Source organism: Chelonia mydas, chromosome 6, assembly GCF_015237465.2.
Source record: "Chelonia mydas isolate rCheMyd1 chromosome 6, rCheMyd1.pri.v2, whole genome shotgun sequence".
NCBI lineage: Eukaryota > Metazoa > Chordata > Testudines > Cheloniidae > Chelonia > Chelonia mydas.
In genome coordinates, this window is record NC_051246.2 from 7,890,970 (window position 1) to 7,962,628 (window position 71,659).

At 51.4% G+C, this 71,659-nt stretch overlaps 1 pseudogene; it reads left to right on the forward strand.

Moving 5' to 3' along the window:
- The first annotated feature begins 4,011 nt into the window (after nt 1-4,011).
- Nucleotides 4,012-32,170, forward strand: LOC122466158 (annotated as a pseudogene).
- The last annotated feature ends 39,489 nt before the right edge of the window (nt 32,171-71,659 follow it).

Below are 71,659 nucleotides of genomic sequence, written 5' to 3' on the forward strand. Positions count from 1 at the left end.
AGGAGTATGTGTACCTGGACCATCCCTGACAGGTGTTGGTCTAACTTGTTCTTCAATAGCTCCAATGCAGGGGAGGCTATGGGACTGACCTCTGATACTAGGTAACAAATAGCTACAAATGCATGTTCTGGTGAATGGCTGATGTGTGTCATTATGTACCAAAATAATCTCTCTGAAATGAAACAACTGAGGGGGTGGGAGGGACACAGGAACAGGAAGGTGCAGAGGGAGAGGATGGAGGGAGGATCGATGGGGAGGCTGGGAAGAAGGGATGCAATGAATATAGGCAGGGGGTGATCCAGAGTCTGCTGTTATCGCAGTCGTTACTGTTGGTGTAATTATGTCCTGGGTCCCTTCTTTTGCCTTGTAGGGAGAACCACAATATGTAGGGCCCTACCACCTTCACCATCCATTTTGGTCACTTTCACGGTTATAGGATTTTAAAAATTGTAAATTTCATAATTTCAGATATTTACATCTGAAATTTCACGGTGTTGTAGTGATAAGGGTTCCTGACCCAAAAAGGAGTTTGGGGGGGGGGGGGTTGCGGTTCTGCTACCCTTACTTCTGTGCTGCTCCTGGTGGCGGCCCTGCCTTCAGAGCTGGGCATCTGGAGAGAGGCAGCTGCTGGCCGGGAGCCCAGCTCTGAAGGCAGAGCCACCGCCAGCAGCAGCGCAGAAGTCAGGATGGCCTGGTCTGGTATTGCCGCCCTTCCGTCTGCGCTGCTGCCTCCAGAGCCGGGCCCTGAGTCAGCAGCCGCCGCTCTCCGGCCGCCCAGCTCTGAAGGCAGCAGCGCAAAAGTAAGGGTGGCAAGACCTCAATCCCCTAAAATAACCTTGCTACCCCCAATTTGAGAACAGCTGGTCTCCTGTGAAATCTGTGTAATACAGAGTAAAAGCACCCAAAAGACCAGATTTCATGGTGGGAAACCAGATTTCACAGTCCGTGATGCGTTTTTCAGGGCCATGAATTTGGTAGGGCCCTAACTATATGAAGGTCCCCAACCACCGGTACGTAGCTGGCACTGGGCTGGGATTGTGTCATTAGCAGGGGGATGAGCAGGCAGAATTAAGAGGGGCCGGGTACACGCTGGGGCCCTGCTCATTGCCTCCAGCCCCAGGCTGGCTCCCCTCTCTACCTCCTGTCTCTCTTACTCATCAGCCCATCAGAGGGGATCTCGCCTATAACCCTCCCACTGACCCTTCCCCAGAGCAGCCAGACGCGACCCCCTCCCCCACTGATCCCCAGGGCTGGCTCTGCCTTTTGTCTCCCAGCTGCTCTCCAGACTCTGTCCCAGGCTGCCTTGCTGATCTCCTGCTTCCACCTAGGGCCTGATCAATGCCCCCCCCACCCCCCCGTCCTGGCTTAAAATGGGGTAGGGCCCGAGCTGGGTCTCTGCTGAATTGTCCCCCTTGGTGCAGTGATGCTCACAGCCCTGCAGAGACCCTGGGCAGAGCTTGCCTGGAACTAACCTTTTCAGCAGCTCTTATCGGCCCTTCGCCCCCTGGCCGCACCAGAGCCCAGCCCCCTTTACCCTCCAACACCCTGTCCCATATTCACAGTGTCTGGTCTAGGCCTGGCCTTTAGCCAGACCCCTGGCAGTGACCCCATCAGTGTCCAGGTCCCCAAGGACTCACACAGTTCCACAGGGGCCGGCCCAGGCTGCCACAACTCGGAAACTGGGCCTTCGGCACCAGCGATCCCTGTCTGCCTCTGTAGCTCCCTGCAGTGAGTCCAGCCAAGCCTGACACCTGTGGGAGAGTTTTTCTACCCCATCAGGGCACAAGGCTCCCACTCAGGATGTGCAGGGCCAGCAGGCATCCTTTTCTAAAACAGGTAACAATTGATTATCTCCTGAAGCACAAAATCTGAAAGTCCCGGGGTTAGTGTGAGAGAGGCAGGGGGAAGCCAGGGTTGATTGTGCCTTGCCGCCCTGCCCTCCATCCCTGCTGTCTCTGTGTCTCCCAGTCCCAGTGCCCTGCCTGTCTGTGCATCCTGCTCATCTCAACACCGACACCTGACACCTTCTTGCTTTATTCTTCTCCACAGCCTCAACAGACGAGAGTTCCAGTAAGGGTAAGTCACTTGCTCTAAAGGTTGATGTCCTGTCACTGACCACTCCCATTGCCTTTTCCGGATCCTCCATCGATATGGGTAGATTCCAGTCCAGACAGGACTAGTGGTGCTACGTCTTGAATATCTAGCCCTGATCTCGCCTGGCCTAGGGAGAAAATGAATTCTTTCCCCACAAGGCGTAGCAAAGCCAAGGGGCTTGATAAAGAGTCCTACAGATAGATCATAAATTCCCAACATTCATCACGCCTGCCCCCCACTCCCACAAGGGACCTGCAGGGCAGGTGAGGAGTTGGGGGGACATATCTCTGGGATGGGTGATTTGTGGTACATGGAAAAGGGATTATCCCCTCTGCCTCTCCTCCCCAATCTCCCACTCAGATTTGATAACTGAATGCAGTAGGGATATCTCACTAGAGAGCACTAAGGTAGCTTAATTGTTCACCCTCACTGAAAAGACACAGATTATGGTTGTGCTGCAAATTCACTAGCAGGTATTGTCTGGCAGGCCAGGCCTGACTCACAAAATGGTGCCTCAGATTAACACTGTGGGATCACAACCTGCACCCAGCCCACCATACCAGGCAACTGGTAAAATACAGCAGTTTAGTCCATAAGGAGATGACAAGCATGCTGGACATGGGAAAAATTCTAGAGTCAGTCAGTCCCTCGACTTCTCCAGCTGTTATGGATCCCAAAAAGGATGGAATCAGGAGATTTTGTGTTGATTACAGAAAACATAGTGCCCTCATGGCTCCTGATACATACCCTCTGCCCAGAATTGATGACATGTTGGACACTTGAGGCAGGGAAAAGTAGCTGAGCACCTTGGATTTAACAAAGTATCCGGCTCTGGCTCGAGGCAGTCAGACCTGGTGGTTGGAGCAGTGATGGAAGCCGGACATAAGATTGGGATCTGGCCAAGGGCAGCGCTGAAACTGTGGTTCGGGGACAGGCTGTAGGTCAGAACTGAGGTAAAAGCCCAAAGAAAAGCCAAATGGGTATTTTCCTCAGTCCAGATGCAGGCCAAAGGTCGAAGCCAGGCTAGAGTCATTCCGGGGTTCTGGGGGCAGGAGGCGGATGCAGGGCTGGACTGGGACAGTAACAGGGCTGCAGCAAGGCCAGAGTAGGGCATGGACAAGGCTGGAGTGGGCTGGAACAAGGCTCGGGCAAGGCTGGATCAGGAAGAGGAACTGGATGAAGGGCAGGCTGGAAGCCTAGGGAGTCGGCAACATTGCGAGGCAGCAGGAGGGTTTGTCACCGGATGATGCTGTTGCACAGACTAACTTGTAGCTCAGGCGGGGTCAGTGAAATACCTGTGCCTGGGGGTCACCTGACCTGGGCCCTGCTCAGGGACAGGCAGCTGCAGCATGCCCAGGGGCTGAGTCACTGTTGGAGGATGAGTCACGGCAGCTGAGTGAGCAGCCCTTGTCTGACAGTGGGTTTCCCTCCCACAAAGGGATATTGGCAAATCCCCTTAGAAAGGGAAGCACAGAAAAAAATCCACCTTCCTCACTCATTCAGGACTTTATGAACTTCGTGTTGCCATTTGGGTTAATTAATGCAGGAGCCACATTTCAGAGGCTTGTTAACCAGTTGTTAGTGGGGTCCCAGGACTTTGCTAGAGCTCACGTAGATGACGTTGCTCTCTTCAGCAATTCCTGGTCAGATCATAACAATCAGGGCCGGCCCTAGGGGTGGGCGACGTGGTCAGGGGGAGCCATCCGAGTGCCACTAGCTGGCAGGCCTGGGCTGCCAGAATGGGGGTGAGTGTGAGAGGGCCTGGGGCCGGAGACCCTGTCCAGCCAGGGTCCACACCTCCGTGGAGCCCTCTCCGTCACCGCCAGACAGCGCTAAGGCAGAACCGCGCTCCCCGCTCTCGCCATCCCCCCTCTGCTGAGGTCCACGCACCGAGCCAGGCTCTCCCTGCAGCCTCCCATGGAAGCTGGTGGCTACTGCTGCTGGAGCAGCCGCACCATCGAGGGCGGGCAGTGGGCACTGCCCAGCTTGCTGCTCTTCGGTGCCGGGCTGCTGGGGAACTCGCTACCTTCCTGCTGGGCCAGCACCAGCTGCAGGGGGCTCCTGCCTTCTCCCTGCGGGTGAGCAGGCTGTCGGTCACTGACCTGCTGGGCAAGGGCCTGCTCCGCCCCATGGTGCTGGTCGCCCACGCGCACAACTGGAGCCTCAGTGACCTGGGCTGGGGAGCAGCGGCGGGTGGGGGGAGCTGGGCAGCCTATGTTGGCTCTTCACCTTCCTCATGGCCTTCTTCAGGCTCCCCCAGGCTGCTGGTGGCCATGGCCCTGGAGTGCTGGTTCTCCTGGGCCTCCCCTACTTCTACCAGCCCCACATCAGCCACCACTCGGGTGCCACTGCTGGTCCCGGCTGCCGTCGTGCTCTGTGCCCCCTTCTGCGCCCTGCCACTGCTGGGCTCCGCACCCCTGAGCAGTACGGCCTGGGCACCTGGTGCTTCCTCCGCATGGCCGGCAGTGTCACCGCCGCGCTGGGCTGCTCCGTGCGTGACGTGAGCCTGCTGTGTTTGCTGGTGCTGGCCCCCGTGTGCAGCCTCGACCGCGTGGCCCCTGGCTGCAGGGCAGGAGCTGCCCGGTGGGGGGCCAGGCGCAGCGCCCCCTGTGCAGAGCGCAGCGCACATGGAGGAGCTGGATCCCCTCCTCCTGCTGGCCCACGGATTTGTGTTTTTCCCGGTGGATGCTCCACTCCCACCCCTCCATGAGCCCCCGCTTGGCCTCTTCCCCTGAGGCCCTGCCCCCTCTCCCAAAACACCCCCCTGTCTTCTGCACACTCTCTGCCTCCTCCCCCGAACACCTCTCACCAGCCGATCAGTGGCCAGCCCCGGGGGCCGTCAAACAGCTCTAGCTGGTGGGTTCTGTCAGAGAAACCTGTTCTGGGCAGTCCAGACTTGGACAAACTATTTGCACTGTTCACTGATGCCGGTAACACAGGTCTGGGGGCCTTGCTAACGCCAGCTGGTGAAGGCAATAAAAAGCATCCTGTTGCTTTTTTAAATAAAAATCTGACTCCCAGTGAACAAAATGACTGTGTCATAGAAAAAAAACGTTACGTGGCTGTGTGGGCAGCCCGGCAACTAAGGGCTTCCCCGTCCAGCAGAGAATTCAGGGTTCTAACAGCCCCCGCTCCAGAACAAAAGGTACCTGCTCCAGACTGCTCTGTTGCAGTAGAGAGCTTCAAGAATATGATATAGAAATTGTACCTATTAAGGGCAAGAATAAGTTAGTGGCAGATGCACTGTCCAGGCAAGAGAGTCTGAGCTGACTCATGTGGATCAATGTAGGGGGTGAGCTGTGACCCAGGGACTTTTTGGTGCCAAACGGCAGAGGGTTTTACAGGGATCCTCTGGATCAGATCTCTGCAGAATATCAAAGGGTGCATGTGAGGTCTCTACCGAGAGCCAATAGTCCATTAGCTGTCATAATCAATGCAAAATGATCTACAGATAATATTTAGGGAGTTATGTGTCTATACTGAAAATTATGTTCTTAACGATCTGGGATTCTGGCAGCTAGCCAGAGGTAACAATCCTCAGGACTGTACCTCCCAGGTAAGAGGTAACAGACACCTATCTCCCTGTCTGGTTATTTCTGTATGTTGAATTGTATATCTCACTCTGTGTGCCTGGTAGCGTACTGAGCCAATTGCTGATGAAGAGATTTTAAAATCTACAAGACAGGGAATCTGCAGGAAGATCCAGTCATCAGAAGGGTATCCTGGTGATGCATAAAGACATAGGATTGTTCTGATAGACCTAGGGGTGCCCAGGGACACCCTGGGTCCTTTACCAAGGAAATAAAGTGACAGCATGTTTGTCTCATGAAATAAGGTCACAGATTGCCCAGCTGAAAAGCATTGGAATGTGTTGGGTGAGCAATTCTTTATTCGACCTGAGAGCAGCTTGTTCATAGAATCATAGAATATCAGGGTTGGAAGGGACCTCAGGAGGTCATCTAGTCCAACCCCCTGCTCAAAGCAGGACAAATCCCCAATCAAATCATCCCAGCCAGGGCTTTGTCAAGCCTGACCTTAAAAACTTCTAAGGAAGGAGATTCCACCACCTCCCTAGGTAACGCATTCCAGTGTTTCACCACCCTCCTAGTGAAAAAGTTTTTCCTAATATCCAACCTAAACCTCCCCCACTGCAACTTGAGACCATTACTCCTTGTCTTGTCCTCTTCTGCCACTGAGAATAGTCTAGAACCATCTTCTCCGGAACCACCTCTCAGGTAGTTGAAAGCAGCTATCAAATCCCCCCTCATTCTTCTCTTCCGCAGACTAAACAATCCCAGTTCCCTCAGCCTCTCCTCATAACTCATGTGTTCCAGACCCCTAATCATTTTTGTTGCCCTTCACTGGACTCTCTCCAATTTATCCACATCCTTCTTGTAGTGTGGGGCCCAAAACTGGACACAGTACTCCAGATGAGGCCTCACCAATGTCGAATAGAGGGGGGACGATCACGTCCCTCGATCTGCTCGCTACGCCCCTACTTATACATCCCAAAATGCCATTGGCCTTCTTGGCAACAAGGGCACACTGCTGACTCATATCCAGCTTCTCGTCCACTGTCACCCCTAGGTCCTTTTCTGCAGAACTGCTGCCTAGCCATTCGGTCCCTAGTCTGTAGTTGTGCATTGGGTTCTTCCGTCCTAAGTGCAGGACCCTGCACTTATCCTTGTTGAACCTCATCAGATTTCTTTTGGCCCAATCCTCCAATTTGTCTAGGTCCCTCTGTATCCTATCCCTGCCCTCCAGCGTATCTACCACTCCTCCCAGTTTAGTATCGACCGCAAATTTGCTGAGAGTGCAATCCACACCATCCTCCAGATCATTTATGAAGATATTGAACAAAACCGGCCCCAGGACTGAACCGTGGGGCACTCCACTTGACACCGGCTGCCAACTAGACATGGAGCCATTGATCGCTACCCGTTGAGCCCGACAATCTAGCCAACTTCCTACCCACCTTATAGTGCATTCATCCAGCCCATACTTCTTTAACTTGCTGACAAGAATACTGTGGGAGACCGTGTCAAAAGCTTTGCTAAAGTCAAGAAACAATACATCCACTGCTTTCCCTTCATCCACAGAACCAGTAATCTCATCATAGAAGGCGATTAGATTAGTCAGGCATGACCTTCCCTTGGTGAATCCATGCTGACTGTTCCTGATCACCTTCCTCTCGTGTAGGTGCTTCAGGATTGATTCTTTGAGGACCTGCTCCATGATTTTTCTGGGGACTGAGGTGAGGCTGACTGGCCTGTAGTTCCCAGGATCCTCCTTCTTCCCTTTTTTAAAGATTGGCACTACATTAGCCTTTTTCCAGTCATCCGGGACTTCCCCCGTTCACCACGAGTTTTCAAAGATAATGGCCAATGGCTCTGCAATCACAGCCGCCAATTCCTTTAGCACTCTCGGATGCAACTCGTCCGGCCCCATGGACTTGTGCACGTCCAGCTTTTCTAAATAGTCTCTAACCACCTCTTTCTCCACAGAGGGCTGGCTCTCTATTCCCCATGCTGTGATGCCCAGCGCAGCAGTCTGGGAGCTGACCTTGTTAGTGAAGACAGAGGCAAAAAAAGCATTGAGTACATTAGCTTTTTCCACATCCTTTGTCACTAGGTTGCCTCCCTCATTCATTAAGGGGCCCACACTTTCCTTGGCTTTCTTCTTGTTGCAAACATACCTGAAGAAACCCTTCTTGTTACTCTTGACATCTCTTGCTAGCTGCAGCTCCAGGTGCGATTTGGCCCTCCTGATTTCATTCCTACATTCCCGAGCAATATTTTTATACTCTTCCCTGGTCATATGTCCAACCTTCCACTTCTTGTAAGCTTCTTTTTTATGTTTAAGATCCGCTAGGATTTCACCGTTAAGCCAAGCTGGTCGCCTGCCATATTTACTATTCTTTCGACACATCGGGATGGTTTGTCCCTGTAACCTCAACAGGGATTCCTTGAAATACAGCCAGCTCTCCTGGACTCCTTTCCCCTTCATGTTAGTCCCCCAGGGGATCCTACCCATCCGTTCCCGGAGGGAGTCGAAGTCCGCTTTCCTGAAGTCCAGGGTCCGTATCCTGCTGCTTACCTTTCTTCCCTGTGTCAGGATCCTGAACTCAACCAACGCATGGTCACTGCCTCCCAGATTCCCATCCACTTTTGCTTCCCGCACTAATTCTTCCCGGTTTGTGAGCAGCAGGTCAAGAAAAGCTCCCCCCCTAGTTGGCTCGTCTAGTACTTGCGCCAGGAAATTGTCCCCTACGCTTTCCAAAAACTTCCTGGATTGTCTATGCACCGCTGTATTGCTCTCCCAGCAGGTATCAGGAAAATTAAAGTCACCCATGAGAACCAGGGCGTGCGATCTAGTAGCTTCTGCGAGTTGCCGGAAGAAAGCCTCATCCACCTCATCCCCCTGGTCCAGTGGTCTATAGCAGACTCCCACCACTACATCACTCTTGTTGCTCGCACTTCTAAACTTAATCCAGAGACACTCAGGTTTTTCTGCAGTTTCGTACCGGAGCTCTGAGCAGTCATACTGCTCCCTTACATACAGTGCTACTCCCCCACCTTTTCTGCCCTGCCTGTCCTTCCTGAACAGTTTATAACCATCCATGACTGTACTCCAGTCATGTGAGTTATCCCACCAAGTCTCTGTTATTCCAATCACGTCATAATTCCTTGACATCACTAGGATCTCCAGTTCTCCCTGCTTGTTTCCAAGGCTTTGTGCATTCGTATATAAGCACTTGAGATAACCTATTGATCGCCCCTCATTCTCAGTATGAGGCAGGAGCCCTCCCCTCACAGACATTCCTGCCTGTGCTTCCTCCCGGTATCCTGCTTTCCCACTTACCTCAGGGCTTTGGTCTCCTTCCCCCGGTGAACCTAGTTTAAAGCCCTCCTCACTAGGTTAGCCAGCCTGCTGGCAAAGATGCTCTTCCCTCTCTTCGTAAGATGGAGCCCGTCTCTGCCCAGCACTCCTCCTTCATGGAACACCATCCCATGGTCAAAGAATCCAAAGCCTTCTCTCCGACACCACCTGCATAGCCATTTGTTGACTTCCATGATTCGACGGTCCCTACCCAGGCCTTTTCCTTCCACGGGGAGGATGGACGAGAACACCACTTGTGCCTCAAACTCCTTTATCCTTCTTCCCAGAGCCACGTAGTCCGCAGTGATCTGCTCAAGGTCATTCCTGGCAGTATCATTGGTGCCCACGTGGAGAAGCAGGAAGGGGTAGCGATCCGAGGGCTTGATGAGTCTCGGCAGTCTCTCCGTCACATCGCGAATCTTAGCCCCTGGCAAGCAGCACACTTCTCGGTTTTCTTGGTCAGGGCGGCAGATAGATGACTCAGTCCTGTCCCCCCCCCCCCCCCCCAGACTTGTTAATTAAGTCTAGGCTCTAGAATGCATGTGATGATTTTATTTGATATGTAACCATTTGTTGCCAACACTTCTACTTACTACTAGTTGAATCTCTAGGCTTTGGTAAATGAACTGATACCGGCTCTCACTATGAACATCTGAGTGCTGTGAGTTGAGTGGAGCGGTGATCTGAGGTGTAACTGGTAGCTGGGGTGCACTGTTTCTTTGGAAGCAGCAGATCTGTGCATACTGAGAGTGTCCAGTGATCAGAGGCTGGACGTGCCAGGGAGACACTCAAGGGCTCTTGGGTTGAGATGTACCTATCGCTAACCTGTAGAGTGACAGCGGGGCCTGTGAGGCCGTGAGGGGAGGGCTTGTGTTGCCCGTGGCCAAGCTGGGGAGCTGACCCACTACAGGCACAGACGAGGCTTCCTCACACGAAGGGCAGGTGGTAAGGAGCTGCCTCACAACCCTCGGTACCTCTGGGAAGAATCACATTAGGTGTATTCCGGTAGTACCTAGGCACCCCAGTCATGGATCAGGACTCCATTGTGCTAGGCACTGTACAAACAGGGGTTTTTAGGCATTGCAGCAAAGGAGAGTTTTGAGGAGGGATTTGAAGGAGGAGGAGGAGGTAGTTCTGTTGATATTGATGGCAACCTCCTCCCAAGTGTGGGGGGCAGCATGGGAGAAAGCACGAAGGAGCTTGTTCGAAGTTTTAACAAGTGAGTGATGGAGGCCAGCATCATAGGCCATGTGGCTGCAAGGATCCTGAGGCCTCAAATCGTTTTAGAACTAGAGTGAGCAGCAGCCATTTTGCGAGCGGTCAGTTTTCTCCTGGAGTTCTCTGAAGTAGAAAATAGTTTTTCAGAACCTGCTGAGGGAGAAATTTTTAGTTCAGAAGAACAATGGCATACAATTACCATTAATCCTCAACCATTTATTCAAAGAAAGTTCACAAAAATTAGTTCTGGGGTCCTGCAATTCTCCCTTCAGAGATCACTGATATCCAGAGCATAGACTCATAAACTTTAAGGCCAAAAGGGACCATCAGGAGCATCTAGTCTGACCTGCTGTATGTTGCAGGCCACAGAACCTCACCCACCCACTCCTGTAATAGACCCAGAACCTCTGCCTGAGGTACTGAAGTCCTCAAATCATGATTTAAAAACTTCAGGTTACAGAGAATCCACCATTTGCACTAGTTTAAACCTGCTAATGACCCGTGCCCCATGGTGCAGAGAAAGGCAAAAAACAAACAAACAAACCCCTCTACCAGTTTGACAAGGGGAAAAATTCCTTCCTGACCCCAAACATGATAATCAGTTAGACCCTGAGCATGTGGGCGAGACCACCAGCTAGACACCTGGGAAAGAAGTCTCTGTAGTAACTTAGAGCCCTCCCCATCTACTGTCCCATCACCGGCCGTTGGTGATATTGGCTACTAGCAGTCACAGATTGGCTATTGCCGAGTGCCATTGTAGGCAGTCTCATACCATCCCCTCCATAAACTTATCAAGGCCAGTCTTGAAGTCAGTCAGGCTTTTTGCCCCTTCTGCTCCCCTAGGAAGGCTGTTCCAGAACTTCACTCCTCTGATGGTTAGAAACCTTCATCTAATTTCAAGCCTAAACTTATTGATGGCCAGTTTATAGCCATTTGTTCTTGTGTCCACATTGGTACTAAACTTAAATAAGTCCTCTCCCTCCCTGGTATTTATCCCTCTGATGTATTTTTAGAGAGCAATCCTATCTCCCCTCAGCCTTCTTTTGGTTAGGCTAAACAAGCCAAATTCTTTGAGTCTCCTCTCCTAAGGTAGGGTTTCCATTCCTAGTAGCACTTCTCTACACCTGTTCCAGTTTGAATTTATCTTTCTTAAAGATGGGGGACCAGAACTGCACATGGAATTCCAGATGAGGTCTCACCGGTGCCTTGTGTAATGGTACTGACACTTCGCTGTCTCTACTGGAAAGACCTCGTCTGATGCATCCTAGCACTGCATTAGCCTTTTTCATGGCTGCATCCCATTGGCAGCTTATAGTCCTCATGCGATTAACCAATCCTCCCAGGTCTTTCTCCTCTTCTGTCGCTTCCAACTGGTACGTCCCCAGCATATAGCAAAAATTGTTCTTCTTAGTCCTTAAATGCATGATGTTGCAATTCACACGATTAAATTTCATCCCATTTCTATTACTCCTGTTTTCAAGGTCCTCCAGATCTCCTTATATGATATTCCGGTCCTCCTCCGTATTAGCAATATTCTCCAACTTTGTGTCATCCGCATATTTTATTAGCGCACTCCCACTTTCTGTGCCAAGGTCAGGAATAAAAATGTTAAATAAGATTGATCCCAAGACTGATCCCCGAGGAACACCACTAGTAACCTCCCTCCAGCCTGATAGTTCACCATTCAGCATGGCCCGTTGTAGTCTCCTCTTTAACCAGATCCTTATCCACCTTTCTATTCTCATATTAATCCCCATCTTTTCCACATGGGGAATTATTAATTAAATTGGAGCTTAGCGGATGCCTTATTGAAATCCAGGTTGATTGGATCTACTGCTTTTCCTTTGTCTAAAAAATCAGTTATCTTCTCAAAGAAGAAAATCAGGTTGGACTGGCACGATCTACCTTTTCTAAAACCAGGTTGTATTTTATCCCAAGTACCATGTACCTCTATGTCCTTAGACACTTTCTCTTTCCAAATTTGTTCCAGTACCTTGGATACAACTGAGGTCAAACTAACAGGCTTGTAGTTTCCGGGTTGACTTTTTTTCCCCCCCTTTCATAAAAATAAGAACTATATTAGCAATTCTCCAGTCACAGGACACAACCCACATGTGTACAGCGGATTCATTAAAAATCCTTGCTTTTGGGCTTGCAATTTCATGTGCCAGTTCCTTGACTATTCTTGGATGGAGATTATCTTCCCCCACTCCGCCAGTTTAATCCCATTAACCAAGAGCTTTTCTTTTAAAAAAAAAAAAAAAACAACCCACAAAATTATATTCTGACTTTGGAACAATTGGTGAGTGATCCTTTCACGACACATACATTTCTATATCCCCTGCAATGCTACCATAGCCAATGGAGAGGCGGGAGGCTGAGCTCCTTCCCTTACTCCTGCCTCTCTTTCTCTGGCTCTACGTCTGTGGGGAAATATGTTTAAAATATGCCATCACTTTCTTTGGGTGTCCCATATTCCCTGTAAGGGGAACCAATCCCTCCACCCTGATCAGCTTTGCCAGGTTTTGTCTGGGGTCACTCTCCTTCCTGCTGCGTCTGACCCAGGTACAATCCAATTAACATTTGTGATGGTTCCCTATCAGATTATATCCAGGTCCATTTCCCTCTGCAGGGGAGAGGGGGTCCATCACCCCTGAGTATTCCCAGCTGCACTTATATACCAGACCTACGCAATCAGATATGAACTACAGCGCATATGGTATAGGGCCGTCAAACATCTTGACAGATGAAAGGAGACGCGACAAAGTCGGTCCACCAGTGGTGCTTAGCGATGGTATGGGGAAAAGCGCCTGATAAGCGAGCGGCAAACCTTCCCCCAGTGGCTACAGGTCTTCTCACCAGAAGGAGCTTGGAGCCCACTCTGCTCCCTGTCTTGCCTGTGAGCCTCAGCCTGGGCTCTCTGATGGCTCTCCATGGTGACTCCACCAGTCTGAACCCAGCTTCTCCCAGCTGAGCAGTTGTGGGCAGAGTTCTCCCAGTTGTCAGTGGGAATCCTGAATTTCCTGAGAGCTTGCTTGACCCTTGTCTCTGTATCGGAGCTTTACCCTTCCTCTGCGTCACGGGCTGTTCTCACGTTGGCCACAGACCACGGCCTTCGGCAGATGATCTTGAGGCATGCGTGTCATGTGTCCCAAACAGCGCAGCCTGCGAGCGTCCAGCCCTGTCTGCATACACGGTGGGACTCTCAAGGATCTCGTTATTGGTGATCCCTTGGTCCCAAGTGACTCCAAGGATTTTTCCAAGACAATGGAGGAGGGAACAGGTCAATCTCCACTCCTGCTTGGAGGATGAGACCCAGCTTTCACAGCCGGAAAGGGGGATACTAAGGACACAAGCCTGTTACACAGGGTTAGCCATAGGTGCCGACTCTGTGGGTGCTCTAGGGCTCAGCACCCACCAGCAGCCCCCCGAATCAGCTCCTCGCCCCAGCGCCTCCTGCCCGCCGGCAGCCCTGCCGATCAGCGCATCTCCCACTCCCCCAGCGCCTCCTGTGCGTTGGTGATCAGATCTTCAGTGGCATGCAGGAGGCACTATGTTTATTGTGATCTGCAATTCATCAGGTGAATTAGAGACGAATGCAGCGTCATCTGCAAAAAGCAGATCCCAAGTAGTAAGCTGGGTGACATGCCTTATCATAAAATCATAGAATATCAGGGTTGGAAGGGACCTCAGGAGGTGATCTAGTCCAACCCCCTGCTCAAAGCAGGACCGATCCCCAATTAAATCATCCCAACCAGGGCTTTGTCAAGCCTGACCTTAAAAACTTTTAAGGAAGGAGATTCCACCACCTCCCTAGGTAACGCATTCCAGTGCTTCACCACCCTCCTAGTGAAAAAGTTTTTCCTAATATCCAACCTAAACCTCCCCCACTGCAACTTGAGACCATTACTCCTTGTCCTGTCATCTTCTACCACTGAGAATAGTCTAGAACCATCCTCTTTGGAACCCCCTTTCAGGTAGTTGAAAGCAGCTATCAAATCCCCCCTCATTCTTCTCTTCTGCAGACTAAACAATCCCAGTTCCCTCAGCCTCTCCTCACAAGTCACGTGTTCCAGACCCCTAATCATTTTTGTTGCCCTTCACTGGACTCTCTCCAATTTATCCACATCCTTCTTGTAGTGTGGGGCCCCAAACTCGACACAGTACTCCAGATGAGGCCTCACCAATGTCGAATACAGGGGAACGATCACGTCCCTCGATCTGCCGGCTATGCCCCTACTTATACATCCCAAAATGCCATTGGCCTTCTTGCCAACAAGGGCACACTGCTGACTCATATCCAGCTTCTCGTCCACTGTCACCCCTAGGTCCTTTTCTGCAGAACTGCTGCCTAGCCATTCGGTCCCTAGTCTGTAGTTGTGCATTGGGTTCTTCCGTCCTAAGTGCAGGACCCTGCACTTATCCTTGTTGAACCTCATCAGATTTCTTTTGGCCCAATCCTCCAATTTGTCTAGGTCCCTCTGTATCCTATCCCTGCCCTCCAGCGTATCTACCACTCCTCCCAGTTTAGTATCGACCGCAAATTTGCTGAGAGTGCAATCCACACCATCCTCCAGATCATTTATGAAGATATTGAACAAAACCGGCCCCAGGACTGAACCGTGGGGCACTCCACTTGACACCGGCGGCCAACTAGACATGGAGCCATTGATCGCTACCCGTTGAGCCCGACAATCTAGCCAACTTCCTACCCACCTTATAGTGCATTCATCCAGCCCATACTTCTTTAACTTGCTGACAAGAATACTGTGGGAGACCGTGTCAAAAGCTTTGCTAAAGTCAAGAAACAATACATCCACTGCTTTCCCTTCATCCACAGAACCAGTAATCTCATCATAGAAGGCGATTAGATTAGTCAGGCATGACCTTCCCTTGGTGAATCCATGCTGACTGTTCCTGATCACCTTCCTCTCGTGTAGGTGCTTCAGGATTGATTCTTTGAGGACCTGCTCCATGATTTTTCTGGGGACTGAGGTGAGGCTGACTGGCCTGTAGTTCCCAGGATCCTCCTTCTTCCCTTTTTTAAAGATTGGCACTACATTAGCCTTTTTCCAGTCATCCGGGACTTCCCCCGTTCACCACGAGTTTTCAAAGATAATGGCCAATGGCTCTGCAATCACAGCCGCCAATTCCTTTAGCACTCTCGGATGCAACTCGTCCGGCCCCATGGACTTGTGCACGTCCAGCTTTTCTAAATAGTCTCTAACCACCTCTTTCTCCACAGAGGGCTGGCTCTCTATTCCCCATGCTGTGATGCCCAGCGCAGCAGTCTGGGAGCTGACCTTGTTAGTGAAGACAGAGGCAAAAAAAGCATTGAGTACATTAGCTTTTTCCACATCCTTTGTCACTAGGTTGCCTCCCTCATTCATTAAGGGGCCCACACTTTCCTTGGCTTTCTTCTTGTTGCAAACATACCTGAAGAAACCCTTCTTGTTACTCTTGACATCTCTTGCTAGCTGCAGCTCCAGGTGCGATTTGGCCCTCCTGATTTCATTCCTACATTCCCGAGCAATATTTTTATACTCTTCCCTGGTCATATGTCCAACCTTCCACTTCTTGTAAGCTTCTTTTTTATGTTTAAGATCCGCTAGGATTTCACCGTTAAGCCAAGCTGGTCGCCTGCCATATTTACTATTCTTTCGACACATCGGGATGGTTTGTCCCTGTAACCTCAACAGGGATTCCTTGAAATACAGCCAGCTCTCCTGGACTCCTTTCCCCTTCATGTTAGTCCCCCAGGGGATCCTACCCATCCGTTCCCGGAGGGAGTCGAAGTCCGCTTTCCTGAAGTCCAGGGTCCGTATCCTGCTGCTTACCTTTCTTCCCTGTGTCAGGATCCTGAACTCAACCAACGCATGGTCACTGCCTCCCAGATTCCCATCCACTTTTGCTTCCCGCACTAATTCTTCCCGGTTTGTGAGCAGCAGGTCAAGAAAAGCTCCCCCCCTAGTTGGCTCGTCTAGTACTTGCGCCAGGAAATTGTCCCCTACGCTTTCCAAAAACTTCCTGGATTGTCTATGCACCGCTGTATTGCTCTCCCAGCAGGTATCAGGAAAATTAAAGTCACCCATGAGAACCAGGGCGTGCGATCTAGTAGCTTCTGCGAGTTGCCGGAAGAAAGCCTCATCCACCTCATCCCCCTGGTCCAGTGGTCTATAGCAGACTCCCACCACTACATCACTCTTGTTGCTCGCACTTCTAAACTTAATCCAGAGACACTCAGGTTTTTCTGCAGTTTCGTACCGGAGCTCTGAGCAGTCATACTGCTCCCTTACATACAGTGCTACTCCCCCACCTTTTCTGCCCTGCCTGTCCTTCCTGAACAGTTTATAACCATCCATGACTGTACTCCAGTCATGTGAGTTATCCCACCAAGTCTCTGTTATTCCAATCACGTCATAATTCCTTGACATCACTAGGATCTCCAGTTCTCCCTGCTTGTTTCCAAGGCTTTGTGCATTCGTATATAAGCACTTGAGATAACCTATTGATCGCCCCTCATTCTCAGTATGAGGCAGGAGCCCTCCCCTCACAGACATTCCTGCCTGTGCTTCCTCCCGGTATCCTGCTTTCCCACTTACCTCAGGGCTTTGGTCTCCTTCCCCCGGTGAACCTAGTTTAAAGCCCTCCTCACTAGGTTAGCCAGCCTGCTCGCAAAGATGCTCTTCCCTCTCTTCGTAAGATGGAGCCCGTCTCTGCCCAGCACTCCTCCTTCATGGAACACCATCCCATGGTCAAAGAATCCAAAGCCTTCTCTCCGACACCACCTGCATAGCCATTTGTTGACTTCCATGATTCGACGGTCCCTACCCAGGCCTTTTCCTTCCACGGGGAGGATGGACGAGAACACCACTTGTGCCTCAAACTCCTTTATCCTTCTTCCCAGAGCCACGTAGTCCGCAGTGATCTGCTCAAGGTCATTCCTGGCAGTATCATTGGTGCCCACGTGGAGAAGCAGGAAGGGGTAGCGATCCGAGGGCTTGATGAGTCTCGGCAGTCTCTCCGTCACATCGCGAATCTTAGCCCCTGGCAAGCAGCACACTTCTCGGTTTTCTTGGTCAGGGCGGCAGATAGATGACTCAGTCCTGTCCCCCCCCCCCCCCCCCAGACTTGTTAATTAAGTCTAGGCTCTAGAATGCATGTGATGATTTTATTTGATATGTAACCATTTGTTGCCAACACTTCTACTTACTACTAGTTGAATCTCTAGGCTTTGGTAAATGAACTGATACCGGCTCTCACTATGAACATCTGAGTGCTGTGAGTTGAGTGGAGCGGTGATCTGAGGTGTAACTGGTAGCTGGGGTGCACTGTTTCTTTGGAAGCAGCAGATCTGTGCATACTGAGAGTGTCCAGTGATCAGAGGCTGGACGTGCCAGGGAGACACTCAAGGGCTCTTGGGTTGAGATGTACCTATCGCTAACCTGTAGAGTGACAGCGGGGCCTGTGAGGCCGTGAGGGGAGGGCTTGTGTTGCCCGTGGCCAAGCTGGGGAGCTGACCCACTACAGGCACAGACGAGGCTTCCTCACACGAAGGGCAGGTGGTAAGGAGCTGCCTCACAACCCTCGGTACCTCTGGGAAGAATCACATTAGGTGTATTCCGGTAGTACCTAGGCACCCCAGTCATGGATCAGGACTCCATTGTGCTAGGCACTGTACAAACAGGGGTTTTTAGGCATTGCAGCAAAGGAGAGTTTTGAGGAGGGATTTGAAGGAGGAGGAGGAGGTAGTTCTGTTGATATTGATGGCAACCTCCTCCCAAGTGTGGGGGGCAGCATGGGAGAAAGCACGAAGGAGCTTGTTCGAAGTTTTAACAAGTGAGTGATGGAGGCCAGCATCATAGGCCATGTGGCTGCAAGGATCCTGAGGCCTCAAATCGTTTTAGAACTAGAGTGAGCAGCAGCCATTTTGCGAGCGGTCAGTTTTCTCCTGGAGTTCTCTGAAGTAGAAAATAGTTTTTCAGAACCTGCTGAGGGAGAAATTTTTAGTTCAGAAGAACAATGGCATACAATTACCATTAATCCTCAACCATTTATTCAAAGAAAGTTCACAAAAATTAGTTCTGGGGTCCTGCAATTCTCCCTTCAGAGATCACTGATATCCAGAGCATAGACTCATAAACTTTAAGGCCAAAAGGGACCATCAGGAGCATCTAGTCTGACCTGCTGTATGTTGCAGGCCACAGAACCTCACCCACCCACTCCTGTAATAGACCCAGAACCTCTGCCTGAGGTACTGAAGTCCTCAAATCATGATTTAAAAACTTCAGGTTACAGAGAATCCACCATTTGCACTAGTTTAAACCTGCTAATGACCCGTGCCCCATGGTGCAGAGAAAGGCAAAAAACAAACAAACAAACCCCTCTACCAGTTTGACAAGGGGAAAAATTCCTTCCTGACCCCAAACATGATAATCAGTTAGACCCTGAGCATGTGGGCGAGACCACCAGCTAGACACCTGGGAAAGAAGTCTCTGTAGTAACTTAGAGCCCTCCCCATCTACTGTCCCATCACCGGCCGTTGGTGATATTGGCTACTAGCAGTCACAGATTGGCTATTGCCGAGTGCCATTGTAGGCAGTCTCATACCATCCCCTCCATAAACTTATCAAGGCCAGTCTTGAAGTCAGTCAGGCTTTTTGCCCCTTCTGCTCCCCTAGGAAGGCTGTTCCAGAACTTCACTCCTCTGATGGTTAGAAACCTTCATCTAATTTCAAGCCTAAACTTATTGATGGCCAGTTTATAGCCATTTGTTCTTGTGTCCACATTGGTACTAAACTTAAATAAGTCCTCTCCCTCCCTGGTATTTATCCCTCTGATGTATTTTTAGAGAGCAATCCTATCTCCCCTCAGCCTTCTTTTGGTTAGGCTAAACAAGCCAAATTCTTTGAGTCTCCTCTCCTAAGGTAGGGTTTCCATTCCTAGTAGCACTTCTCTACACCTGTTCCAGTTTGAATTTATCTTTCTTAAAGATGGGGGACCAGAACTGCACATGGAATTCCAGATGAGGTCTCACCGGTGCCTTGTGTAATGGTACTGACACTTCGCTGTCTCTACTGGAAAGACCTCGTCTGATGCATCCTAGCACTGCATTAGCCTTTTTCATGGCTGCATCCCATTGGCAGCTTATAGTCCTCATGCGATTAACCAATCCTCCCAGGTCTTTCTCCTCTTCTGTCGCTTCCAACTGGTACGTCCCCAGCATATAGCAAAAATTGTTCTTCTTAGTCCTTAAATGCATGATGTTGCAATTCACACGATTAAATTTCATCCCATTTCTATTACTCCTGTTTTCAAGGTCCTCCAGATCTCCTTATATGATATTCCGGTCCTCCTCCGTATTAGCAATATTCTCCAACTTTGTGTCATCCGCATATTTTATTAGCGCACTCCCACTTTCTGTGCCAAGGTCAGGAATAAAAATGTTAAATAAGATTGATCCCAAGACTGATCCCCGAGGAACACCACTAGTAACCTCCCTCCAGCCTGATAGTTCACCATTCAGCATGGCCCGTTGTAGTCTCCTCTTTAACCAGATCCTTATCCACCTTTCTATTCTCATATTAATCCCCATCTTTTCCACATGGGGAATTATTAATTAAATTGGAGCTTAGCGGATGCCTTATTGAAATCCAGGTTGATTGGATCTACTGCTTTTCCTTTGTCTAAAAAATCAGTTATCTTCTCAAAGAAGAAAATCAGGTTGGACTGGCACGATCTACCTTTTCTAAAACCAGGTTGTATTTTATCCCAAGTACCATGTACCTCTATGTCCTTAGACACTTTCTCTTTCCAAATTTGTTCCAGTACCTTGGATACAACTGAGGTCAAACTAACAGGCTTGTAGTTTCCGGGTTGACTTTTTTTCCCCCCCTTTCATAAAAATAAGAACTATATTAGCAATTCTCCAGTCACAGGACACAACCCACATGTGTACAGCGGATTCATTAAAAATCCTTGCTTTTGGGCTTGCAATTTCATGTGCCAGTTCCTTGACTATTCTTGGATGGAGATTATCTTCCCCCACTCCGCCAGTTTAATCCCATTAACCAAGAGCTTTTCTTTTAAAAAAAAAAAAAAAAACAACCCACAAAATTATATTCTGACTTTGGAACAATTGGTGAGTGATCCTTTCACGACACATACATTTCTATATCCCCTGCAATGCTACCATAGCCAATGGAGAGGCGGGAGGCTGAGCTCCTTCCCTTACTCCTGCCTCTCTTTCTCTGGCTCTACGTCTGTGGGGAAATATGTTTAAAATATGCCATCACTTTCTTTGGGTGTCCCATATTCCCTGTAAGGGGAACCAATCCCTCCACCCTGATCAGCTTTGCCAGGTTTTGTCTGGGGTCACTCTCCTTCCTGCTGCGTCTGACCCAGGTACAATCCAATTAACATTTGTGATGGTTCCCTATCAGATTATATCCAGGTCCATTTCCCTCTGCAGGGGAGAGGGGGTCCATCACCCCTGAGTATTCCCAGCTGCACTTATATACCAGACCTACGCAATCAGATATGAACTACAGCGCATATGGTATAGGGCCGTCAAACATCTTGACAGATGAAAGGAGACGCGACAAAGTCGGTCCACCAGTGGTGCTTAGCGATGGTATGGGGAAAAGCGCCTGATAAGCGAGCGGCAAACCTTCCCCCAGTGGCTACAGGTCTTCTCACCAGAAGGAGCTTGGAGCCCACTCTGCTCCCTGTCTTGCCTGTGAGCCTCAGCCTGGGCTCTCTGATGGCTCTCCATGGTGACTCCACCAGTCTGAACCCAGCTTCTCCCAGCTGAGCAGTTGTGGGCAGAGTTCTCCCAGTTGTCAGTGGGAATCCTGAATTTCCTGAGAGCTTGCTTGACCCTTGTCTCTGTATCGGAGCTTTACCCTTCCTCTGCGTCACGGGCTGTTCTCACGTTGGCCACAGACCACGGCCTTCGGCAGATGATCTTGAGGCATGCGTGTCATGTGTCCCAAACAGCGCAGCCTGCGAGCGTCCAGCCCTGTCTGCATACACGGTGGGACTCTCAAGGATCTCGTTATTGGTGATCCCTTGGTCCCAAGTGACTCCAAGGATTTTTCCAAGACAATGGAGGAGGGAACAGGTCAATCTCCACTCCTGCTTGGAGGATGAGACCCAGCTTTCACAGCCGGAAAGGGGGATACTAAGGACACAAGCCTGTTACACAGGGTTAGCCATAGGTGCCGACTCTGTGGGTGCTCTAGGGCTCAGCACCCACCAGCAGCCCCCCGAATCAGCTCCTCGCCCCAGCGCCTCCTGCCCGCCGGCAGCCCTGCCGATCAGCGCATCTCCCACTCCCCCAGCGCCTCCTGTGCGTTGGTGATCAGATCTTCAGTGGCATGCAGGAGGCACTATGTTTATTGTGATCTGCAATTCATCAGGTGAATTAGAGACGAATGCAGCGTCATCTGCAAAAAGCAGATCCCAAGTAGTAAGCTGGGTGACATGCCTTATCATAAAATCATAGAATATCAGGGTTGGAAGGGACCTCAGGAGGTGATCTAGTCCAACCCCCTGCTCAAAGCAGGACCGATCCCCAATTAAATCATCCCAACCAGGGCTTTGTCAAGCCTGACCTTAAAAACTTTTAAGGAAGGAGATTCCACCACCTCCCTAGGTAACGCATTCCAGTGCTTCACCACCCTCCTAGTGAAAAAGTTTTTCCTAATATCCAACCTAAACCTCCCCCACTGCAACTTGAGACCATTACTCCTTGTCCTGTCATCTTCTACCACTGAGAATAGTCTAGAACCATCCTCTTTGGAACCCCCTTTCAGGTAGTTGAAAGCAGCTATCAAATCCCCCCTCATTCTTCTCTTCTGCAGACTAAACAATCCCAGTTCCCTCAGCCTCTCCTCACAAGTCACGTGTTCCAGACCCCTAATCATTTTTGTTGCCCTTCACTGGACTCTCTCCAATTTATCCACATCCTTCTTGTAGTGTGGGGCCCCAAACTCGACACAGTACTCCAGATGAGGCCTCACCAATGTCGAATACAGGGGAACGATCACGTCCCTCGATCTGCCGGCTATGCCCCTACTTATACATCCCAAAATGCCATTGGCCTTCTTGCCAACAAGGGCACACTGCTGACTCATATCCAGCTTCTCGTCCACCGTGACCCCTAGGTCCTTTTCCGCAGAACTGCTGCCTAGCCATTCGGTCCCTAGTCTGTAGCAGTGCATTGGATTCCTCCGTCCTAAGTGCAGGACCCTGCACTTTTCCTTGTTGAACCTCATCAGATTTCTTTTGGCCCAATCCTCCAATTTGTCTAGGTCCCTCTGTATCCTAACCCTACCTGCCACCGTATCTACCACTCCTCCTAGTTTAGTATCATCCGCAAATTTGCTGAGAGAGTGCAATCCACACCATCCTCCAGATCATTTATGAAGATATTGAACAAAACCGGCCCCAGGACCGACGCTTGGGGCACTCCGCTTGACACCGGCGGCTAACGAGACATGGAGCCATTGATCGCTACCCGTTGAGCCCGACAATCTAGCCAACTTTCTACCCACCTTATAGTGCATTCATCCAGCCCATACTTCTTTAACTTGCTGACAAGAATACTGTGGGATACCGTGTCAAAAGCTTTGCTAAAGTCAAGAAACAATACATCCACTGCTTTCCCTTCATCCACAGAACCAGTAATCTCATCATAGAAGGCGATTAGATTAGTCCGGCATGACTTGCCCTTGGTGAATCCATGCTGACTGTTCCTGATCACTTTCCTCTCGTGTAAGTGCTTCAGAATTGATTCCTTGAGGACCTGCTCCATGATTTTTCTGAGGACTGAGGTGAGGCTGACTGGCCTGTAGTTCCCAGGATCCTCTTTCTCCCTTTTTTAAAGATTGGCACTACATTAGCCTTTTTCCAGTCGTCCAGGACTTCCCCCGATCGCCATGAGTTTTCAAAGATAATGGCCAATGGCTCTGCAATCACAGCCGCCAACTCCTTTAGCACTCTCGGATGCAACTCGTCCGGCCCCATGGACTTGTGCACGTCCAGCTTTTCTAAATAGTCCATAACCACCTCTTTCTCCACAGAGGGCTGGCCATCTACTCCCCATGTTGTGATGCCCAGCGCAGCAGTCTGGGAGCTGTCCTTGTTAGTGAAGACAGAGGCAAAAAAAGCATTGAGCACATTAGCTTTTTCCACATCCTCTGTCACTAGGTTGCCTCCCTCATTCAGCAAGGGGCCCACACTTTCCTTGGCTTTCTTCTTGTTGCCAACATACCTGAAGAAACCCTTCTTGTTACTCTTAACATCTCTTGCTAGCTGCAGCACCAGGTGCTATTTGGCCCTCCTGATATCATTCCTACATGCCCGAGCAATATTTTTATACTCTTCCCTGGTCATATGTCCAACCTTCCACTTCTTGTAAGCTTCTTTTTTATGTTTAAGATCCGCTAGGATTTCACCGTTAAGCCAAGCTGGTCGCCTGCCATATTTACTATTCTTTCGACTCATCGGGATGGTTTGTCCCTGTAACCTCAGCAGGGATTCCTTGAAATACAGCCAGCTCTCCTGGACTCCTTTCCCCTTCATGTTAGTCCCCCAGGGGATCCTACCCATCCACTCCCTGAGGGAGTCGAAGTCTGCTTTCCTGAAGTCCAGGGTCTGTATCCTGCTGCCTACCTTTCTTCCCTGTGTCAGGATCCTGAACTCAACCAACTCATGGTCACTGCCTCCCAGATTCCCATCCACTTTTGCTTCCCCCACTAATTCTTCCCTGTTTGTGAGCAGCAGGTCAAGAAAAGCTCCCCCCCTAGTTGGCTCGTCTAGTACTTGCACCAGGAAATTCTCCCTTACACTTTCCAAAAACTTCCTGGATTGTCTATGCACCGCTGTATTGCTCTCCCAGCAGATATCAGGAAAATTAAAGTCACCCATGAGAACCAGGGCGTGCGATCTAGTAGCTTCTGCGAGTTGCCGGAAGAAAGCCTCATCCACCTCATCCCCCTGGTCCGGTGGTCTATAGCAGACTCCCACCACTACATCACTCTTGTTGCTCACACTTCTAAACTTAATCCAGAGACACTCAGGTTTTTCTGCAGTTTCGTACCGGAGCTCTGAGCAGTCATACTGCTCCCTTACATACAGTGCTACTCCCCCACCTTTTCTGCCCTGCCTGTCCTTCCTGAACAGTTTATAACCATCCATGACAGTACTCCAGTCATGTGAGTTATCCCACCAAGTCTCTGTTATTCCAATCACGTCATAATTCCTTGACATCACTAGGATCTCCAGTTCTCCCTGCTTGTTTCCAAGGCTTTGTGCATTCGTATATAAGCACTTGAGATAACCTGCTGATCGCCCCTCATTCTCAGTATGAGGCAGGAGCCCTCCCCTCACAGACGTTCCTGCCTGTGCTTCCTCCCATTATCCCGCTTTCCCACTTACCTCAGGGCTTTGGTCTCCTTCCCCCGGTGAACCTAGTTTAAAGCCCTCCTCACTAGGTTAGCCAGCCTGCTCGCAAAGATGCTCTTCCCTCTCTTCGTAAGATGGAGCCCGTCTCTGCCCAGCACTCCTCCTTCATGGAACACCATCCCATGGTCAAAGAATCCAAAGCCTTCTCTCCGACACCACCTGCGTAGCCATTCGTTGACTTCCACGATTCGACGGTCTCTACCCAGGCCTTTTCCTTCCACGGGGAGGATGGACGAGACCACCACTTGCACCTCAAACTCCTTTATCCTTCTTCCCAGAGCCACGTAGTCCTCAGTGATCTGCTCAAGGTCATTCTTGGCAGTATCATTGGTGCCCACGTGGAGAAGCAGGAAGGGGTAGCGATCCGAGGGCTTGATGAGTCTCGGCAGTCTCTCCGTCACATCACGAATCCTAGCTCCTGGCAAGCAGCAGACTTCTCGGTTTTCCCGGTTGGGGTGGCAGATAGATGACTCAGTCCCCCTGAGGAGAGAGTCCCTGACCTCCACCACCTGCCTCCTTCTCTTGGGAGCGATGGTCCTGGAACCCCCATCCCTAGGACAGTGCATCTCATGCCTTCCAATCGGTGGAGTCTCCTTCTGCTCCCTTCCCTCAGATGTCTCATCTAGTCCACTCTCCGCATTAGTACCTGTGGAGAGAACATGAAAACGGTTACTTTCCTGTATCTGCGTTGCTGGTACATGGACACTCCCCTTTCTAATTCTGGAGGTCACATGCTGCCAAATTTCTTCACCGTTCTCCTCTCCCCGCTGCGCAGCCTGCTCTAAATCATCAGAACGTTGTTACTGTAGAAGCATATCCTGACGTCTGTCCAGGAAATCTTCAGTTTCTCTTATGCAACGCAGGGTCGATACCTGTTGCTCCAGACCTTGAACCTTCTCTTCCAGTATGGAGACCAGCTTGCACTTTGTACCGACAAAGTCGCTTCTGTCCTGTGGAAGAAAGCCAAACATGGCACATCCAGTGCAGGTCACAACAGCTGAACAGCCCCCATCCATATTACCTTCTTTCTACGAGCTTCCTCAGGAGATGTAGTAACTACTCAGAGAAGCCAGCAAGATGTAAGCCTCAGTGGGCTCTCCCTGGGCAAACTCCCGGGCAAACTCCCTCTGTTAGCCGCTCTGCTGTTCGCTACTCAGCTGGAGCAGCATCTCAGGGGACGTCACTGGTACACAGATCGGCCTGGGCTGGGATTGTGTCATTCACCGGGAGGGATGAGCAGGCAGAATTGGGAGAGGGCCGGGTACACACTGGGGCCCTGCTCGTTTCCTCTAGCCTCAGGCTGGCTCTTGTATAGCCCTTCCTGTATCTCTGTCCCTACTCATCACCCCAGCGGAGGGGATCTCCCCTATAACCCTCCCACCAACCATTCCCCAGAGCAGCCAGCTGGAACCCCTCCACACTAATCACTGTGGCAGGACTGGGGCTCGACATCACCCATAGCTGGAGAAACCCTGGAGTGAGACTGGTGGGGGCTTACACCCTGGAACTAAATACATTGTTAGTGTCTCTCTATGAGCCTTCACCTACTGTGCTTCCCCCTGCCTTGCCCGAGCCCAGGCCCCTCCAGCACCCCCACCCCACAATGGGCCTGCAGGACAGGCTGGGGAGGGGTGAAGAGAGATGCACTTGTTGGATTTTAACCTTGTCAATATTTGCAGAGGGCGGGGGAGGAGGGGATAGAGGGATGGGATGGGAGGGGGAAAGAGCCTGTGGAAGAGGGAATACAGGGAAAGGGGAGGGGACACAGGGAAAGGGGAGGGGGAAGCATAGAGTGGGGAGAAGGAAATACAGGTGGGGGAGCCAGGAATACAGGGGGGAGGGGCCATTGGAGCAGAGAGGAGGGAGGGGAGAGTGCCACAGAGGGGCAAGAGGGAATGGAGGAACAAGAGGGGGCATGGGGAGGGGGAGCAGGCAATAGAGGGAGGACAGGGTGCAGGGGTAGGAGTAGGAAGGAAGAAAGAATGAGAGAAGAGGGCGATGAGGAAATTGATGTCGGGGAGAGAGTTCAGGGACAGGGAGGAGGGAATGGAGGGAGGGGAGTGTTCTGGGGGAGGGAAAAGAAGGAATAGAGTGAGAGGGGGGACAGGGGCAGAGGTAGGAGGGAATAGCAGGACAGGAGGGGGCACGGGAGGGGCAGGAGAGAAGAGAGGTAAGGGAGGGGGTACGGGGAGAGGGAATAGAAGGAGGCGGAATCTGGGAAGGGGCAGGAGGGAAGAGAGGTAGGAGAGGAGACAGAGGAAGGGGGAGGAGGGATTCAGGTGGAGGTGGGGGGCACGGGGAGGGGGAGGATACAATACAGAGAGGGGAGAGGCCATGGAATTAAGAAGGAGGAAACAGAGGGAGGGGAGGCATCATGGAGGGGGCAGGAGGCATCCGAGGAACGGGAGGGGGCACAGGGAGAGGGCGGAGGGAATGGAGGAAGAGAAGGGGGCACAGAGAGGGACGGGAGGAAATAGGGAGCGGGGAAGTTATTTGGGGAAGAGCGGATAGAGGGAGGGTCGATGCGGAGGCTGGAGAGAAGGGGTGCAATGAATGGAGGCAGGGGGTGATCCAGAGGCTGCTGTTCTTGCCGTTGTTACTGTGGGTATAACTGTGTCCTTTGTCTCTTCTTTTGCCTCCTAGGGACAAGCATCACCACTGGTACGTAGCTGGGCCTGGGCTGGGATTGTGTCATTAGCGGGGGGATGCGCAGGCACAAGTAGCAGAGGGCCGGGTACACGCTGGGGCCGGGTACACGCTCCTCACTGCCTCCAGCCCCAGGCTGGCTCCCGTATCTACCTTCCTGTCTCGTCACCCCAGCAGAGGGGATCTCCCCTATAACCATCCCATTGACCCTTCCCCACTGATCACCATGGCAGGAGGGGGGGGGGTTGTGACCCCCAGCTGGAGAAGCCCTGGGCTGCAGGGAGCCTGGTAGGAGCTGACACCCGTGGTACTAAACACAGTGTCAGAGTCTCAGAAAGACCCTGTGCCCGTGGTGCTTTCCCCTGCCCTGCCAGAGCCCAGGCCCCTCCATCTTCCAGCAGCCTCACCCCACAATGGACTTGGTGCCCACAAGACAGGCTGGGGAGGGGTAAAGAGAGAGGTACTTGTTGGATTTTAATGCTCTCAGTGTTTGCACAGGGAGGGGCAGCAGGGAATGGGGGAGGGGAGGAGGCATGATCAGGTGGAAGAGGGAATACAGGGAAGGGCGGGGGCACAAGGAAAGCGGAAACAGAAGAGAGGAGGAAGCATTGGGAGGGGAGCAGGGAATAGAGGGAGCAGAGGGAGGGGAGGGGAGACGGGAAGGGAGAGGAGCGGGAGGGAATAGAGGGACAAGAGGAGGCATGGGGAGCAGGGAATAAAGGCAGGGGAGTGTGCTGGGGTTGGGGAAAGAGGAAATAGAGTGAGGGGAGGGGGCACGTGAGGGGTGGGAGCAGTGCTTACTTTGTAATGAAAGAGGTGCCGGGGCTCAAGAAAAATTTTTACATTCGTAACTGATGCAGCAAGCCCAACCATACAGGGGCTATGAACTGCCAAGCCCAGAGATGCTGGGGCTCATCCCCGCCAACCCCTGGCACAAATTAAGCACTGGGCAGGAGGGCATATAGGTAAGGGAGGGGGTCTGGGGAGAGGGCAGAGGGAATAGAGCACGGGGAGGTAGCACAGTGGGAGTGAGGGGGCAATATAGGATTGGAAGGGCAGAGGGAGCCGGCAGAGGGAATAGAGGGAGGGGAAGGTTAAGGGGTAGGTGGATGAGGGGAGAGGAAGGGAAGGTGACATGAGGGAACAGAGGGAAGGGAGGGGGAGAAGGGAATAGAGGGTGGAGAGAGGATACAGAGAGGGAAGGGAGATGTACAGGGGGCAGAATAGAAGGATGGGAGAGAGCACTGGGAGAGGAAGGAGATAATACAGAGAGGGCATGGGGTTAGGTATGAAGAAATAGAGGGAGGGGAGGCATCATGGAGGGGGCAGGAGGGGGACGGTGCATGGGAAGGGAAGGAGGGAGGGGAAGGGATTTTGGGAGGGGGAGAAGGGAATGGAGGGAAGGTCAAAGAGGAGGCTGGGGAGAAGGGATGCAATGAATAGAGGCAGGGGGTGATCCAGAGGTTGCTGTTCTTGCAGTTGTTACAATGGGTATAACTGTGTCCTTTGTCTCTTCTTTTGCCTTCTAGGGACAAGCACTACTACTGGTAAGTAGCTGGGCCTGGGCTGGGATTGTGTCATTCGCGGGGGGGGGGGGATGCGCAGGCAGAATTAGCAGAGGGCCAGGTACATGCTGGGGCCCTGCTCATTGCCTCCAGCCCCAGGCTGGCTCCTGTATCTACCTTCTGTCTCTCTGTCCCTACTCATCACCCCAGCAGAAGGGATCTCCCTTATAACCCTCCCATCAACCATTCTCCAGAGCAGCCTGCTGAGACTCTTCCCCACTGATCACCACAGGAGGACTGGGGCTCATCATCACCCCAGCTGGAGAAGCCCTGGAGGGAGACTGGTGGGAGCTTACACCCTGGTACTAAATACATTGTCAGCATCTCCTAATGAACCTTCACCTGCTGTGCTTCCCCTGCCCTGCCACAGCCCCGGCCCCTCCAGCACCCCCACCCCACAATGGGCCTGCAGGACAGGCTGGGGAGGGGTGAAGAGAGAAGCACTTGTTGGATTTTAATGCTGTCAAAGTTTGCAGAGGAAGGGGGAGGAAAGACTAGAGGGATGGGAGAGGGCAAGGGTACATGGAAGAGGGAATACAGGGAAGGGAGGGGTCACAGGGAAAGGGAAGCAGAAACAGAGGGAGAGGAGGAAGCACAGAGTGGGGAGAAGGAAATACAGGTGGGGGAGCCAGGAATAGAGGGGGGAGGGGCCATGGGAGCAGAGAGGAGGGAGGGGAGAGTGCCACAGAGGGGCAAGAGGGGGCACGGGGAAGGAGAGGAGGCACTAGAGGGAGGACAGAGTGCAGGGGTAGGAGTAGGAGGGAATAACGAGAGCACAGGGTGATGAGGAAATCGATGTCAGGGAGAGAGCTCAGGGAGAGGGAGGAGGGAATGGAGAGAGGAAGGAGATAATACATGGAGGGGAGAGGCCATGGAGTTAAGAAGGAAGAAACAGAGAGTGGGGAGGCATCCTGGAAGGGGCAGGAGGGATACAGGAATAGGAGGGTGCAACGGGAGAGCGCAGAGGAAGGGGAGGGGGCACAGAGAGGGACGTGAGGAAATAGAGGGGAAGGGCTGCCAGCTCTTCACCTTCCTCATGGCCTTCTTCGGCCTGCCCCCAGGCTGCTGCTGCTGGCCATGGCCCTGGAGCGCTGGTTCTCCTGGGCCACCTACTTCCACCAGTCTTGCACCCCAGAACTGTGCCGTCTTGCACTAGTCAGAAGCCCGACCAGTGTAAGTTCATTAAGTTTGCTACTTCTACAAAGGAAAGTGAATGTCCGTGCACCAGCCTTCTGTGTAAACTGAGCTGGGATTTTTCCAAGCACATGAGCCCAAACACAGTTAGCAGTGGGATGCGCAGGCAGAATTAGGAGAGGCCGGGTACATGTTGGGGCCCCGCTGATTGGTTCAAGATAACCCCTCCTGAGGCAAAGCATCATTTCACACTTGATGATGTTTCTTTCCTGACTGGGTTTACAGTTTCTAAGCAAATGTGTTTGTGGTTATAGAACAAACACTTAAATATTACCTGACGGCATGGAAGAAAGACTATAAGTGAGATTAATGCCTGCAGCAATTTACAAGCATTTCGTAGAGTCCAAACACTAAACACATTGTCATGAGTCTAACCCCTATCTTAATCATACTAACACAGGTGAACCAGACTGGTTTCCAGCTAGGCATTTGTTGGTGTTCACTGAGGCCTAGGGACCTTGACATGAGCTGGTACATGGTCTGCCAGCCTCACAGAGCTCTCTCAGCTCCCAGAATAAGGGGAAATTGAGAGCTGGGCTGGGTTATCTCCAACCATTCCCTGGCCACAGTGTCCCATCCCCAGCCTTCTCCTCTATCCACTTTATGTCCTGCGACAAGATGAACAATGTTAATATGGTGGGTGCTAGGCTTTTCTTGGCAGGGGACTAAGATGCCACCCTTTGCCCTTGCTCTTGGGGCACCGAGGGCCCCGTTAGTGACCCAGGAAGGTGGTAAAAGAGGGAAGCAGGGGAGGGGTCTGGGTTTGCTCCTCCCTCTAAGCCCCAGCCCCTCTCAACCCCTGTGGTTCTTACCCTCTTCCCCCTTGGGTGGGGTACTTGCAGTCCTTAGACACTAGGGGAAGGGGGACTCCCCTACTTCAGTTCTTTGGTCTTTCACGTCTCATAGCACATCTCTAAGCTCCAATCCTCTTTCCTTCTCTCTGACTTCCTGAAGCAGAAGGAAAGGAGGGTGGGGGTTTTATTAGGTTCCTGACAGGGTCTTAATTGACTGCAGGTGCTCCAATTAACCTGTAGCCACCCTCCCTAGTCTACAGGGAACTATGCCTTAATTAGCCTAGTGCTTATGTATTTCCCCTTGACCACTACCCCAGTGCTCCCTGGCCTTCCTGTATCACAGGATACAGAGTTTTTGTCCTGGCAGTGCCAGCTGATTGCTCCTCACTTCTTGGGGGCTGCTGCTGCTGCTGCTGCTGGGGGGAGAGGACTCTGCTGGTGTGACCACCCAGAGGGGAAGGCAAGGCAAGGCCCCACTTTTCCCATCATCTTTGGGGCCTACCTTGGCTGGGTTGCTGCTGCTGGAGCTGAGGCAGGAGAGGAGGAGGCCGTGTTCTGTGGAGGGGGTTTGTAAAATCTTTGCTTCTGTGGCAGTTGGTGCTGTTGCTGTGGGGAGCTGGGGGAGAGGCGTGGAGCCCTCCCCCTGGTCTGTCCGCTCCCCTCCTGCTGTCACCGCCACCACCACCCCCTCCACCTTTCCAGTTGCCATCTGGCTCTGTTCTGCGGTCCCCAGCCCAGCAGTTGGCTTTGTCCTTCTTTCCATTCTGGGACAGTGGCAGCAGCGAGCAGGCTCTTGTTTTGTGGGTGCCCGTGAGTGCGCGTTCCCTCTCCCCTCCCTTGGACTTGCCTTTCCTCCTCTGCTGCATGGTGGGCTCCCTTTTCCCCTGGTTTGCCCTCTGCCCTGCCCTTGCAGCTTTTTGCCCCCTTTCCCTTTGTTGCCTGCCCCACCCGTCCCTCTTCTCGTGGCTCTGTTTTGCCCTGCTCTGTTTTTTTGCAGGGCTTCTTTCTTTGTTGGTCCTTTATTGGTTTGTCTGCCTCACCCCTGTTCTGTGGTGCAGGCATTGTGTCCAGACCCATTTCCCCTTTTTCAGTTTGGTTGTTTTTGAGCCCACCCTGTTTTCTGTTCCTTGCCTGTGGCATACTCGTCCTCCCCCCCGCCCCCCCCTTCTTTCCGGTCCCTTGTTGTTTGCCCCTCCCGGTTCACCCTCTTTGCCTGCGTACCCACGTTCCATTTTCGGCGCTTGAGATTTCTCTCCCCCCCCCCCCGCACTTTTTCTGTTATTCCCTTCACAGATGCACGCTCCTTCATGATGTTGTAGTTCTCCCCCCCGTTTCCTTCGTGCAGCTGGGGGAGCCGGTTTCTTCCTCCTGTGGTGGGAGTTGTGCTTCCTGTTCTCCTGTGTCCCTTTCTGTTGGCGCCCCTCCACCCTGCTTTCAGCCCAGGGGGTGGGGTGTGGTAGCAATTTCCCTCCTCTGCCCCCACCCCTTCCTTTCCTCTGTTCCCTTTTTCCTGCCCTACTGGCTGTCCCTATCCCTCCCTTCCCATGGTGGGTGATTCGGGGGATGGGACCTCCCTGGATGCCCTGCAGCTCCCTTTCAGTCTCCCTCCCCTGCAATGGCCACCTCGACTGCTGCTGCCGGGTTGCCTGCCATCGCTGCCACTGAGGCACTGGCGGCGGCAGGCACGGACAGGGACTCCCAAGCCCCCGTTGCTGCTGCTGCCGCGACCTCTGCCGCCTCCACTTCTGGGACCGCTCCCTTGGCTGGTGGGAAGGGCTGGGGCACAAAGAAGGGCAAGGGCCCTGCCCGGAAGGTGAAACCTCCTGTGGCGGTGGATCCCTCTCCCGCTGCGGCCCTGTCAGCAGCCGCAGCCCCCCCTTCTCCCTTACCCGTTGTTCCCTCCGCCAGCCGTGGGGGTGCCGCTCCTTCGGCCCCCAGGGCGTACGCCCGGGTGGCTGCTACCCCTCCACTCGCCGCCTCGCTGTCTGCTCCAGCTGCCTCCCAGAATACCATTCCCGCTGGCCGGGGCCCCTTTCCCACCCTCGCCAGGGAGCACGGGGTGCGTTGCCTCCTGGTGCTGGCCTCGCCCCACGTAGAAACCTATGTGTGGGCGTTGGCACGGGTGGTGGGGCCCGAGGCCGTGGTGGCGGCCTCTAAGATGTTTGGGAAGGTGGTATTCTTCCTGGCGTCGGAGGCCGCTGCCCGGGAGGCGGTGGAGAGGGGCTTGGCGGTGGGGGGCGTTCATGTCCCCACTGAGCCTTTGGAGGACCTGGGCGTATGGGTGGTGGTCTCCTCCGTTCCTCCCCAATGCCGCCCTTTTGCCGTTCCTCTCCGCCCCGGGGAAGCCCCTGCCCATCCTCGGCCCCTTCCCTTGGGCTGTAAGGACCCCGCCCTCCGCCATGTTTTATCGTTCCGCCGGCAGGTGCAGGTTCAAGAGCCGCCGGCGGCGCGTGACTGGGAGGCTCTGGAGGGGCCCTTTCTGGTGCCCCATCGAGGGGCCCACTACTGGGTTTATTATTCTTTGGGGGAGGCCCGGTGCTTCCTCTGCCGGGCGGTGGGGCCCGTCCGGAGGGACTGCCCCCTGGCCCGGCTTGGAGGGGTGTCTGGGACCCCCGATACCCGGAAGGGCGTCGACCCTACCATCGCCGGCGGCCCTGGTCACCCGGTCCCTGGGGTCGCCCCTCCTCCATCCGTGATCGTTGTCAACTCCGCTTGGGTCTCGGGGGAGGCCCCCCCCGACATGCCCAGATGAGTGTGCGGGCTCCGCCGCTGAGGTGGGGAGTAGCCCGGGGCCAGCGGAGGAGAGGGTGGCAGGGCTGGTAGTAGGACTCGAGCGGGGCTCGCCTCAGGGGGAGTCTGTCCCTTTCCCTGCTGTCCTGCCCTCGTCTTCCCTTACCCTCCCGTCGTCGCCCTCGCTCCCAGGCTGTGACCCGGCTGGCCAGCCCCCCTCTTCGGGGAGCTGGAAGCTTGTGCGAGGAAGACACCATAAGTGGGGAGCACGGGCCCAGCACCCCCCCCCCGTTGGCGAGGGGGAAGGGACCCCCTGTAAAACTATGAAGGGGGTTGCTGGTGCTGGGCCTTCCGTTGACTCCCCGCTGCCCCGTTGTCATCTGTGCCCCCTGTAGGCGCCGAAGTGGCTACTGCCCCGGCCGCTGTCGAGGGGGACCCTGTAGGGGTGGTGGGGACTTTGCCTCTATTTTTGCTGAGTTCGAGGCCCTGGGCTTGATCCCAACCACCGAGGGGGTGGATGCCCCCCTGTTAGGGGGCCTCGGTAAGGGCGATTGTAATCTGTTGCCCTCCCCTCCCTCCTTTCCCCTGCCTCAGGCAGTTGCCCCCGTTTTGGCCTCTGCAATGCCCCAGGACCTGACCATCTGCCCGGCTGCGAATGGTAATCCGGCTGATGCCGCCGGGCCCCGTGAGGCGACGGCTGACGCCGAGCAGCCGGGCTTTGAGCCCACGGGTGTCCTACCCCATGAGGCGGGTCCGCAGCCCTCGCCTCCCCCCAGCGCTGTAATCGTGGGTGCCTCGCTTATTGGGGCACCAGAGCCTAGCGCTGTGGAGGCGCCCCAATCCCTTGCTGCCCGTTTGACTACTGTGCTGGGTCGAGAGGCGCCGTGTCCCGGTGGCTCTGCCACTCGGGCCCCTGATTGTGTCCCCGTTCCCTGCCCTGACCCTGCGCCTGTCCTAGATTTGTGTCCTCTCCCTGTCCCTGACCCTGTTCCAGCCCCTGTACCTGTCCTTAACTTTTATTCCTTCCCCCCTCCTGTTTTTGCCATCCCCGGGGTTGCCTCATTTTCTTTTCACGAAGGCCCCCGGGAGGCGGTTTTTGTTTTTTCCTCTCTTGGCCCATCTGGGGCGGCAGTTCTCCCTCCGCCATTGTCCCGAGGACCAAGTGCTGAGTCGGGTGGTGCGGTGCCAGAGGGACGGGCGCCGCGGCGGGGCTCTGATCCCTGCATGCCCGTCTCGATGGGCCACGGGGCTGGCAGGGGGGTCCAATCGAGAACGAGGAATGAGGTGCGCTCTTTCTTGGAGGACACTCTTGGCTCCATGAACAGGGTGCATCTCGCTCTTCAGCGCTGGGGCAATTTCCATCTTGTTCTCCAGACCGTGAGGGTCGTTATGGGGGAGGGCTAAGGGACCGGGAAGCTTCCGTGACGCCCTGATGGCGTTTGGGGTTGGTCACGGTTTGCTGCGAGGCCCAATGGGAGTGTGCATCTGTGAAGGGAATAACAGAAATAGGGGCGGGGGGGAGAGAAATCTCAAGTGCCGCTGTCCATGAGGATCATCCCCAGCCCTCCTTATTTCGCCGTCCGTCTTTGCCACTTTGAACCATTCCCGGGAATGGCCCGGGGCTTTAGGTTGGGTCTCCACAGGTGCCAGGTGCTCTCCTTCCTTCGGGAGGGGGGTACTCGGTTATTTTCCTGCAGGAGACTTACATGGACCCAGCCGCCGAAGCAAGCTGGTCGCTGGGGTGGGGGGACAGGGTCTACTTTAGGCACCTTTCGGCCTGTGAGGGCGGGGTGGCGATCCTGTTCTCTCCGCACCTACAACCCGAGGTGCTGGGGAGTACCAAGGTCGTGCCGGGTCGCCCGCTGCACCTTGGGGTTCACGTGGAGGGGCTGACGTTGCATCTCGTCAACGTCCATGCCCCGGCATCTGGCCCGGAGCGAGTGCGTTTCTTTCGGCAGGCGTCCGCCTTCCTCGGTTCTTTGGGTCCTCGCGAGTGCCTGGTCCTGGGCGGAGACTTCAACCGCACCCTCAAGGAGCGGGACCGCACAGGGATCGAGCCGAGCCCGGCCGCCACAGACGTCCTCAGGGAGATCATAGCCCATCACTCCCTGGTGGACGTCGGGTGCGACCACCACCCAGACGATGACTCTGCGTTCACTTTTGTCTGGGTGGAGGAACGACGGTCGAGCTGCTCCCGGTTGGATCGTGTTTACTTTTCTCGATGTCGTCTTTCGCAGGCCCACTCCTCGAGCATTAGGTCGGCCCTGTTCTCAGACCACCATCTGGTGGCCTTGACGGCCTCTCTTTCTTCGAGGCCGGTCTACTGGCATTTCAATAACAACCTGCTGGAGGCTGTGGGATTCGTGGCGTCCTTCCGGGAGTCCTGGCTGTCCTGGCGGGAACAGAGGCATGCCTTTCCCTCAGCGTGGTGGTGGTGGGATGTGGGGAAAGTGCACGCCCGGCTCTTCTGCCATAGCCACACCCGGGGCACCAGCTGGCGGAGGGATGTGGTGATAGAGCAGCTGGAGCTGGAGGTTTTGGAGCTGGAGAAGGAAAAAGATGTAGGTTTTCACTGCTGCATTACTTGCATATTACTCTCTGAGAGCAGTGGGAGTTTTGCATGGAAAATGACGATAGATTACAATTTTGTCGACTTTTCTAATCCGAACTCTGCCAATTCAGGGTTTAGCTGGCTTTTGGATGAGAATCCTAGAAATGGTGGGGCTGGAAGGGATCTCAAGGTCTGTCTCATCCATCCCCCTGCGTGAGGCAGGAGTATGTGTACCTGGACCATCCCTGACAGGTGTTGGTCTAACTTGTTCTTCAATAGCTCCAATGCAGGGGAGGCTATGGGACTGACCTCCGATATTAGGTAACAAATAGCTACAAATACATGTTCTGGTGAATGGCTGATGTGTGTCATTATGTACCAAAATAGTCTCCCTGAAATGAAACAACTGAGGAGGTGGGAGGGACATAGGAACAGGAAGGTGCAGCGGGAGAGGGTGGAGGGAACAGAGGGAGGGTCGATGGGGAGGCTGGGAAGAAGGGATACAATGAATAGAGGCAGGGGGTGATCCAGAGTCTGCTGTTATCGCAGTCGTTACTGTTGGTGTAATTGTGTCCTGTGTCCCTTCTTTCTCCTTGTAGGGAGAACCACAATATGTAGGGCCCTACCACCTTCACCGTCCATTTTGGTCACTTTCACGGTTATAGGATTTAAAAATCGTAAATTTCATAATTTCAGATATTTACATCTGAAATTTCACAGTGTTGTAGTGATAAGGGTTCCTGACCCAAAAAGGAGTTGGGGGGGGGTGGGGGGGGGTTGCGGTTCTGCTACCCTTACTTCTGTGCTGCTCCTGGTGGCGGCCCTGCCTTCAGAGCTGGGCGAGTGGGGAGAGGCAGCTGCTGGCCGGGAGCCCAGCTCTGAAGGCAGAGCCACCCCCAGCAGAAACCAGGTGGGTGATTTGTGGGACATGCTCTGCTCAGCGACCCTGGGCAGTTACTGATGGGAGCAGGAGCTTGTGAAATTCCCCCCTCATTAGCCCTGCTCCCCCACCCCAAATGCCCCTCTGCAGCACCTCAACCCTTTGCCACCCCCTGCAGAAACTGCAAAGGGTGGAGTGTGGGGGCGGGGACTGGAGGGAGGAGAGGAGGGATCCCAGGGAAGAGATGTGGTGGCGGGAGGGAAGCTGAAGGGAGCGGGGAAGGAATCAGGATATTTCTTGTTTTCATCCTGTCAGTGCCTGTTTCCCCTTCTCTTTTTGTGTAAAAAGGATTAGTTGGCAGCCAGCGTAGAACAGCAGTAAATGCATTTGTAAAACTCTTTTCCAGACAGCAACACGACCCCAAGTGTGTCTGGGGGGGGGGAGTGTGTGTGAGTGCAAGAACCTGTTTTGCATTGCAGGAGAGTCTCTAGGTTTGCACTTCAAACACTTTCCATTCTAAATTATAAGGGATCCCTGGGACCTTTTCTGTGAGAAGTTCTCACATCTCAGTTTGCAACAGCCTGGGATATTCAACAGTGGGCCCTGCCTCGAGCTAAGGAGGGTGCCTTTCCTCTGTCCTGTGGAATTCCCTTCCAATGTAGCTGAGTTGCAAAGTGCTGAGAATCACCCTTCCCCTTCTCTCACCTGTGTTCCTCAGGGAAATGTCGGCAGTTCAAAAATCACACGTACTGGGCCCTGCCACTAGTATTTTCTTCTTTAATTACATACAATATTTAACATAAGGTCCAAAGCAAGGTTGGAAACTTCGGGTGGAATAATGGGAAAACTATTATTTGAATTTTGAGTGATACAATTTCCCCCTCACTCCTTCCCTCACACCACCATGTGTCCTCCATCCTGCCCTGCCTGTTGAGTTGACTTCATGCCGTTTCTAGGATTAATATGTGGGGGATTTTTGCCATTATTTTTATAACTGAAAGTTTATCTGTGAGACGAGCATAGAATCTCACAAAGAATTGCCCTCTTCCCAAATGGCCGTCACCTCCCACGGTTCCCGATGAGAGCGAAGCTAAGCTTCATTAATGGAGACGTTGGCCTCTGGTAGACAAAGACAGTTGGTTTAAGAGATCTGTGTTTAAAAGAATTCAAATTATTCCAGAGGCATCTCACCTAAAGTTTAGAAACCTCAATTAAATTGAGAAATCACAGGGAATGTGTTCATCCAATGGGGGATTATTTGATTTGAGAAAATGGATCAAAAGGAAAGGGGCAGAACCTTATGATCAGTTTGTAGATGGAATTGCTCAGGAGTTCTTTAATGTCTGCTCTGACAAGGTGAGGGCAGCGGTGTGGGAAAAGTCCCACAGACTGGACAGGGCAGCCGATGCTACTGACTGACACATGCAAGAGAGACCATTTACAGTGCACAGGTCCCAAAGGGAAGGGCAAAAGCCTGGCATGGAAAGGCGCCCCCGGTTTGTTCCTGGGAAAGAGGAGGAGGGGACTAAGCACTCACCAGCCCAGTACCAGTCACCTCCTGGTAACACTAATTATCAGACCCCAGCCCAAAGGGACGACCCAAAATCGTGTTTCTTACTCACATTCCTTGAACACATGAAGAAACAGTGCCCTAAGTATGGTGAATCCAAATCCAATCCCTGATCCGTCCAGGTTAACGTACCTACCCTCGAGTCAGAGATTTCCGTGGTACCAGAGGGGTGCTAGTTAATGTTATCAGCTCTGACCTCCTGGAGGTAGACCAAGAGCTCATTAAACAGGCCAAGATAAATGGTAATGTGTGGCGCGGTGGTCAAAGTTGCATGTAGGGTTGGGATTGGGCTGAAAGCAGCGCTGATACCGGGGTCTGGAGACAGACTGTGGGTCAGAACCTCCCAGTGACCCTTATTATCAGACCCCAGCCCCAAGGGACGGCCCAAAATGGTGTTTCTTACTCAGATCCCTTGAACACATGAAGAAATAGTGCCTTAATTATGAAGAACGAGGAGTACTTGTGGCACCTTAGAGACTAACAAATTTATCTGGGCATAAACTTTCGTGGGCTAAAACCCACTTCATCCGATGCATGCACTGTTCACTGATGCCGGTAACACAGGTCTAGGGACCTTGCTAACGCAAGCTGGTGAAAGCAATAAGAAATATCCTGTTGCTTTTTTAAATAAAAAACTGACAGACAGTGAATAAAATTACTCTGTCATAGAAAAAGACTGTTATGTGATTGTGTGGGCAGTCCGGCAGTTTAGGCCTTCCCTGTTCAGCGAAAAATTCAGGGTTCTATCAGACCACTCTCCAGAACAAAAGGTACCAACTCCAGACTGCTACGTTGCAGTAGAAAGCTTCAGGAATATGATACAGAAATAGTACCTATTAAGGGCAAGGAAAAGGTAGTGGCAGACACACTCTAAAGGCCAGAAGGTCTGAGCTGACACATATGGATCAATGTAGGGGGTGAGCTGTGACCCAGGGACCTTTTGGTGCCAAACGGCAGAGGGCACAGGGGGTGCAGAGGGTTTTACAGGAATCCTCTGGATTAGATCTCTGCATAATCCCAAAGGGTGGCATGTGAGGTCTCTCCTGAGAGCCAGTAGTCCATTAGCCATCATGATCACTGCAAAATGTATGTATAGAGAATATTTAGGGAGTTACGTATCTATACTGAAAATTATGTTCTTAAGGATTTGGGATTCAGGCAGGTAGCCAGAGGTAACAATCCTCAGCACTGTACCTCCCAGGTAAGAGGTAACAGACACCTATCTCCCTGTCTGGTTCTTTGTGTATATTGCATTGCGTACCTCACCCTGTGTGCCTGTTAGCATTCTGAGCCAATTGCTGATGAAGAAATTTTAAAATCTACAAGACAGGAAATCTACAGGAAGAACCAGTCAGGAGCGAGGTTTCCTGTTGATGCATAAAGCCATAGGATTGTTCGGATAGACCTAGGGGTGCCCAGGGACACCCTGGTCCTTTACCAAGGAATAAAGTGACAGCATGTTTGTCTCATGAAATCAGGTCACAGATTGCCTGGCTGAAAAGCCTTGGAATGTGTTGGGTGAGCAATTCCTTATTAGACATGAGAGCAGCTTGTTAATTAAGTCTAGATTCTAGAATGCATGTGATGATTTTATCTGATATGTAAGCATTTGTTACCAATACTTCTAGTTGCTACTACTTGAATCTCTGGGCTTTGGTAAATGAACTGATACCGGATCTCACTATGAACACCTCTAAGTGCTGTGAGCTGAGTAGAGCGCTGATCTGAGGTGTAACTGGTAGCTGGGGTTCCCTGTTTCTTTGGAAGCAGCAGATCTGTGCAAACTGAGAGTGTCCAGTGATCAGAGACTGGACATGCCAGGGAGGCACTCAAGGGATCAAGGGTTGGAATGTGCCTATCGCTAACCAGTAGAGTGACAGCGGGGTCTGTGAGGCCGTGAGGGGAGGGCTTGTGTTACCCTTGGCCAAGCTGGGGAGCTGAATCACTACAGGCATGGAAGAAGCTTCCTCACACTAAGGGAAGGTGGTAAGGAGCTGCCTCAAAACCCTAGGTCCCTCTGGGAAGAATCATATTAGGGGTATTATGGTCGTACCTAGGCGCCCCAGTCATGGAGGAGCACTCCATTGTGCTAGGCACTGTACAAACCGGGGTTTTTAGGCATTGCAGCAAAGGAGAGTTTTGAGGAGGGATTTGAAGGAGGAGGAGGAGGTCGTTTTGTTTTATTTCTTGAGAGCTTCTTTGACCCTTGTCACTGGATTGGAGCATTGGCCTTTCTTTGTGTCACGGGCAGAGGATGTGACCCAGCTTTCACAGCCATAAAGGAGGGTACTAAGGACAGGGCTGGAGCACCCACAGAAACAAAATCCACTGTCAGCCCCCCACCCTAATCAGCTCTTCCCCCTCGCCCCAGCACCTCCTACCTGCTGGCCGCCCTGCTGATCAGCACCTCCCCCGCCCCCCAGCGCCTCCTGCGTGCTGGTGATCAGCTGTTCGGCAGCAGGGAGGAGGCGCTGGTGGGGGAAGGGGGATGAGTGAAAGCGGTGTGCGCTTGTGGGAGAGGGCGGGAAGAGGTGGGGTGGGGGCAGGAAGAGGCAGGGTGGGGGCGGAGTGGGGGCAGGAAGAGGCAGGACCTGGCTGGGGCCTTGAGGTAAGGGGTGGAGTGGGGTGGAGCCTGGGGCGGAGCGGGGGTCGAGCACCCCCCGCACATTAGAAAGTCGGTGCCTCTGGGTTTCGCAGCTTGTTGTTCCAAACACGTGACAGGTGTCATGAAGGTGACAGAAGCTTTGCCAATGACAGCATCAAGTCTCCTATCAAGGTTATGTGAGTTGGTAAGAATTGAGCCATGATAGCAGGAGGGATCCATGTTATCCAGAGCTTCATTACTGACAGAGCTTTTAGGTGGGATGTTGGTACCTTGTGATATGACAACTGTTTTCTTGATACTGATTAGCAGGCTGAACTTGTTGCACGCATCAGAAAACTTGTTTATTGTGATCTGCAATTCATCAGGTGAATTCGAGACGAATGCAGCGTCATCTGCAAAAAGCAGATCCCAAGTAGTAAGCTGGGTGACATGCCTTCTGCTCTGTCATCCTCTGATGTTAAACAAGCTGCCGTCCATCCTTGAGTCAGTTAGTACACCAGATGGATCATTTCCAAAAGTGTACAACAGAATAGAAAAGAAGATGCCAAAGCCAGTGGGTGCTAAGATGCAGCCTGCTTCATGCCAGTATCGACAGTAAACTTGGATGATGTTTCATTTTCATACTGGATAGTTGCCTTCATTCCCAAGTGGAACTCTTTGAATAGGGAGAGCCCCTTTTGTGGAAGCCAGTTTTCAACAGGATCTTATAGATGCCGTTCCTGCCAAGCGTGTTGAAGGCCTTTTGTGGGTTAACGAATGCGATATAGAGAGGGGCCTGTTGTTCACGGCTTTTTTCTTGAAACAAGCGCAGTAACTACATGCAATTAGTACAAAAGCATCCAGTGATTAGTAAGGGCCACATCTGCATGGGTCAGAACGACCAATTTTCAAATCATTAGGAACATCACACGGTCATGTTCACTTTAGGTTTTTTTTTAGTGACCATGTGTGAGATTTTTAATTAAAGCAGGGCAATTCCCAGACAAAAACCTTACTGTGGAGTTAAGGCTGAGGGGACATAGCAGTAATTTAGAGTAAACTATAGTACCAGGATGTAGAAATGATCCTAAATCCAAGTGGTCGGCCAGTTCTATCCTAAAAAGTTAAGTCGAGCCTGTTTTGCAGGAGCGTGAGAAGCTCCCTAGGCGGGGGGGGCACAAGCACCCAAACAATGTCCTGCCCCCTGCTCCTCCCCTTCTTCCCGAGGTCCTGCCCTCACTCTGCCACTTCCCCTGAGGCCCCACCCCACTGCTTGCTCCTCTCCGCCCCCTGGCTGCGGGGCATGAAAAATCCACACCCCTGCGTGACGGAGTCAAACCAGCCTAACTCCTGGTGTGGACAGCGCTAGGCTGATGGGAGAATTCTTCTCTCACCCTACATTCCGCCTCTCGGGCAGGTGGATTAACTCCAGGGGGAGAACGCCTGTTGTGAGTGGCTGCGCTGAAGTGCTGCAGTGCTGTAGCTGCACCACGGCAGCTGTGCCCCTAGAGTGGTTTAAGTGTAACCATGGCTAACCCCAGCCCATTCACAGTCCAGGTTGCCCTGAGCACAACCAAAACACGGTAAGGTCTGGAAATGCCCAGCCAGGGCCTGCAGAATAGATGGAAGCAGCAAGGCCTGAGGGGGAGGGAAGAGGGGGGACGACATGTGTGTGAGGGAGGGGAGAGGAGGAGGAGGCATTATCCAGATGATCAGTATTTTTTCCTACCCTGCTATTCCTGTCTTAGTACAGACATGGCTAACGCCTGGATTTTCCATATATTCATGTCTTACCCCAGTTAAGTTCTTCCTTCACATTTCTTTTAGAATCAACAGAGGAAGATTATATCGGTTGCTGTTGTATTACTGGTGAGTGCTGAGCAGGGGGAGCGAGTGGGGCTACAGCAGGGGGAGGAGGGATACAGCCGGGGCAGGGAATGCCCAGCAGAGGGAGGCGGGATGTGGTAATGGGGAGGCAATGACCAGCAGAGGGGAGTGGGGGAAGGGGGATAGAAGACAGGTAGAAGTGGGAGGGGAGCATGTGTGTGAAAGGAGGTGAAAGGAGAGGAGAGGGTGTTTGTGAGGGGGGGGGGATCATGTGTGTGTTTGAGGGATGTGAAGGAGAGGGTAGTGTGGCAAAGAACGGACGGACCATATTTGTTCTTGATACAGGGGGAGGGGGCCTGAGGATGGGTGGCAGGGTGGGAGTGGTTGTGTTTTAAAGGGGTGCGATGGGCCCATGCATGAGAGAGAGGTTTGGGGAATGTTGTTGGAAGTGTGTGTGTGGGAGAAAGATGTTGTAGTTATTCTGTGATGCTCCACCCACCCACCACTTTCTGTGGGAAAGACTGGTCATCAGAGGGCTTCTCAGATCCTTTCCTATCTGGTACTGAAGTAAGCGTGTCCCATTCCTGGCAGTCTATTTCCCTTCTGCTAGGCTGTTCTCTGGGCTGGAAATCTAGATCTGGTTTCTTGCTGGTGGGAAGGGAGGCCTGTTTGGGTGAACTCCCCCAGGTTAGTGTAGATGGAACCTTTCTCCACATTAGACAGGGGGATCTGGCAGTGGGAATACTAGGATCCCAGCTGCATCCTCCTCAGCCCGCCTCTCCTTCCTCTTCTGGAGGTGTGGGTTAGCGGGTGATCCTGGCCTGTACCCAGGGAAGGCAATTCCATTCTGTGTCTCCTGACGTCCCCACTAATGGGCAACAGTCATGAGTCCCTGTCACTAGTGGACACTGACATGGGAAGAGAATGTTCACAACCAGCTTAAATCTAGAGTTTCAAAGTAGAAACTTGTGTCCATTGGTGACAGGGACACATGACTGTTGCTCATTAGTGGAGGTGGAAGCTTCAAGAGCAGGTGCTGTGATGTGTGACTTGGGGCTTAGAGAAACAAGGGGCAGAAGCCATGTGGACAGAGTGTGGGTGCGCCCCTGTTAGCTGGAGACATGAAGAGGAGGGTCACTTTGCAAGTGGCAGGAGCAAATGCTGTGATTCTGGAAGGGGGAGGGGGGAACCTTATTGACCCAGAGGGGGAGTTACTCCTTCTCAGTGCACTACATTAGACCTGTCTGTTCTTTTCTCCTTGGATCCTGCTGGTCCTGTCAGTTTTCATTTCTCTCCCCCATTCAATGCAGAGCTGGGAGATTTGGTTTTCCAGACGTATTTGTGCTTCTCTAAATTTCCCAATACAGTCTTAAGTTCCTCCAGCTGATCTTGGGGTTGCACCCCCAACATTAGTTATAGTAGTTGGTCCCCAGTACTTTCTTGTCCTGCTCTATTATTTGGGGTAGGGAGTTCCTTTCCTCTGCTCCCTCTTCTATATTCTGAGGTCTGGTCTACACACAAAGTTGCACCGGTTTAACTAAATCACTTTAACATCACCCCCATTAGTTAAATCAGTGCAACCTCTGTGTGTAGACAAACCCTTAAGTATAATTATCTATACAGTGTGGTAACTGTTCATTCTTCTCTGAGTAGTGTCCCTATTGGTGCTCCACTGTAGGTGTCCTTACATCCCTGCGCTGCTGATCAGAGAACTTCAGTAGCAGCGTCCATTAGCCCTGCACATGAGCTGTCTCTCCTCATGCCCCGCGACAAGGCTAGTAAGTGCAGGCGGGCTAACCCCCCTCAGTACCTTTTCCACTGCCCCTAGCTAGAGACGGAGCTATTGGCAGTCAGGATCATGACTCCGTATTTCCATTCATATAGTTAGTCTCTTGGTATAGTGTAGTTGTAGTTTTTCTCTACCCCCTATTTTCTCTTAAAAAATAATTTTAAAAAACCCCTTTTTGCTGCTTTTTTCTTCCTCGTTGGGACCCTTCCCCTATGGATACAGACAAGCACTCCCAGTGCATTCACTGCCTCAGGGAAGGCCACATCCAGCAGAAGTGTGGTCTCTGCCAGCAACTCAGGTCACAGTCACATAAGGACAGAAAGCTCTGTTGGAAGATTATCTTCATGGAGGCAGGTTTAAGACCCTCTCAGGACCCACGCCATGAGTCACCTGGCAGATGAGAGTCTTCCCCACAGCCCTCAATAATGACAGGCTGTGGTTCAAAGAAGCCACCTGCTGACCTTTCTCACAAGTCATCGAAGAAGAGAGCGGGAAATCCCCATAGTGAGCCCCGATATAGCTGCAAGTGATCCCCATCATGCTCGGTATCTTTGGTACCATTGGTACCGAGACCATTCCAGTTTGGTACCCACGGCTCCTGGGAACTGACAGCAGCGGGTACCATTGACGTGCCCACAGACTCGATGGGCACGGGCACCGAGTCATTGGCACCAAGGGACAGAAGCAAGCATTCCACTAAAAGGTGCTGCCAGTATGAGTCTGTATCAGTACCATCATCAACACCTCATCTAGCACCAGAGCAACCAGCTGCAACATCCCCCTCCCTCCCCCCCACCCCGGCACTGCCACTGGCACTAAGGTCGGTACAACAGAATTCCACCACTCCAGAGACCTCCGTATATCGGACATACCAGAGTCACCACTTTTCAGTACCAGCGCCTCCGCCTAATACAGGAATCATCCCCGCTGGTACGTCACGCTCCCCTGCTCTCTAGCAAGGGTTCCGATAGTGAACCAAAGGAGGTGGCAGTGCAGTACTCTTCCCAGGCTCCTTATGGTGCCCTATAGCATCAGGGTCCCCGAGTGCACTCTCAGATAGACCCACCACCACCATGGCCACCCATGGGCACCATTGTCAAGCTTCATGCCACCACCACCCCGGTGGCCATATTGGGAGCTGTGGACAGCATATCGCCAGCATGCCTCTCGAGCTTTGAGCCTCACCCGAGAACCCTCGAGGCACACCCCCTCAACCGCAGCATCCAGCGCCTCTGAGCCTCCAGAAGACATCAGGGAGGAACAGGAGGGCAGCACCAAGGAAGAAGTGACACCCAGGACAATATTCTCCTCCTCCCTGGATGAAGTCATCATGCCTTCCCCACCATCTACGGCTGACAACCTTTGTCTTTTCCAGGGCCTGGCTAAGAGAGTTGTAGACACTCTCCAAACACCACTGGAAGAAGTCAAGGACACTCACCATCGTTTCTTTGACATTCTCTATTCATCCTTTTCCTCAAAGACCGCCCTTCATATTAACAAGGCCATCTTGGACCCGGCAAGAACCATCTGTCAAACCCTAGCATTGGTAGCATCTATCTGCTAGTGGACAGACAAAAAAACACTGTCCCTCTTAAGGAAACTGAATTCCTCTTCTCTCACCCTCCACTGATCTCCATTGTGGTGAATGCCATCAAATCCCGCAGCTACCAGCACCAGATAAGATTCACTCCCTGCAGTAGGGACTGGAAGTGACTGGACCTCTTCGAGAGAAAGGCTTACTCCTCAGCCACGCTTCGACTCCATATGACCCAAGCCCTCACAGTGAAATATGATTATACAAATTATTCAAAACTGAATGGTTTTATTGAACAGCTTCTGGAGTCACATTGTGACCAATTTAAGGTCATTATTCAGGAGGGTTAGTCAGTGGCAAAGACAACACTGGAATCTGCCCTTGATGCAGCCGACACAGTGGATAGATCCATCTCCATGGCCGATTGGCAGTGTTCCATGGCACCTGGGAATGCATAACATTGCACTGATGAGTCCTAGAGATCGTTCACACTGAGTATTCCATCCATTTTACCTCCCTATCTTCTCCACAACACCCTTCCCGTCCCCTTCTCATGAGACTTTAGTAAGACAAGAGATGGATCACCTCCTCCACTTAGGAGCCATAGAACCAGTACTTCAACGTCTAGAGGCAATGGATTTTACTCTCAGTATTTCCTAATACCCAAGAGGAAGGGAGGGTGGAGACCCATAGTAGACCTCCAAGCTCTCAACAAGTTTGTCAAAGCTCAAAAATTCATGATGGTCACTCCCGCAATGATCATTCCAGTGGTAAAACAGGGAGTTTGGATTTCGGCCCTTGACCTTCAGGAAGCCTACTCTCATATCTCAATCCTACAGTCTCTCAGATGATTTCTCAGATTCACTCTAGGACAAGACTGCCACCAATACACAGTGCTCCCCTTTGGACTGTCTTCGGCCCTGAGAATATTTTCCAAGGTTCTCTTAGTAGTAGCCTCACACTTAAGCTCCCAAGGGATCATGATTTACCCATATCTGGATGATTGTCTCCTCAGAGCCCCATCTCTCCTGGAGGCTCACCAAGTCACCAAAGCTACAATATGCCTGTTTACAGAACTGGGCCTACAGATAATGCCCAGAAGCCAACCCTTGTTCCAGTACAATGCCTAGAATTCATAGGTGCCAACCTCGACTCGCTACAGGGTAGAGCTCTTCTACCTCAACACAGATTTCTCTCCCTGGTTGCGCTCATAGAGGCTGTTCAAAGCAGCCTGCAAATGTCAGGCAGGCACTGCCTCCAACTCTTGGGGTATATGACAGCAGTAATTACCACATGCCAGGTTTCATGTGTGATGTCTTCAGATGTGGTTCAGATCAGTTTACAGACCAAACAGGTACAGGTTGCAACTGGGACTGTCTGCTTTGGAGTTTTGTGTGCCCGGGAGGTAGGCTGCTGACAGAGTTAGACCCAGCAGTGCATCACAACCTATTCAGGCGGTGGGGGATGCTGACCACAGACCTGTTCACTACTTACCTGAGCAAGAAATGTCCACACTACTGGTCCAGAGCAGGGATAGAACAACAGTTCCTGCGCGATGCTCTCCTCCTCTCCTGGGACAGGAATCTTCTCTTTGCCTTTCCTCCTTTTCCACTTCCGTCAAAAGTCCTGCTGAAAATAAAAAGAGACGGAGCACACGCCATACTGATCGCTCCTACTTAGCCAACACAGACCTGGTACCCTTACTGCCACAGCTTGCAATGTGCTCACCAATCCCTCTCCATCCGACTCCGGGCCTCCTTTTGCAGAACGAAGGGTGCATTCTACATCCCAACGGGGGGATTCTCTGCCTCAAAGCTTGGCTCCTTCATGATTCTAATGCATAGAAAGCTGCTGCTCAAAGGAAGGACAAGAAGTGTTGCTTCACAGCAGAAAGTTCTCGACACGATGTACTTATCTGCAAAAATGGTCCAGGTTCCAGATTTGGTGTACTTCCCATCAAATCCCCCTGACATCCATGTCTCTTCCTTATCTCTTAGACTATGTGCTGACGCTAAAAAGATCAGGACTATCTATCCAGATAGACATCCAAAATTCATTCCTAAGTAACCTCCCTGTTTCACACGAACCAACTGATTCATCTTCCAACCTTCTACCCAAGCCTCCCCGAGACAACAGGGAGGCTGCATCACACACTCTAGATGTCAGGAGAGCCCTAGCCTTCTACCTGGACAGGATGGCTGTTTTAAGGAAGTCCCCCAGGCTTCTTCTTTCCATTGTGGAAAGATCCAAGGGCTCAGCAATATCAGCCCAAAAGCTCTCCAAGTGGGTCTCAAACTGCATCAGACAACGTTACCAAGTTCGCAGTATGATCCCTCCAGATACTGTTCGTACACATTCCACAAGGTCGGTCTCCTCATTCATCGTCTCTTCAAGAATATCCTTACCTCAAAGATCTTTAGACTGGGGACGTGGGCATCACTCCACACTTTCACAGAACACTATGCGATCACTGGGGACCCTGCCTCCAGTAACATCTTTGGCTTCACAATGCTGTCATCTGTGACTGACCCGACTCCGAAGTCCCAGCCCTCCAGTGGGGATACTACTTGGGAGTCACCTACAGTAGAGTACCCATAGGTGCTCAAAGAGGAAGTTAGTCACCTTGTGTAGTAACAATGGTTCTTCGAGATGTGTGTCCCTGTGGGTGCTCCACAACCCACCCTCCTCCCCTGTAAATCACAGTTCTTGTCAGTGACTCTGCGGTAGAGAAGGAACTGAGGGGGGTTAGCCAGTGTGCACTGACTAGACTCATGGCGCAGCACGAGGAAAGACCGCACATGTGCAGGTCTAATGGACACTGCTACCAAAGTTCTCTGATCAGCAGCGCAGAGATGCAAACACACCTACAGTGGAGCACCCATAGGGACACACATCTCGAAGAACCATCTCTACTGCAGAAGGTGAACAACTTCTTCTTATGTTTTAAAGATTATAGTTGCTGCTCTCAAACCTTTTCTTGGAGAGCTCACTCCCTGTCTTGAATTACGACGTGAAGAACTTACACGCTACTTAGGCCATGTCTGTATTGCAGCAGCACAGCTACAGCACTGTGGCTCTGCCACTGTTGTGTAGACACTTCCTATATCAATGGAAGGGTTTTTTCTGTTGATGTAGTTAATCCACCTCTCTGAGAGGCGGTGACTAGGTTGATGGAAGAATCTTTCCATTGACCTACCTGTGCCTATGCTGGGGGTTAGCTCGACCTAACTACAGCGCGCAGAAATTTTTCACCACCCTGAGCAATGTAGCTAGGTCGATCTAATGTTTAAGTGAAGACACTCTATGCTGATGGGCGAGAACTCTCCTATTGGCAAAATAACTCCACCTCCACAAGATGCGGTAGATATGTTGGTGGGAGAAGCTCTCCACTGACATAGCGCTGTCTACACCAGCGCTTAGCTTGGTGCAATTTACATCGCTCAGGGGCATGGATTATTCACACCCTTGAGCGACATACGTTATACCAAAGTAAGTGGTGGTATAGACCAAGCCGTAGTTTCCTATCTGGACGTTTTCCCCTTTATTCTAATTCTTGCAGTTTCTCCTTTTGAGATTTGACTGGGATTTAAATCAATTTCTGTTTGGGCCAGGGCCAATTTCTTATAATTAACATTATCCAGATAATTGATTATATTTTCCTAGATGGCTATTCCTTCCTTAGTACAGACATCTCTAAAGCCTGGATTAGCCATATATTTTTTGTTACAACATTTTAAGTTTTTCCTTCATGTTTCTTTTAGGCTACAAAGAAATCGCAGAGGAAAATGATTCTAAAAATACGAATGAGTGCCCAGTGGTGGGGGAAGGGAGTGGGGATGGCTGGACTGGTGGAGGGGATGGTGGGCAGGGGAATGGTGGGAGGGGATGGCCAGCAGGGGGAGGAAGCAGAGAGGGATACAGGCGGGGGAGGGAATGTGTAGCAGGGAGAAATGGGGTGCTACCACCAAGTAGGCAATTAATTAATGAAACTTCTAACTTGTCTTTTCCCAGGTGCTCCTAAAAATAATGGGAGATAGAGGAGGCTGCTGGGGGACGGGACATTATGTTTATTTTAATGTGAGCAGCACGTATTTGTGGTGATGGTAACTAGGAGCAATGTAGTTACGGAAATTAGATTTATCTTTTACAGGTACAGGCTGGTCGTTGGCTGTGCAAGCATTACTGTACCATGCCTCAGAAATTGTGCCTTAACTGTGAACCAAGAGCCCTCCTTCAAACTGAGTGAAGTTAAGGGTCTGGGAGCATTTAATCTTTGTCCTATTCTGCTGAGACTGTTGACAAGGGGACCATCGGTCCCCTGGGAACAGGACAGGGCTTTAAAACATAAAACATGTTGGGGGATAAGGGAACCATTAAGAGTGAACTTCAGTCACCAGATACGAAGTCACAAAAAATGATGCTGTACCAGATAAGCCAAGGTACCAAATGTTGTGCCTTAATACCTCATCCTGTCAGGTATGGTGTCAACATTTCCTGTGTCATTAGAGCATTTGAGGTCACTGTGACGGGTTCAGTCACAGAGAACCCCTTAGTACTGTCACCTGATGTGCAGAAATTACCTTTGAGCCCGTTTTCTCTGCCAGCCTGGACCTCCAGAACCCTGCCTTCTTGAACCAGTCACACTAGCCTGATACAACACGGACCCAGGGTCTGGGCCACGCCCCCAAAGCTGCAGGACTAAACTGACAACTGCTCAGCAAGTTACCTGTCCCCAGCACCCAGACACCCAGCTCCCAAAGGGATCTAAACCCCCAATAATGGTTTGTTCCTGCACCCTCAATAAGGCTTCTTTAAAATATAGCCAGCTCTCCGGGACTCCTTTCCCCCCTGATATTAGCCTCCCAGGGGATCCTGCCCATCAGCTCCCTGAGGGAGTCAAAGTCTGCTTTTCTGAAGTTCAGCGTCCATATTTTGCTGCTACTCCTTTCTCCCTTTCGTCAGGATCCTGAACTCGACCATCTCATGGTCACTGTTGCCCAGGTTGCCACCCACTTTTACTTCTTCCCTGTTTGTAAGCAGCAGGTCAAGAGGAGCATGGCCCCTAGTTGGTTCCTCCAGCACTTGCACCAGGAAGCTGTCCCCAACACACTCCAAAAACTTCCTGGATTATCTATGCACTGCTGTATTACTCTCCCAGCAGATGTCAGGGTGATTGAAGTCCCCCATGAGAACCAGGGCCTGTGATTTGGAAACTTCAGTTAGTTGTCCGAAGAAAGCCTCGTCCATCTCATCCACCATGACATCGCTCTTGTTGCTCTAGCCCCCAAACCTAACCTAAAGACTCTCAACAGGCTTTTCTCCAGTTTCATACCGGAGCTCTGAGCAATCATACTGCTCTCTTACATACAATGCAACTCCTCCACCTTTCCTCCCCTGCCTGTCCTTCCTGAACAGTTTATACCCATCCATGACAATGCTCCAGTCATGTGAGTTACCACACCAACTCGCCGTTATTCCAATCATATCGTAATTTGATTTGGAGATTACAGCCCAGGGCACACCAGTTTCTGTCTGTTCATATGGTTTTCCCGTTCACTTTAATGTTTTTTTGTCTTTCACATCAGGTTGCGGGTATAGCTCTATGGTCTAGATTTAGAAAGAATGGGTCAATGTCACCTCCAGATGACTCCGAGGCAAAGAGGGAAAATGATGATGACAAGGTAAGAGCTTTCTCACCCCAGCACATCTTTGTTAAAGAGCTGGAAGAGTACAAGGAGAGAGCAGAATGAGGTTGAGGACACTAATGACAAGAGATATGGGGGTGGGGGGAAGGAAGGGAATTCAAATGCAGACTGTGTTGTAAGCAGTTGATTTGTTTCACATTTATTGCCTTATTTTAACCTGAGGTCTCAACCTCTGACCTTGCGGATGCACTAGTGGGCACTGCCTCATGAATGAGTCCTGACAGCCTCCCTCTTGGTAGCAGTTGTCTAAAGATATAGTGTGTGGCTGCAGAGGTCGAAAGCTCAGCCTGCGTATAGGAGGTGGGGCTCTGAATTCTTGGAAGCTTAGGATGCAACTAACTTCAGGTTCTGATCTCCGTTACGTAATTCACTGCCCCAAAACTTTGTTAACACAGCGCTGAGATTGCCCAGTGCTGCCTTGTGCCCTTCCGGAATGTGGAAAGTGGCTAAATGTAACCCTCTGAAAACCACGAAATGAAGAGTTAAGATAATGCCCCCCACTCTGCCCTCTCTGAGCGATGCCCCTGTGAGAGATCACAGGACTGTTCCCTTCCTAACCATGTGGGGGACTGTGTGAAAAGTGCACAAGAATAGTGTGTCAGAATCTCTTAGGCCTTATCTTCACTAGGGCAGGCGTAGTCACTAGGTGAACAGCAGGCCAAATCTGGACTTCCAAATGTTTTTGAACAGAGCCCAAAATCTTTTTATTTATTTTTTATTATCATCATTGTTATTATTTTTTATTATTTTTCTCTGGAGTCTGGACCTTGACTATATGTTGACCAAGAAATTTGGTCCTTGACAAAAAATTGACTACCCCTGCACTAGGGTAAAGGCTGATTCTTAGGTCGAGCGTAGCCAACACAAGCTAGTGAGGCACCACCTACACTTGGCCTTTTTGTCCACTGTGGGGATGAGGCCTGTGAGAAATGCCTGTGCCAGCTGGGGGCAGGAAGAGGCAGGAGAGTGGAGATACACTAGGCCCAGGGACTCTGCATGGGTAGGGGGCTCTGCACACTCTTCTGCAGCATAGGAGGCTTGGAGAGGTGTGAGTGGCCAATTCATCTCAATGAGATGCACTCCCCTGAATGAGAATACCCAATGCAGCTGGATACAGCCTGAAACAATCGCTTTGAGATGTGTGAACAGGTCCATTCATGTCAGCAGATGTTCCCATCATCCCTTCTCTCCCTGGTCTCAGCACTGTGTGCTTGTGCCGTGCACCAACCATGCCGGTTCTCAACTCCCACACAGATCTGGCCCATTAACATTAAGCCTAGTGCTCTCTGGCAGGAGCCTCAGCCAGCAAAAATGATTTGTCCTAAATGGGAGTCTTGCACTGGCCTCTCTGGTTTCCTTTTTTAGTGTCAGCTAGTCCATTTCATTAGTTGGGCTAGGCTGTGATGGAAGTATGATTTTTTTTTTTTGGTAATATTTTTATGAACAATGTGTGTCTCAGTTTACCCACATGACTTTGTATTCTTCCCCTCTGGATGCAGAGAGGTTAAAATGTTTCCCCTGGAACAGAGGGGAGGCATGAGGTGTGTGAATCATCCAGCTGTTTGTGGCGGTATGACCACACCATCAGAAGCTGACTAGTGTCAACATATTAGTGCAGGCACATGTGAACTCTGCATGGTTTAAAGGACGAAGGCAATGGATTGAAGGTGTCAGGGCCTGTGTTTCAGAACAGGATTCACAGACTCACAGGTTCTTTCATTTGGAACTCAGAGACAGGGGGATGAGGAGAGAGGTCTGGGATCAGAGCAAAGCATGGCTCTGGGGCTATGGCTCCCACCAATATGAACTGTCTTTAGCTGACCTTTCCCAAGCTAACCTAAAGACTTCCAGATGCTAATTCCAATGAACTATTAGAACCTACCTTGTTTTAAAAAGGTTGTGCAGTGACACTGCAAATACATACAGAAGTACAAGGTGTCTGAAGAAGATAAAGTCTGAATGCGGTGTATTAGGGCATTGCTGAAAAGGGACAGAGTTAAGGTTGCACGGCCAACCATTAACTATGCATTTCCTGTGTTTCAGAAGTTAGAGTTTTGTTAAACTCTGTGTTCTGCAAGGGGACAACATACCACCAAGCAACCTTAACTCTGCACTAACGGAGTGTTTTGCCATTGGATTTCCTTGTTTTGTTTTTTAAACCGGAAAAGATATGTTGTTGGTAGGAGTGAATAGTCATTAAGCAGCCGCACGCATCATGTCCCACAATTTACATACCAAGCCAGCCAGTCCACCCATTATCTGGGGTGGCACACCACCCCCATCATATCCCTGATCCATTCACTACATTTCCCCTTCCAACCTGGCCTCCACTATAGTACCCAGGCCCCCCGACAAGTAGGGAATTAATCTCCCTGAAGCCTTCACTCCCTGGTATACAACTGTTTCTGTTACTTTCCCCTTCTCCTATAACCTGACTCACATCACCTGACTGAAGCGAAGGACAACTGTGTTACAGAGGAAGGATGTTCCTGGTCACATTTCAGACTGGTCATAGGGTAGAGTTTGTGTCAGGGTCAGTGAAAGAAATCACTTATGTGCACTTGTGTGGTCCTGGCTCGCTGGATGGGATCCCTGTGGAATCCAAAATCAGTAAGCGGTGATTAGGACCAAATCCCCAGGCTGGTTGTGCAGACACCTCGCTTTTTGAGGGTTGGTCTCCCGGGGAAAACAGCAGGGAGGTGTTTTCCCTGTTTTCAGAAAGTCTGGGAAAGAAAGCAAGAGCTTGGGGTATAAAGAGCGAATCTGAATGGACCGGAAGGCTTTCTTTGCCATTCAACAAACGGACATGACCCTTTGTCCAAGAGGGGGTCTGGGAAGCAAACGTTGCAGAAGGGCTGAAGGACTTGAACCTGCCAGGGTCTCCCCAGCACTAACAGGCTATTTCTGGCTCACACACAGGGCCGGCGCAACCACTAGGCGACTTAGGCGGTCGCCTAGGGCACCAGGATTTGGGGGGCGGCATTTCAGCGGCATAGCTCCTCTGCTATCTTTGGCAGCATTTCAGCGGCAGCTCCTCCTCTCGGCGGCAGGAGGAGTTACCCCCGAAACGCCACCAAGGACGTGCGAGGAGAGGAGGAGCGGCCTCCGAAATGCCGCCGTGGATTGAAGTGGAGCGCTGCCACCGAAATGCTGGCACCGGCCCTGCTCACACAGTGTGCTTTTAGACCCTTTCATTGTTATAGATATTAACTCTGTGCGCTTTCGTCCTTAAATAAAAGTTCTCTCCTTTAGAAGAGCTGGCAACCGCTCTTGTAACCGCCGGCAAACGCCGGTCATGGTGCCCTTGGAAAGAAAGCAAGGTGCAGGGGCTGGATGTTAGTCAGACCTGCTGAGATAATCACAGTGCCACTGCAGGCTAAAAACCAGCCTGGGGAGAGACGGGTCGCGGGTTCCTGGCCAGAGGAGATGATGGCTTGAGTCGTGATACCAGAGTATCCTGGAGTAGATGATGGAGGGGGCCAAAGACGCAGTGACCCTGAAACTCTGACACTACCATTCCCCGTGGCTTTGGTGTCTGTGACTCACTTCTGCCCAGGGATTAGGGCGAAATCTTTTGGTGGTGCGGATCCCCCCTTTCCACAGACCCGTGGCACCACGTCCCAAGAGCTGCCGGCATACAGCCATCCTCTCTCAGCCTGAGAAACCCTCTCTTGGGTTCTCAGCATTAGCTGAAGGGCCAAGGGCCAGTACCTGCCCCTGGATAGATGGACACAGGCAGACAGAGGTGCTGCTGCACTTCTCCGCTCCAGTTATCTTCCTCGCTGAGGTCCCCGTGTCAGGGTCTGGCTGGGGAAGGGGCAGGGGCAGGAGACAAGCTGAAAGTGGATAAGGATTGCCTGTGAGACAGCGGTGTGAGCGAGAGTGGGGCACAGATGAGAGTGAGCTGGCTGAAGCTCAGTCTGGATAAGGCTGAAGTGATGCTGGTTGACCGTGGAAACAGAAGAGATCGCGGTGATAGTTTCTCCCCCTGGGTTGAGGGTGTGACCGTTTGTGACTGGTGCTTGCAGTTTGACCATGTGGTTTTGCCCCCAGCTGCTCTTAAATGGTGGTTTAGCAGAAGTGGCCAGGGAGCCTTTTCACCATCCGCATCTCTCCAGGATATCGTGAACATTTCATTCAGACGCAGTCAGATCTCACTACCACGGTCCGTGCCTGTGTCCCCTCCAGACCAGGTCACTGCCGTGTGCTCTTGGTGGGGCTGTGCCTTACACCCAGCTGGGATGTTACGGTGGTGCAGAATGCGGGGGCAGATTATGAAGCCGGGCTTCCTGCTGCACTGCACGGCCTGCGGTTTCTGCACTGAATAGGAAGTGCTGTTATTTCACCCATAAAGCCAAAAAAGGCCCGGGACCCTGTGGTCTGAGGGCAGCCCTCTTGCCGTAGCTACCCTGGCTACCCTGGCAGGTGGCACTCAGACCGGAGTTCCCTTCAGCGTAAAAGAGAGGCCGTTACTGGCAGGCGGCGCTGCGTGAGTGACCTCAGCTGTGGACCAAGTCCCTGCCTCCGACCCCCTCCCCTCCTTGCTCTGAGTTAGTCTAGTCTGTTGACCTTTAGGGCACACGGCTACTGGTATCTCTTGACTATGTCTTTTGGGAAGGAGGAGGCTGGGTGGGTTACAGCAGTGGTTCTCAGCCTGCCGCCTGAATTGCTGCCCAATTACCACACAGCTGCAGCCCACGTGACATCCTGAGGGCCATAAGTAGGGTGTGGCGGGAGAGGCACCTGCCATGGGCGCAGAACCTATGAGGGAGAGGGTGCAAAAATGGAGCGGCTAAGGATCGGGTCTAGCATCAGGCCCCTGGCAAGATCAGACCCCCTGACAGGAGACCAGAGTGCTCAGCGCCCCGCCCCCCACACCCCCACCCCCGCGCAAGATCATGGGTCCAGTGACCGTGGCTAAAACAGGCTTCCGAGCACTCGGACCGCAGCGGCAGGCGGGCCGGGTGGGCTGTTCGAGGTAGGAGACCAGTGGATGTAAGAAAAGGGGTGCAGAGGGCTAGGGCTGTGGGGGGCATGGAGAGAGGGTGGAGGGGGCCAGGGCCATAGGGAGAGGGTGCAGCCAATGCATGGGGGACAGAATCTCGGTTGGGGGACTGGTGGCTGGAAGCAGTCCCTGGATAGGGGCTAAATACTGGGGCACAGTCCCTGGATAGGGGGGCTGGAGCAGTTGCTGGGGATTAGTCCCTAGGTGTGGGGGGCTGAGTTTGTGGAGGGGCTGGATTCTGGAGGGGGCAGTCACTGGGGGAGCCATTCTGCCCTGGACAGGGCACCCTGCCTCTGTAGGGCAAGCACGTGTGGCAGCCCAGTGTTGCGGGAGGAGGGTGGGGGGTTGGGTCTAGATGCTGGGGGGACAGTCCCAAGGGGGTTGGGTGATGATGGGGCATTCCCTGGGCAGGGAGGCTGGGGGACATTCCCTGGCTCGGGGGCTCCCCATCTTTGCAGACAGAGGCCGCAGCCGCGCCACCAGCAGCCGTGCGGAAGTGAGGGTGGCAAAGTGCCATGCCATGCCACCCTTCTAGTAAATTAATTACATTTTAACAGTTAATGTTGTGACTTAATTTGCTAATTTAAAATGCTCTCGGTAGACATTTGCCAGTGTTGAAATGAAAGGTACTCGCTGGGTGTGAATCGTATTGCTGACATATAGCAAATATTAAACTTTTTTTTTTGGTAGATGTACAGGTAGTATATATACAAAATGTATATGTTGTGTGTGGATGTGGCCCACATAACACAGAGAGAGCTGCATATGCAGCCCACAATGGCAAATAGGTTCAGAAGCACTGGGTTAGAGGGTGGGAAGTTTTTAGGGAGTCTGTGCTGGGGGCTGACCCTTGTTGAAAGGAGTTATATCTGTTGGCTGCTGGGTTGTTTTGTTTTTATTTCGGTCACCCCAATCACTGAATTTTAAGACAGGCACCTTTCTGTTCACATTTTTATGAACTGAAATAAATAATAAATCATGGAATCTCACATCTTTATCTTTGTTTTTCAATCACAGGTTAATGAAACAGCAGAAATAATAGTGGAGAAACTTAAAAGTTTTCATGAAATTTGCCAGAGTGAGGTTAGTGTGTGTCTATTATATCCCAAATTACACTGAAGTTGGACTATCCCAGCTTCTCTCACTACCGGAGTGTGGTTCAGGGATTTGTGTAATCACTACGTGGTGATTTTTATTATGATTGGCTAATTGACAAGGAATCTCAACCATCATCGTTCAGAAGAGAGAACAACCACCAATTACCGCACAGGATGCTACATAATTGTCCAGAAAGAGGATTTAAAACATTCACCTGAGCCATCTGATTCTGGTCATTCTTGGAGGCTAGATACGTAATTGTTTGGTTTGGGTTTGTTTGTTTGGTTTGTTATGTGTAACAACAGTAACACCTAGGAACCCCAGGCATGGACCAAGATCCTGTTGTGCTAGGTTCTGTACAAACACAGAGCAAAACGACCGTCCCTTCCCCCAAAGAACTTCCAATTTAAGCATAAGACCAGAGAGAACAGATGCAGACAGACGGATGGGGAGCACAAGGAAAAAATGAGATAATATTGGTCTCCTAGCCCCCACCTCCAAGCCAGGAGGTAACTGTTGGCTAGTCACCAGAAGTGGGATCCATGTAGACAATTACTTGAAGGAGAAAGAACAGTGACTTATCTTACAGTAATGGTGGTTCTTAGAGTTGTATTGTTCACATGGATCCTACAACCCGCCCCCCTTCCCCACTTCAATGGAGTCCTGTAGAGCTGGGGTTCTGTACTGGTGAAGTAACTGAGAGATGGTTGGGCCCACCCTGCCCTTTATGCCCTCAGGTAGGGGGTGAGGGCATTCTGGGTGCAGGTGCAGCCTCAACGGACACTGCTGGGCAAAAAATCCAAACTTGTGTACATGGGGCACGTGCACAGCAGATGTGGGATCCATGTGTATAGTACATCTCGAAGAACCAGTTACTGTAAGGGAAGTAACCATTCTTTTCAACATTTCAGAATCAACATCGTTTGAAAATTTTTGTTCTGCAAATTTATTTTTGTATTTTGACTTTTCATTCTGATTTGGAACAGAAACTAATTTTAAAGTGTTGAGATTTCCTATGGAATAAAAATTCTGTTTTCTAAACAGGTCTTCTTGCCACCATAGATCATCCCTTGTTCTGGCTGCACTGTCCCTGGTTCCCAGGGGTCAATTTGTTGTCTCTGCCAGCTGAGTCATTACCACATGCCATAGCTTCACCATCTCTGCTCTAAATCAAGGCAGCATGGGACAGATTTTCAGGGAATCTCAACACACAGGGAGCTGAGCTGTTTAGGAAATCTGGCCCTTACTGTGGATATGGAGCACTTGAAAACCTAGCCCTTAGCTCATTTGGAAATCTGGCCCCATGTGTATGATTCTGTACTGTGGCTTAAATTTTGTTTCCACTCAGGGAAAATCAGCAGATGAGACTTTGAAGATGATTACAAAGCAGATAATGAAACAACGTGATCCAAAGGTCAGTGTGAGTCTCTATTACTCTGTGATGTGAACGGAGAATGAAAGACCTGAGAAAAGGGTGAGAAGGAGGCAGAATTGGGGAAGAGGCAACTGAGAGGGAAGAGGTAAACATCTCAGGGGCATGGTCTGAATGGAGCTCTTTGTATCACCCTTTTCTGTGACAACCACCCTGGTATGATCCTTGTGGCCATGTCTACGCTACCGATTTGTGTCACCAAAAATGATATCAGTATAATAAAAATGGCAATTTCATGTTCACACTTGCTCCCTCTGTCAGAAGATGGCATCCACAGGAGGGGCACCAGTGTTGACGGTGTGAGCAGTGCACTGTGGGTACCTATCCCACAGTCCTTCTGTCGCTAGGTGTTGTGGGACAATGGAGCAGATCGTGGCACATCTTGGGACAGTGCTAAATGTCCCATGATGCATTGCTTTCTGTTCCAGCACTCCATGGGCTTCCAGCTTTCTTTCACGGCATTTTTTTCAAAAACCTTTCTTTTCTGTGCACCCCAGCATCTTTGTAAGAAGGGGTGGATCCCACACTGCTCTCCTGTGCTCTGTTAACTGTCATGAAGACATCGCGGATGTCAATACAATTAATTGTGAAATTCCTAACTGAAGAAGACTCGCCAGAGCCCAACATTCTGCATGATATGGATAGGAACAACTTTCGATTGCTTTTGGCATTCGCAAAGCAGGTGCATAGGGTAGAACATTGCTTTTGGGCTCGTGAAACAAGCACTGAATGGTGGGAGTGTATCGTCATGCAGGTGTGAGATGACAAACAGTGACTGCAGAACTTTCAGATGCAGAAAGCCACCTTCCTGGAACTGTGCGTGGAGCTCACCCCAGACCTGCAGTGCAAGGACACCAGAATGAGAGCTGCCCTCTTGGGAGAGAAGTGTGTGGAAATCGCTGTGTGGACGCTGGTAACTCCAGACTGCAACTGGTTGGTTGTGAATCAATTTGGAGTGGGGAAGTCAACCGCTGGGACTGAGTTAATGCAAGTGTGCAGGGCAATAAATCGCATCCTGCTGCGAAGGACTCTGGGAAATGTGTGTGAAATAGTGGGTTGCTTTGCAGAAATGGGTTTCCCTAACTGTGGAGGGACAATAGATGGCGCACATATTCCAATTTTGGTACCAGACCACCTTGCGACGAAGTACATCAATAGGGTGGGATACTTCTCCATGTTGTTGCAGGCGCTTGTGGATCACCATGGACAGTTCACTGACATCAACGTGGGGTGGTCTGTGAAGGTGCAGGATGCACGCATCTTCAGGAAAACTGACCTGCAAGCGGGGACTTTCTTTCCTAACCAAAAGATCACAGTGAAGAATGTTAAAATGCCCCTAGGGATCCTGGGGGACCCTGTGTACCCCTTATAGCCATGGTTCATGAAACCTTACACGGGACAACTGGACAGCAGTAAGGAGCAGTTCAACAACAGGCTCAGTAAGCGCTGGATGACAGTTGAATGTGCCTTTGGCAGATTAAAGGCACGCTGATGATGCTTTTATGGCAGGTTGGACCTCAATGAGGATAATATTCCCATGGTCATAGTACATTGCACAATCTCTGAAGCGAAGGGTGAAAAGTTTGCTCAGGGGTGGAGTGCTGAGGCAGACCACTTGGCTGCTGATTTGGAGCAGCCAGATACCAGGGCTGTTAGAGGAGTCCAGAGGGGAGCTATTCGAATCAGGGAGGGTTTGAGACAGCACTTGGACAATGAGCACCAGTAACATATCTCTGTCAGAGGTATTTCAATGTTACATTACATGTAGTTTTCCTAGGGGGCAATGGTGACATTTGGGGCCTTATATTCCTGTAGTAAAGGGATTAAAATGCCTGTGCATGTATTGGCAGTGCCTGCAATCTCACCCTGTAGGGGAAAAAAAATATGATTTACCATTATAAAGCTTTGCTTTTATTGCACAAGAAACAGCACACACAAACACACAGGTGCTTGGCGGCAAAGGAGGAACCAGGGAAGGGCAGACTTTCACAACTGTGTGTAGCTTCAACTATCATTGTGAAAGTTGTCTGGGCGGGGGGAGTGGAGGGGGAACCAAGCAGTCGCAGAAGATGGAAAGGAATGTGCGGGTGGAGTGAGGGGGGGCATGGGAAAGAGTTCTGAATGTGCTGCAGTGGAGGTCGAGCACTGATCTGCCCAGTCTGCAGCATTATGAAGGACTCCAGCATCTGCATTTGCCCCTCCATTACATTAAGCATCTGCTCAGTAGCATCCTTAACAAACATGTGATTCTCTTTTTTTGTCCTGCCGTTCGGCTTCCCAGCACTCCTTTCGTTCCCTTTTTTCTGCATTTGAGCACTGCCGGACCTCCCAAAACATGTCGTCTTTGCTGCATCTTGGGCACTTTCTTATCTGGCGGAGATGCTTGGCCAGCATGCGTGGGGTGTTCCTGAAGGCCACATGTGGTGAAGCACAGGGGACAATGCACAGAAGCAGGATTGTTAAATTGACTCGTAGCATTGAAATATTTCAGTTAAATACACCTTTTGCAACATTGCCATCGCTTTCTTACTGACACTAGTCAGGCACACATCTCTGTGAACACGCAAAGCATGGCGAGCGTTGGTGTGGGGGCATTCCACATGAAGAAAAGAGCACACACTCTTTACAAAGGTCGTGGTGCAGCATTCAGGGGAACAAATTCTAAAATTCTCCCACACTTTTCCACAGGCAGGGGTAATTCTAGCAGACATCTCACTGCTCAGGGTAAGCAGGGAAACAAGGGTACAGCTACTCCATGCTTGTGGCTTCGGCCCTGGTCCCTATACTGTTCGCCTGTGTGCTGCTTTGGTCCTTGCACAAGTGACTGCCAAATGGCATGGGAAATGTTTCTACAATGGGGGAAGGAAAAAAGCTGCTCTGCCTTGGAACCTGCAGCAGAGGATTACCGAGTACCTCCAGGAAACTTTCCTGGAGATCTCTCTAGAGGATTCCTGTGAGATCCTGGTATGCATCAACACCCTGTTCCGCTGTACCGATTAGCTACACAGGGAATTGTCCAGCTCACAGAAACACAGCCAGCCTCCCACATTTCTGTGCCCTGAACCCATCTCCGCACTACACAAGCCACAGCCACTTACCAGGAGTCACATCTCCTGCTTCTTGCTCGCCAGAGAGAAACTGCTGAGTCTGGCTAGACACCTCTGGAGTGAAGAACAGTTCCCAGCTACCTGCCCCACCGGGCACCCCCGCCAGGAGCTGCACATCATCATCTAACTGTACATCTTCATCAATAACTTTGTCCTCTGGTTTAGGTCCTCTTTCCACCACCTCCACGCCCTCTTAACTATCCATGGGGCTCTTGGTGGTGGATGTGGATTCGGATTCGCCACCAAGGATAGCATTGAGCTCCTTATAGAACCGGCAGGTATTAGGTGAAGCACCTGAGCAACAGTTTGCCTCCCTCGCCTTATAGTACGCCTGCCTCAGCTCCTTTATCTTCACTCTGCACTGTAGCATGTCCCAATCAATAGCCCTTTTCGCACAAGCCTCAAGAAATCTGCCCGTGGGTATCTCAATTCCTGTAGCTCAAGCACAGCCTCCTCTCCCAATATACTGAGCAGATCCAACAGCTCTGCAGCGGTCCAAGAGGGAGAGCATTTGCTGCGATAACCTGCCATGGTCACCTGGGAAGATGCAATGAGACCTCTCCACACCAAGGAAACAGGAAATGGAATTTCAAAAATTCCCAGGGTTCTAAGGGGGAGGGGCAGTTGGTTGTTTTCCTGGCTGCAGGGCAGTGGAGTTCAAGCTGCTGACCAGAGTGGTCAGGATGGGCATTGTGAGATAGCTCCTGGAGGTCAGTTAGATGAAATGAAGTGTGGTGTCTACACTTGCACTTTGTCAACAGAAATATAGAGGAAAAAGATGTAAATCTCTTGTGATTTGTCACCAAAACCAGGCATTCTCCCCAACAAAGGTCGCCTTGCAGTGTGTATGCACTCGCTGTTTGTGGTAGTGTAGACAAGGTCTAAGTGTTCTTAGTGAGGAAATCCACCCACTTCCCTTTTACTAGAGAAGGGCAATCTGAACCAAAACTTTTACAAAAATGATTTAGGTGGGGACAGGCCCAGGTCCATAAAGCTACCTAGGTGTCTGAACCCCAGTTTTAAGTTGAACCAGGTGTCTCCCACATCCCTAACCACCGGGCTATAGGTTGTGAAGAAGGGCCTCCTCCGGCATCTACCATTGTTTTGTGTGGACTTAGGTGTGCTCAGAGCAGAGCTGCTGGATTGGTCCCAACACATGAGATAGGGGCTCCTCCATGGTCTGTCCGGGGCTTTGGCAGGAGATGGGTGTGTGGTTGCCTAGAGTCAGGCAGCAGCGCATGGGCAGTGCCTGACTCCTGCACTTGGGGAGGATGAGCGCAGGTACTAGAAGCTCACCCTCTGCTCCACTCTGATGCCTGCCCTGAGGCCTCCCTGCCACTTGCGCCTCTCCGCCCCTGCCCCCAGGGCACCATGAGCAACAGAGGGAGGAGGGGGCAGAGAGGAGTGATTGGTGGGCAGGGGAGCCTTGGTGGAGGGGATGGAGAAGCATGAGTGGGAGTTGGTGGGGCGTAGGGGTAGGAGCAGAGCAGGGGTGGGAAGAGGAGCAGTGTGGGCGGGGCCATGGGGAAAGAGTGGGAGGGGGCAGAATGCAGGTGGGCTCATGGCCCAGGGCCCTTTCAGCAGCGGTGCTCCAAAGGCAGCAGGTCAGCGATGTGCTTCCAAAGGGATGTTATGCTGCATCCTGCTGGGGGAGGCTTAGCCTTCCCTGGCTCTTATATCAGCCTCGCATGCTGCAGTGCACATGCCCAGAGGCAGAAACATAGGTGCCTATGGAACATTTCCCCTGAAAACATAGGTACCGGGTGAGTTTATGTATCTACAAGATTCCGTGGCAGCCAAGCGGGGGTTTTGTGGGTTGCAGTAGTGCCTAAAAATGGGACATAGTAGGTGCCTAGATCTGGGGCTGAGGATCCAGATTCCAGGCCTTCTAACCCAAGACTCAGGGGGGTGACACTTAGGCCTGATTGCACACAAGGAATTTGGTGTCTAATTCCCTCTTTTAGATACTGAAGTCCCCATTGTGGAACCACTGCAATGTGCAGAATCCCCTGCCAAATGCTGCATGCACCTACATTCACTTGGCACCTACATTTTTGTCAGTAAAAGTTCTCTAGGCATCTATGTGTCTGACTCTGGGTATGTGCGCTGCTGCCTCACTAGGCATCCGGGTGCCTATCTCCTACCACAGCCCCAGAACAGTTCACGAACCGGGGAAAAGACGGGTGTCTGGCCACCTAACTTGCATGTGGAGCTCGATCACAAGCTGGTATTGGGCGGGGGAAGCGGGTGGCAATTAAGATAACACAAGTTGAAACATCTAAAATCCAGAAAATCAAATCCACACATTTATGGTGGGGGCTGGACTGGGACTGCCCCAGAGTGTGTGGGGCAAAGGCCTAGTCTGGAGGAGAGATGTCCTGTGTAGACCTGGGGCATGGTGGGGGAGGGATAGCTCAGTGGTTTGAGCATTGGCCTGCTAAACCCAGGGTTGTGAGTTCAATCCTTGAGGGGGCCATTTAGGGATCTGGGGCAAAAACTGGGGATTAGTCCTGCTTTGAGCAGGGGGTTGGACTAGATGACCTCCTGAGGTCCCTTCCAACCCTGAGATTCTATGATGAGGCTGGCTGAAGCGGGCAGGAGTCTCAGATGGAGCTGAGTAGTAAGAGTGAAGGATGCAGCTCAGGATACGTAACCAGGTACCATGCAGCCCTCCAGTAAGCTGCTGCCTGTGATGTCTGAACGCAGCAGCACAGGGCAGGCAACAGAAACGAGCAACTTCCTTCAGATTAATGGCTTCTACAGTGCAAGTAATGTCTTAGTGGGATGGGAAGGGGAAGGGGAAGGGGAGCTGGAAATAGTGGGGGGAGGAGGGTTTGACATGTTGTGGGGAATGGTAGGACATAGATGGAGAAGGAGAGAAAGACACCAGTCTTTTCTCACATGCTTCAAGTTACTGTAACAACCATGTAAGGTTTTGGGACATAGACCATGGATGAGGATTCTCTTACCGGCCCTGTTAGCAACTGCACATTGTAAACATTTCAGGCACATCCATTATCCCCATTCAACTACAACAAAATGTACAGGGGTGGGGAGAAGCACTGAGGAATCACAGAGCAGCCAGGTGGCCTAGTGGAAAGATGACTGGACTGTGACTATTCATTGTTCTTGCCACTGGCCTCTGGGCAAGTTATTTCACCTCTCTGTGCCTCAGTTTTCCAAATGGGGATAATGGTGTAAAGTTCTTTGAGACCCACTGATGAAAAGCACTACATAAAAGCTAGGGCTTTTGATTATTACCTAGGCACTGTAACATATCAACTGCAAACCGGGGTGAGGACTACAACTGTCTAAATGACCATGAACTTCAACCAAAAAATTTTGTTTCTATTTGAAAAAGTAGGAAATTAAATGGTGAAAAATATCATTAATACAGAGTTAGGGTTGCCCAGTAATTGTTTGTGCCCTTCCCGAATGTCAAGTTCAGCAAAACTCAAATGGCTGAAAACCAGAAATAGAGTTAAGATAAATGCCCACATAACCTTAACTCTGCCCTCTTTGAGTGGTGCCTCAATACACCCATAGTATCCATATTCCCACTCTGCCTTTACACTGTAATGGAAAGGTGCTGCTTGAACCTCTCCTGTACGTAAACATTGAACCTACTCCCCCAACACAATATCAACTTGGAAAATTTAACACTTCATACCCTTTTACCACCTCTTCCCACCTGCACACAGGATACCATCTAAATCTGTACTTTCCACTGCTCTGATATCCCACCTCACTACTGACAATACCCATGGCAAGAAGACCTCAGGGCCCTGCCACTGCCACAACCCAGACCATTTTGTATTGAAATGATGCAGACTGGAACCTTAAGGTACATATGGATCTTTCCTTTGATAACATACATGGCTGGACTCAGACCCAGGTCTCCTCATATCACAGTCTCAGCTCTATGACGCTCCTCAAACTGATCCCCAGATCACCTCATTGTACAAACAAACCTCTACCAACTTTCTCCAACTCACTCCTCCACCACTCATTGCAGCTAATACAGCGAATGCAGCTGGTGCTCATGTAGATAATTCCGTGACTATTGACAGGGGGCAGAGTTAAGCATAGGTATTTACCTTAATCTGTATTTCTGGATTTTCTGATATTTGAGTTTTGCTGAATTTAACATTCTGCAAGGGATTGAGATACCACTGGGCAACCTTTGTTCTACATTAACAAAGTTTTATGCTATTTAATTTTGTCATACGCTTGGGTGCTTGACTTAGCAACCTAAATATTCTCTTAATATAGAAAAACTAAAGGGTACGTATATATTGAAACTTGGTTCTGGCTGGCCTGTTGTACAGTAGAATCTGTTACTGATTTCATTACACACAGCGGTACATCACTGAACAATTGGATAAAAAATATACTGAGATTCAAACGACCCTGAGAGAAAAAAAGGAGATGCTGAAGAAGACTGCAACTGCGATAGAAGAGGTTGAAGCTGATGAAGAGCTCATAATTCAGAGGACTAAGGCTGAAAACGAGAGGAATGAGCTTGAAAAAGAGAGGAATCATCTTGAGAAGGAGAGGAAAGTGGGAAAATTACTCATGGAAATGATTTCCAAGCCAACTATTGATCTAAAGGTTAGTTGTGAAATGTTCCGTTCATAAACTAGTGTTAAACTTTAAGGAAAAGAATGACTGTACATCTTGTGGGAGGGTGATTGAGTGTTTCTCACTATAGGATTCATTCCCTTTGGTGGTAGTCCATAAAAGCTTGTATTTACTCATCTTTACAGCAATATAGCAAGCCATATTTTTGAGCTTTTGCTTTATTGGATAGCATCATAGAGAGTTTTCCCTGATTTGATTTCTGATTGGCAGTGGTATTACAAGATAGGGGTTTGCTTGTGCTGTCTCTTGCTGGAAGTTGAGTTAATTATTCTTATTTACAATTACTGTTGTTTATTGACCAAGATTGCAAGGCCATACACTCAATTGATGGCATTTCTCTGTCTGTACAAGAACTCCATGTGTTCCCATTTTCCAAAAAAAGGGCAAATGGGGGACCCATGGAGCCCCTGCCATCTGTCTAGCACAGCCATGGTTTCAAACAGTTCTACAGTTGACTATAGATCAAACAGCTGGTGAATGGCACCATTAACGCCTTCCAGCATAACAGCATCCCTGCTCAGCTGTGCTTATCCTCCTAATAGAGTTTGACATGGTGACACCCGAATGACATAAACTCACAGACAGAAAGAAGAGAAATAGTAATGGATGCGGGAGGAGGAAGGAGGCAGCATGGGAGAATGGGGTTGAATACTGAAGACTGGGAAACCCTGGCATGAGGCAGGAGAAGATTGGGGGGGGACACGCAGAGTCCCAGGTATGAGGGAGGGGTTGGGAGGGTTTCAGGGAGTCCTTGAAATAGAGGGGGATTGGAGGGGGACACAGGGAGTTTGTTGGGGGGATGGAGAGATACGAGAAGCCCCAGGTGTGTGCAAAAGCTTGGCCAAGACAAGGAACAAACCGTACAACCCCCTAGTTATAAGCACAGTGCATCCACTACTCTGGTATCTGGGTGCACTTTACATGGTTTAAATTGGGAACAAGGGGTGGCTAATGGGGAGAGACACGAAGGGTGCATCAGCTAAAGGGGGCACGTGAGTCTCCCATGTGACTCGTCCCCGCCCTGCCCCCAGCCTGGGGCCCCTGCACTTTCCCCCTCCCCTCCCCTCCCCATCCCACATTACCTGGGGCTGGGAGGGAGGGCTCTGTCCTCCCGCTGTGCCAGCTCCAGTCCCCCTGGCATGTGGAGCCACTAATACACTCTCCCAGGCATCGTCCAGCCATGCTGCCTGCCTGGCACACTGCCCGGTGTGGTGCAGCGGCCGAGTGCAGCTGCTGCGCTGAGCGTCCCAGGCAGCATGGTCAGAAGAGGTGAGGCTCTGTTCCCACCTATTCCCTTCCAGCTCCGGCTCTGGCCCTGGCCCTGCCCCTTCATCGCCCCAGCTGCTGGCCCCTTGCCCCCACCCCGGCATTTTGGGGAGGGTCATGTGACCCTTCAGGCCCCTCCCACACATCGCCCCTTTAAATCACAGCATTCTCAACTCATTTTAACTTCAAGGGGAGATATGGGCACTAAAGCTCCCAGCAGAACTACAAATTGTCATTTTGACTTTTTCTCTCCTGCCTCCACAAGCCAATGATTCATCTTTGCGACACGAAGATCAAGGAGATGCCAGCTGCACATAAAACACAGGAAAAGGAGGCATATGAATGGGTCAAAACTGTTCTTGAACAAAAGGTTAGTACTGGTACAGGATGTGCCTTTCATATACTGTGATGTCAGATTGAACAGGAAATGCAGAAATGCTGTCCGCTCTGGGTGATGGCCCCTGGCTCTGGAACTCACACTCTTGTGGCTCCTCAAATCCTGAGTGAAAGGCTCAAATTGCTCAGAAATACCGATTGTGTCTGAGTAACCTGATCTCTTTCTTTGATAAAATAACTGAGATTTTTAAACAAGGGAAACACTGTAGGTCTAATCTACTGGGGCATACATGAGAAACTGCTTTGGTTATTTTGTTTTGGATCTAAAGTGCACTTTACCATCAACTTTAAAAAAGTCTCAGTTATCTTCTGTTGGCCCTCATACTGGAGTGAATCACTTCATTATAAATAGGGCCCTTCCAAATTCACAGTCCATTTTGGTCAATTTCATGGTCATAGCATTTTTGAAAGAGTAAATTTCATGATTTCAGCTATTTAAATCTGAAATTTCATGCAACTGTAGGGATCCTGACCCAAAAGGAGTTTTGGGGGAGTCACAAGATTATTGTACAGGGGGTTGTGGTACTGTTGCCCTTACTTCTGTGCTGCTGCTGGTAGTGGTTCTGTCTTTGGAACTGGGCAGCTGGAGAGCGGCAGCTGTTGGCCGGGAGCCCAGCTCTGAAGGCAGAGCCGTCAACAGCAGCAGTTCAGAAGAAAGAATGGCCTGGTCTGGTGTTGCCGCCCTTCCGTCTGCGCCGCTGCCTGCAGAGCCGGGCCCTCAGTCAGCATCTGCTACTCTCCGGCCGCCCAGCTCCGAAGGCAGCAGTGCAGAAGTAATGGTGGCATGGTATGGTATGGCCACCCTTACTTCTGCGCTGCTGCTGGCAGAGGCCTTCAGAGCTGGGCGCCCAGCTAACAGCCACCGCTCTCCAGCCGCCCAGCTCTGAAGGCAGCGCAGAAGTAAGGGTGGCACTACCGCAACCCCCTCATAACTCCCTTTTGGTCAGGACCCACAATTTGAGAAACGCTGGTCTCCCCACACACAAAGGATCAGATTTCACAGGGGAAGGCTGAGCTCATTCTCTTACTCCTGCCTCTGTCTTTCTCTGGCTCCATGTCTGTGGGGAAAATGGGTTTTAAATATGCCGTCACTTTCTCTCGGTGTCCAGGCCCAATGCCCATGTTACCTGCACGGGGAACCGATCAGCTTTGCCAGGTTTTGTCTGGGGTCACTCGCCTTCCTGCTGTGTCTGGCCCAGGTACAATCCAATTAGCATTTGTGATGGCTCCCTATCAGATTATATCCAGATCCATTTCCCTCTTCAGGGGAGAAGGTGGCCATCACCCTTGTATTCCCAGCTGCACTTATATACCAGACCTACACAATCAGATATGAACCACAGTTCATATGGTATATGGCTGTGCAACATCTTGACAGATGAAAGGAGCCGCGACAAAGTCGGTCCACCAGTGGTGCTTAGCGATGGTATGGGGAAAAGAGCCTGATAAGCAAGCGGCAAACCTTCCCCCAGTGGCTACAGGTCTTCTCACCAGAGGGAGGTGGGAGCACACTCTGCTTCCTGGCTTGCCTGCGACCCATAGCCTAAGCTCTCTGATGGCTCTCCACAGTGACTGCACCAGCCTTGACCCAGTTTCTCCCAGCTGAGCGGTTGTGGGCGGGGTTCTCCCAGTTGTCAGTGGGAATCCTAAATTTTTTGAGAGCTTGCTTGGCCCTTGTCTCTGTATCGGACCTTTAACCTTCCTCTGCGTCACAGGAGTTCTTACCTTGGCCACAGACCACGGCCTTCAGCAGACGATCTTGAGGCATGCGCGTCATGTGTCCCAGACAGCGAAGCCTGCGAGCGTCCAGCACAGTCAGCATAGACTATAGGACTCTCAAGGATCTTGTTACTGGTGATCCATTGATCCCAAGTGACTCAAGGATTTTTCTAAGACAGCGGAGGAGGGAACTGTTCAATCTCCACTCCTGCTTGGAGGATGTGACCCAGCTTTCACAGCCGTAAAGGAGGGTACTAAAGAAACAAGCCTAATAAACAGATTAGCCATAGGTGCCAATTCTGTGGGTGATCCAGGGCTCAGCAGCCCCTCCCCCCCGCCCCGATCAGCTCCTCCCCCTCACCCCAGCGCCTCCCACACACCGGCAGCCCTGCCGATCAGTGCCTCTCCAACCCCCCAGCACCTCCTGTGCGCTGGTGATCAGCTCTTCAGCGGCTGCAGGAGGCGGTGGGGAGACGAGCGAGGGTGGAGTGCACTTAGGGGAGGAGGCGGAACGGGTCGGGAAGAGGCAGGGCGGGGGCAGAGCAGGGGCAGGATGAGACAGGGTGCACATGGGGCCTTGCAGGAAGGGGTGCAGTAGGGTGGGGCCTGGGGCAGAGCACGGGTCGAGCACCCCCAGCACATTAGAAAGTCAGTGCCTCTGGTATAGGCGCCGACTCAGGGGAAAAAATCAGCAGGTGCTCAGCACCCACCCGGATAATCCGTTGTGGCAGCTGCAAATCAGCTCTCGTGCGTGCGGAGCCCCGTGAACCTTTGGCTGGCACTGGATTAGCTGTTTCTAACCAACCCACTGTCATGCACAGCCGCCTATCAGCTGTTTTGTCAGGGAGCCAGCAGATGAGCCATGTGTGGCTGCCAGGCTGGCCTGATGATGAGGCAAACTGAGGCAGCCGCCTCAGGTGCCAGACTGGAAGGGGGGGGGGCGCGTCCCTAGGACCCAGAGTGTAG